Source organism: Puma concolor, chromosome E4, assembly GCF_028749965.1.
Source record: "Puma concolor isolate L17-30 chromosome E4, mPumCon1.1.hap2, whole genome shotgun sequence".
NCBI lineage: Eukaryota > Metazoa > Chordata > Mammalia > Carnivora > Felidae > Puma > Puma concolor.
The window spans coordinates 4,483,207-4,552,915 of NC_141683.1; the positions used below are offsets into that span (position 1 = coordinate 4,483,207).

Consider the following 69,709-nt stretch of genomic DNA (forward strand, 5'->3'; position numbering starts at 1 on the left):
ATAGCAGTTTGTAATCAAGGTCTGCCTTCCTCAGCGTGGATGTCACATTTGCAGGGCCAGGTGGCCCCTCTTGTCAGTCCCAAGCAGCCTCCACTTTGCTATTGTCCTTCTATGACCAAGTTCCTCAGGTTAGCAGGCTTCATACATCACAGCAGGCAGGTTTATGCACCTGACCCAAAGCCAGAACTGCCAGCAAATTACCCTGACATGTTGATTGCTTGCCTTATCTCACCCCGGAGGCCTCCAGAGTCCTCCTTCACATCACCAGAAACACTTCCAATTACCGCATTGGTTTATCAGGACTGTTCGCTCGCTGTTCCTGCTCTACTCCCTACAACCTTGGTTGTCTGAGTGATAGATCTTTTGAGCTGTTGCTACATCCTTCTTAGATTTGCCCCTGCTTATCTCTGCCTCTGTTCCTCTAGGATGAGTTTTATTGCCACACAGACTTGGCTAGTAGCCTCTGTTGCATCATCAGCGCCGACCATCACTGGGGTAACCCTCGAACACCTCTGGGTGGCCTCTGTGAGCGAGGTTTCCAGAAACAGAATGCCAAACACAATTCTCTGTCAGGCTTCTCGATTTACACAATGGGAGGAAACCTTTACTTAGGATTTGAAAGGACAACAGAGAATTTCAACACAGACCGGGAATAGGGCTCTGGTGTTGATCCAGCCGATGCCAGGCTGATTGCGGGAAGGAACCCTCGTGGTTCATACGATTGCCAAACCCTGTCCAGAGTCCTTCCCGAGGCCAGCATTCCAGCCCCGTGGACCCTGCAGCTCAAAAACGTGCTACAAGTGCAGTCGGGTGCGACATTGCGGAGATGGATGATTTTGAGAGCCACACCTAAAATAGCTTGATCTGAGTTAGAAATGTGGTCGATGGCATGCCCTTAAAGTCATCACGAACTCAAAGAGTTGACTCACTGACCTCTCTGTCATAATGTTATAAGTTTAGAAATAAGCTCAATGTGAATTCTTAAGAACAGTAGTCTGAAAGAATCTATATTTGAGGACCCACCCTATCCTAATTTGCATCTGCCTCAATAGATTCCCAGAAAGTGGTAAGAAATTAATGCCCAAGAAATCAACCATGGTTATAAATTCTCAACAAACCTGTGAGACAAAGTGCCAGAGCTTTGCTGGGAATCAGATATTGAGTTTTGTTTTGTTTTGTTTTGATTTGTTTTTACTTATCCTGGATGGGAAATTTCCCTTCCTTTGATAATATCCTATCGAGATAAGCTGGGATTTCACACAGGTGAAGTTACTTCAGAAATCTAGGCTCTGTGGGGATGCTGACTTTTGTTCGCTTTTAGAATGAGGAAGAAGCGATCGAAATTATCATTCATGAACCCGCATCACAGGAACATGTCTGGTCTTCTTTGGAGAGGTGGGCTGACCCCAATTTCAGGACACCGCAGGAACTCAATATAAATTTGGAACACTACGTTATAATTTATAGAGGCATAGCTAACTCAACAACTGGAAAGAATAACAATTACTGCTCCTTGATTACAAAACATTTCTCCTGTTCAAGCGTTCTGTGAACTCTTGTTACATATAAAATGGCTCCGTCATCAAAAAGGCCGTGATGATTCTGCCAGTTGCGAGATGGTAACGTGAGGTTGTCGACCCTTCCGTGGTCCTCTTGTATACCTAGCTGTTCAATGATATCGAATCTCCCCACTGGGTCAGGATAGCTGCTGAGGAGGCATCCTGGACCAGGGTGGGAAGCCAGGCAGAAAAATAAAACAAATCTAAGAATTACAGGTAGGAGCTGGGCATCAGAAAAGCCAATAGGGCTCGGAAGCCAAATGACCACTCAGACATCCCACGCCTATCAGGAGTCAAGATTAAGCGTGTAGGTTATAAACGAAGCCAGCAGTTAGGGACCAAGAAACCCACAGCCACCAGAGCCAGGCAATACAAGTCCAAGGGCCAGAAACCAAGTGAAAAGTCAACAGATTCAGAGTCATCCTCACGATGGGTTTGACGCTGAGGTACCTGCCCCAGTTCTGTGGGGGCAGTCTAGGATGTGACCCTTCTGGGTTGTGCAGGTAAAGGCAGAGGGTCCGTGTGAAAAGGGATGGAGCAAAATGACAGAGGCACGTGTGTGGCATCACACTGAAAGATGCATCGTGAACCAACCCCCACCCCCCACCCCCACCAGCGCAGTGCCTGGTGACGGTCGGGACTGTTAAGACAGTGTTCAGCTGACAATGTTGTATCGGGATTTGGGGGCACCCTGGCCAGGAACAGCCATGAGGGGTCGGGGCAGGGCGGGGGGGGGGTGGAATGGAAATTGAGAAATTTCACTCTGACACTGTCCCAATTCCCTCTCTACCGGTTCCGTGTCCCCACCTTCTGGCTCCCTTCCCTGCTGGTTCTGTGGTTCCAGTGAATCCATGCTGCCCATCTGTGGTTCCAAATTCTTCCTGGAAGGCATGGAAGTCACATCTCTCCATCCCTCAACATTGTCCAAGCTTAAAAAAAAAAAAAAAAAAAGAACGCTTTTTTTTTTTAAACTTGGAAGGCAAGTCACAGATGCTAAGAGGGAAGCAGGTGTGTCAGAGAAAACTCTAACCGAGGTATAAATGATGAATATGCTTAGTGCCCCTGAAGGTATTCGTACATGAAGGGAAGAACTAATTAATACAGAAGAGTCTCTGGGGCTCTGCCCCCAGCACTCTAGATGAATATGGGTTAAACAAAAAAGAGAAAAAGTCTCTCTTCTAAAAAAAGAAGAAGAATTACGTAAGCATATGACTTGAATTACAGCTTTTTTAAAACGTTGTTGGTTTTCCTTCACAATAAAAAGAAAAATCAAGACGTCTAAGGACTGTCTGAAAGCGATAACTGATTCGTCTCCCTTATCTCCCTTTTTAATCAAATATAGTTCTAGGACTAAACGCAGACAACTCGAATTTTAATGGTTTCCCCAAAATGATACTTGGCCATACAAAAAAAAAATCAAACATTTCTGTTTTCTAGAACAAGAGATAAATCATTACAGAGGCCACACTGCGCAGCGGAAAGAGCATGAACTCGGCCTTGTCCCCGCAAAGCCCCTCCTCCTCATCCCTGGCCTCATTTCCTCACAGACACAAGGATGCACACTTTGCAGAGTTCTTGTGATGATTCCAAATCAGGCGTGTGCAAGTATCCGGCACACTCATGAATCCCAGCGATTGTTAATATGAGCTCACTTGCCTAAGGGGATGCCCAACTGCCTTCCACCGTAAACAGCTTTCTACCTGGTCCCAGGGAGACACTGTGGCAGGAAGGTGAAGCAGGAGAAAGTCCCACAGAAGATCCGCAAAACCGGGGAGCAATCCCAGCTTCTCACCACTTGGCTGTGGAAGTCTCTGCAAGATAGTTATGTTCTCTGGGGCCTCTGAGTCCACCCCTGAAAAACAGGATTTTGAACTACGTGATAACTTGCGTCACTTCCGGATCTGGGGGTCTGTGACCCCAGCACGTGACACCCCCAGGCAGAGAGAAAGCTGGCCATAGGCTGTCCCTTTCTGGAAACAGTGTAACCTTACGTGATCGGGTGTTTGCCCAGCGTACTTCTGCAGTCACCCGTCTACACGCTGTTTCCAGCCCTGCCTTTCATCTTCAGACGCTGTTCAAGAACACAAACAGACTTCAACCCCAGAGACCAGCTAGAAACCCCTCCACTGATACTGCCCTGAGATTTAGGACAATTTTCTTAAATCATCTGGTCCTCAGTTTTGTCCTCTGCAAAAGTAGAAGAGTAATATTCCCCTCCCTGGGCTGTGAACAGGATTACATGAGATACTGCGTGTGAAAATGATCTACCGGCCGTATGGCTCGGCGCAAAGTGAAGACAGCTTCTACGACTATTGATGCTTGAACACTGTTGGAAGCACTTTGTGGAAAGCGCCCCAAGAGCTTGGATTCTGAGTCCAGACGCTTGTGGACCGCTGCCCTTTTAGGGTTTTGTGTGCCCACAAGAATCTGGCAGAATGGCACTGAACTTTGCCGTAATCAGACATTGGGGTCTTTTTTTGCTGTTTCCCTACCCAAGAAAGGAAGTCTGTTTAAACTTTCACTTGTAGGCAGGGGGAAGGATCTCGGTTATAATGGCCGGGAGAAGTTTTCACACCATTAGTAATTTCCTACCCATCTGACCCCGGGGTTTTCCTATTTCAAAAGGCAATTGTGGAATTTCAGGAAAGCCGCCTATTACTAGTTGTAACACATCAGTCAGGCACAGGAAAGGACTTCAGACTCATCCCCACGGAGCCCCACTGGGAACCTCGCTGGGCGTCCTGCCCACGGAACACCAGGCTCCCGTGGTCACAAGGAGGCTCCAAAAAACGAAGGGCAATCGAAGAAGCAGCCAAGCACACACCATTGGACTCCTCAGACATGTCCTGAAATGTCCCGTTTGCAGGGTTACTCAATGCTGGAGGATCTCTTCCAGCCTCCTCTCCATTTTGAAGTCTACATGCTATTTGTTGATAAAAGGTTTTAGGCAGTTCCCTCAGAACAAAGTCCCATGACTTTTGTTGGGTTTTCTGAGCACTCAGCTCTGTGGAAGCTTTAATTAGCATCTGTCTCTCGCCCTGAGTCCATCCCGTCCACGTGTGCAGGTCGCATGCCCTTGGACAGAGCTGGTTTCGTAAACACAAGAGTAAGCAAGTACTCACGTAGCATAATGTGAGATGTGTCACCGTCTCTGCCGCCCAAAATATCTTCCCTGCCAAATGCAACAGTGCCTCGAATTCCCAGCATTAAACCCACCGCCGCTAGTCCTGTCTGCCCTTCACCCCACCCTCTCCCCGGGTATCTACACATGAGTCACACCTCCCTTCCACGCCTGGCTCCTGGCGCTCTTTCGTGGAGCCTCCCATGGTCCTCTGCTTGCCAGTGATCTCTCACCACTCTGAATCCATACTTCCCTCACGATGCATGTCACTTTATGTCTACACATGTGTGCTATTTCCCACCAGGCACAATCTTGAGGGTCAATCCCTCAGGGAGGTCTTCTTTACCTTTGTACCGCTGTCCCAACTCCAGAGCGGGCCCTTGGTAAAGAACCAGCGTCTGACCGTGAGCGCCACGTGGGTGATGGGGTGGTAAGACAGCCTCACCTGAGCTGAGGCTTTGCTGCCCAGCAGCCCCGTACCCCTCAGCCATCAGGCCCTCATTTCCTTCCTAGGAACTAAGGCCGCCTGAGAGTTATAAACCGCCAGGGCCCTCCCCGCCATCATCACTAACCCATGGGCTAAGCTTGGAGCTCAGGTCGGTTCAACAAATGCCCAACACACTGAGGGGGGCACTTGTGGGGATGAGCACTGGGTGTTGTATGTAAGTGATGAACCACGGGAATCTACCCCCAAAACCAAGAGTACACTTTACATACTGTATGTTAGCCAATTTGACAATAAATTATATCAATCAATCAATCAATCAACTTTTTAAAAGAAACAAGGGGAAAGGGGATAATAAGATGAGGCCAAAGGAAAAGTAAATACACAGAAAGAAATTCTCTACAGCCCTACTTAGTTATAAAGGTGGGGCAAGAATTCACCTTTGAGCCTCCTAGCAACCAAAGCAAAAAGGTATTAAAGTAAAACTATGTTCGTTGTCCAAGAAAGGGCAGCTCTCGCTGATACTGAGATCTAAGAGAAAGTGATACAGCAGACTTTGTCCTCAAAACAAGCCAACAATGAATACGCCCAGGGTTTTAATAGAACAGTTCCCTGCTTCATTCTTTTGTGCAAGGGTGCTCCAGTGATCCAGTGCTATGCCCCAACCCCCAAAAATAGCAGCTAGAAAACAAATGAATAAAATGACAGCAATCATTTATTGTTATTATCTCACTGCGGACTGACTGGGCTCAGCCAAGCAGTGTTCACTCAAGGTCTTTTCCAGAGCCGCAGTCAGACGAAGCTGGGTCTGGAATAATCTGGAGCCTAAGAAGGAGCTAGAACAGCTGGGCCTCTTCAAATACTGTAGGTGGTGTCTCCACAAGACTTCAGCATGGTAGCCGTTGAGCAGCCAGAATTCCTACAGGGAAGCTCAGGCTGAGAGGGAGAGGGCCAAACGCAAGTCGCTAGGGCCAGTCCCCACTCAAGGGAAGGGTGATGAGTCTCCATAGTTTGATGGAAGCGTGTCCAAGAATATGAGGACATGTTTTAAAACCACCATAAATTACACAGTAGAAATCTGCAGCCCAGGGGCACCTGGGTGGTTCAGTCAGTAAGCGTCCAACTCTTAATTTGGGCTCAGGTTATGATCCCAGGGTCGTAGGATTGAGCCCCGAGTCTGGCTCCACGCAAGGAGTCTGCTTGGGATTCTCTTTCTCTCCCTCTGCCCCTCCCCCCCCACTCTCTCCCAAAAACAGAAATCTGCAGTCCAATAAATGCTTTTCTTTTGAAAGCCAAAGCAGAGACGGTCTGACTTAATCGAGGGATAAAATCTAGGCTATCGAGAGTTGCACTGTCCAATGGGGTAGTGGCATACCTGGTCATTTAAATTAATTAAGACGAAGTTAAAAAGCATAAATGCCATTCTTCTCTGTGTTAATGGCCACATTTCAAATGCTCGGTGACCACGGTGACTAGTGCTGTCATTCTTTACGGCACATTTATAGAGCATTCCCATCATTGAAGAAAGTTCTCCTGGTTATTGCTGGTCTGGAATAACAAAAGAACTGTACATCCTTTGGCTGCCAATCAGAATTGCTCATGCTTCTTATTAAGGGCCTCTAGACCTTGGGCAGCAGAAATGTCCAAATTTTAACATTTGACAGGCGCATGAACTGCATGAAATCTGTATTGCTAATGAAGGAGACTCCCATACAACTTGCAAGCCAATAGGACAAAAGACAGTTTCACTTCCTTTAAAGTAAATAAAAGCTCCTAGCCAAGACCCAGATTGCTAGCCATCCCTCCTTCAAGTGGGGGTTTTCAGGAGAGGCCAGCAAGACCAAAACGTTCCTCTAGACCGTTTCCAAAAACCGTCTCCTGAAGTCAGTGAGGAGAGAAAGATACAATCCAGGCTACGAGGGAGTTCCCTCACTCTCCCATTCAGCCAGCATGTACCAAGCACGTGTGGATGCTACCCTGTATACCTGAGAACATTTTCAAAACAGATTTTATTAATGTCCTAGGCCACACAAACAAACGTCAATAACGCACCCAAGAAATATCTACTTTAAAATTCTTTTCTAATGTTTATTTATTTTTGAAAGAGACAGAGACAGACCTTGAGTGGGGGGAGGAGCAGAGAGAGAGAGGGGGGAGCAGAATCCGAAGCAGGCTCCAGGCTCCGAGCTGTCAGCCCAGAGCCTGACGCGGGGCTCGAACCCACGAGCTGTGAGATCATGACCTGAGCCGAAGTCAGACGCTCAACTGACCGAGCCACCCAGGCACCCTGAAATATCTACTTTTAACAGCATAATTTTCTAGTGAAACCACCAGAGAAAAATGGCTGCAAAATATACCCCTTAGTAGCTGAAAGAGTTGGCCGGCTATATATACTCATCAGCGATAAGCCAATTAAATTGAAAATGCTAACTGCCAAAAACGATGATCTGGGATTTAGAAAAGTCGAAGTGAAGCCGCTCTGTCTTGCGGTAAGATGGAGGGGCCTTTTCTGGTTAGTGACAATAAAATTATTTCCCCAGCATCGAGAATAGTTATTTTTAGACTCTGCATAACAGGGGTATGCACAGCCAGATCATGCGCAAATTGTTAAAATCATTAAGAAACAAATTAGAAAGAAGCATCGGAAGAAGCGGAACACTGTCCCATTTTTAAAGGCTGGAATTGTTATCTGATCTTTTAGGAGGCCATTCTCAGGAAGGCCTTCCTTGGTCTAAAGCTCAGGTTGAACATGAGCATTAGTTGTCGGGTCTGGATCTTGCACCCCAGCTGTGCGGAAAGTCTTCTGTTCGGCCTCCCCATACCCCAGGCCCACCTCCGCTCTGTGCCCCAGGAGGCCAGCCCTGTGGGCTGTAGAAACAGGCTCCCTTGCCCCTGGGCTTCTGGAACTCAGCCAATGGGTGATACCTGCAAGAGACCGAAGATGGGAAGACAGAAGAGTTAGGTTCTCTGTCCGCCCAGCTCCCTCCCTGCCCGGCCACCAAGGCTGCAGCTCTTGTCTTCACAGAGTGGCACTCTTTGAATGCCATGTTTATCCCGAGCTGCAAGATGCAATGGCTTCCAAGGTTCCATACCAACCCCTGCGGGTTTTCCTCAACCTTGCTTACACCTTTGTAGAGAGCCCCTTTTATTAACCTCTCTTCAGTTTCCCGGTTTGTGTGGGCTATTTCCTGACAAGCCCTGATATGCTAGTCCATTACTAGCTTTATGCACAAAGACCAGGGCAAGGTCGATTACATTTATAAGTAATCTTCAAGGTATTCCTGACAAAATTTTCCAACACATGATAGTGTAACATGGTTAATGATGGAATATTATACCTAAGTCCTACCCGTTCCTCATAGAAAATATCAGTCAGAAAAAAATCCAGGACTCTAATTTATGAAAGACAAAACCAGCACAACATTTAAGTGAGAAGTCCCCCAAAATAATGGTTCTATGATTTGGTAGAACAATACTGTCCTTTACAAAAAAAAAAAAGGCAGAGCAAGGAAGGCTTCAACCAGATAACATTAATAAGAGTAAACAAATCGGCTCTGAATTAAAGCAGAACTTGAGCAGTTCTGGTAGTGAGAAGTCTCCAGAAGGCACTTTGCAATCAACAGGACTTATGTGACGAAGGAAAACCAGAATCCAATCAGTGAAGTGACCCATTCTCCCAGACATAAGTGCAGTCTTTCTTGAGTTAAAGGCAGTGCACCTCAGGGGCACCTGGGTGGTTCAGTTGGTTAAGCATGTAACTCCTGATTTCAGCTCAGATCATGATCTTATGGTTCGTGAGTTTGATCCCTGCATCAGGCTCTGTGCTGACAGCATGGAGCCTGCTTGGGATTCTCTCTTTCTCACTCTCTCTCTGCCCTTTCCCCACTCATGCATGTGTGTGCGCTCGCTCTCTCTCTCTCTCTTAAAGTAAATAAACATTTAAAAAAAAAGTAAAAGGCAGTGCACCTGAAACTAATATAACACTATATGTTAACTATCCTGGAATTAAAATAAAAGACTTAAAAAAAGGGCATTACTATTGCCCTATGCCCCACCACCATGTTGCAGTGAATGAACAGGATCCCCAAAGTCAGGCAGATCTGCCCTCAAATCTCTCGAAGTCAATATCATTTATAAAGTGGAGAAAACCATACCTGCAATGTACGGTAGGTATGAGGATTCAGGAAAAGAACACATGTAAAATGCCTAGTACAATATCTAATGCATTTAAGTTTGTTCAACAAATGGAAACTCAAAAACAAAACCAACAAAAGGAAACCAAAGAGTTATTTCCTGATACCAGTCTAAAAATCAGCAAGATCGGGGGAAAAAAAGGTGGGGAGGAATAGGTTGACAATGTATCCCTCATCTACTGTTATGTACATTTTGAAGACTTTCCTGATAGATGATTTCCCTTCGCAAAGGGACTGTAAGGAATAGTAATCTAAGGGAATTTTCTCATTCCCTGCCCCAGAAGGGCTGCAACATTTTTCTTCTTCCACCATTTTATGTTTTGAAGTCAATTAACACTTTTTCCCCACTGCGCCAGAGTGATCATTTCTTGCTGGCACAAACTATCTTGGTGGCCAGCAGAGTCAAAAGGGGATTTAGACTGAAGTAGACAACCACTGGTAACCACAGTGTTCTTCCAGTTGGCCAGGGGTTGGTTCCCCTGGCACCTTATTCCAGAAATGTCCTGAATGCAGTGCCCAACTGAGTCTCCTGCTTGGTTTTTGGGGAGCATCTCATCTGCAATGGCAGCATTGCCCTTGCCTGGGTTGACCACATCCCAGACCCAGAAGTAAGCTCCTCATTGTCTCATATAAGGGATATCTTCCTTCATATGCCATGGGTTGTATCAGAGACATGTTACTGACTCTATTTCTAGATGGAATTCATATCTTGACAGTAATTTATAAGACAAAGAGGTACTTCAGCAGGACCCTAAGGAAGCGGCACTGAGGACAGAGTATTTTCACATGTGAGAGAGGAATAGAGCTCCAGGGACTGAGCCAGTGCACAATGTCAAGAACACCAAGAACATCACATGTGAGAGAATCCTGAAGACAACTCTGAAATTCTCCTCTGTCCCTAGATTGGCTTGCAGATCCCCAATCCCGCCATCATGGCCCGGTTACCCTCATCCTGGAGTTGCTGTTCCATCATCCCCAAGGACAAGGTCCCAGTGGACTCCTCAATGAAATGCTGTGTGGTGAACCGAGAAAACTCAAGAAGAAAGAGATCGGCATACAGTGCACACCTTCCACGCCCAAGGCACTGCAAACATGTTTCTGTACATATTATCACAGTTAATCTTGATAGTGTTCACCTACATTCCTGTTTCACAGGCACAGAAGCAAAGACTCAGAAATTCAGTAACCTTCCCAAAGTTAACTCACAGAACTACAATTGCACTGGGTCTCCCTGTTTCCTAGACCACTTCCATTCCCTTCTACCCTGTGTTCATCGGGCACTCTACCCATTATTCAGCGTCTTTACCTACAACTGAGACTTTTAACACCTACCCTCACTCCATCACCAATCCTCCATTCTGTACACAAAGTTGCCAAGAGAACATCAATGACTTTCAGAAAGCCATGTGTCCCAAGTGGATAGCATCCTCCTATTCTACCATTTCCTAGGTGTAACTGGGTGCTTAAGAGGGGACACCTGTATCACTAATCTATTGCCGCATGATACACCATCCCAAAGTGAGAGGCTTAAAACAACAATATTTGATATCTTGTGATGCTGTGAGTCGAAGCCACATTTAGCTGATGGGTTAGCCAGGTACTGGGCTAAACTAGGACTGTTTGGGGCAACAGGGCCTCTCTCCCCATGTGGTATTTCATCAGACTTCTTCACAGCATGGTGATCTCAGGGCAGTTTCAAGAGGACAAGGCCAGAATGAAAGCACTTTTCAAGCCTGTCTGCATCATAGGTGCTGATGTCCCATTGACCAAAGCAAGACTTATGGCCATGCCAGAGCCAATGTGGGACGGGGGCTACACACAGCGTGGGTACCACAAGGCATAATTCATTGAGGGTTATCACTGTAACATGTGCCATGGTCTCCCCTCTGGCCCCAGTGATTCATGTTTCCCTCATTTGAAAAATGCACTACCCCTCCCAAACCACCAAAGATCTCATCCAATCATGGTGTCAGGCTTCCAGTCCAGTATCTCCTTCTCCTGATCTGTCTCAGGTCCAGATGTGCCTGAGGCTCCTAAGGTGAATTTCTTCCTGCAGCTTCTTGGGTGTGACTTCTCATCATTCAGAACCCCTGGACTAAAAGAAATGTAATGTGTTCCAGACATATCAGCACACAATTTTAAGATGGAACACCCAATAGACACTCCCATTTTAAAGGGGGAGGAATGGGGAGCCACATAGCAGTCACTGGTCCATAGCGATTTTGAAATCTAGTCAGGTAATTGTTGCAGGACCTCCTACTCCGAGTGCAGGAAATCGTTCTTGCATAGAGCTGGTTCTGCTCCCTGGAGGTGTCTGACCTTGCCCTCTGAAATGGTCTTCCTTTGCAATAAGAAAGAGCCTGTAGCTTGCAGCTAACTGATTTTCTCTGCTGTCTCCCTGCACCATCTAGTCTAAGCTCATCCAATTCCCTTATAAACTGTGTGGGCTTTCTACATACCAAGCTCTGGTCCATTTCATTACACAAAGGCTATACCAACAACTATTTTTGGTCAGCATGTCAAGGTGCTATGAAAAAAAAACAATGCCCTTAAGATTCTTAGAGGCCCTTTTGTCTTGCTAACAGAGTGCAATGGACATCACTTTACATCTTCCTGTGGTCCCCACAAAGTCTTGCAGCCACTCTTGATTTGATCTATACCCTGAGGTCATTCCTCATTTTGAGAATCTTTTGCCAGTTGCAGAGACTGGAAACGTGAAGTGGTTTTATTTCCCAGCCCAGCATATCCTGGACCCTGCATATTGACTTAAATTCTGCTTTTGAACAAAGCAGTTCTTTCTCGAGTGCACATCTCTCTCTTCCCATACCCTATTAAATACAACTTTTTAAGTTAATTGACCTCTTCAGCCTTCCAAATGGAAAACTTAAGCAACAGCCACAACTTCATGGTGCGCATTTTCTATCTTACAGGTCCCTGGCGGTGAGCGTGCTGCTCTGGGCTCCACCAGAAGTCTGCTTGTGCTGCCCTTACGGCTTCTGCCAGCCACTCGGTCCCAGAGCCAATTCCACATAGTGTAGGTTTTTATTACAGCAACAAGCCACTTCTGGGTACCAATTTTTAGAGCTGCTTTCCATCTCTGTGTAATAAACCACCCCCAAACGCAGTGACCCAACAATTCATTACTTGTCATGATTCTGTGAGTTAGCTGGGTCACTCTTCCACAGGTCGTGTCTTGGATCACTTGTGCAGCTGCATTCAGCTGAGGGACTCTTGGGGGATGGACCCAACAGCCCTTTCCTGCCACCTGGTATTGAATTCCGAGCTTCCTCATAGTACAGTGATCTCAGGGTTCCTGGCGGACAGGGTTCGTTGTGAAAGTGCTTATTAATCTTCTGCCTCCGTCACACTTGTCTATGTCTCACGGGCCAAACAAGTCATGTGGCTGAGCCCGGTCTTAACACGGAAGAGGAATACATAAGGGTGTGGCTACTGGGAGGTGAGTTTCACTGGACTTGTAGCTGTGATGCCCAGAGCACCAAAATGTAAGTTCTGTGTTTTTCTCTGTATCGTCATTTAAGTATATAGCCCAATATTTTGTGCACCTAGGCATATGTGGTATATATTTGTATAACTGAGTTGAAGAAGCACAGAGTTTTCAAAATGCAAGGACCAGAAAGGCTAGGGCTACTACAGCCTTGGAGGCCCAAAAATATTATATAACAATGGTAACCATCACAAGAACTTTTTCTCACCATCTTTCCAACATTCTGGTGAACCAGATACCTTTTCTAGCTGAAGGTCTTTGGGTATCATGAATTTCAAATAAATAACTCGTCGACCTTGTTTCTGTAATGGTCAGAGGCAAGCCTAGAAATAAATTCTATATGAATTTGAAAAATTTCTGATCCTACATAACTATTTGAACATCTCAATAATCACACAATGTCTATTCCTCCGTATTTGGACAAGAGAAAAGGAAGTGAATAGAATCACTGGCATTTCAAAGCCCGTATTTGAATTTTGCTGAGATCAGACATGAGACTTGATTTGTCTTTCTCATCTAAGGAAAAGGTATGTTTAGTTTTTCACTAAAATAAAGAGAATGGTGAACGTGTCTTAATGGCCTCACAAGCTCTCTTTCCATCAATCGTTTTCTCTAGAACAGGTTGAGGTTTCCATCAACAGTAGTGGGTAATGATGAACACATTTTGAAACTGCCTCTTGATTAATGACGTCTTGCGTTCCTGGATTGATAGGTCATAAAATGCTGCTAAAAGACACATTCTTCCCTTGCTACCAGTTGTGATTCTAAGAATCTAAGTATGTTTGCACTGTTTTTCCCCATGAAGCAGAATATCCCTTCAAAGTGTGACGAAGGGATTCATGAGAATTAGAACTTGCCTGTGCTGGTTTTCTGTTCTGTTTTTTGTTGTTGTTTTGGGGTGGGGTTTTTTTGTTTGTTTTATTTGTGTGTGTGTTCATTTTTTGCCTGTGTCCTTGTTATGTAATTAACTCTCTGCCTACTTTTCTGACCCCAGCTCTGCAAACGATGCTCCTACGCCCATCTGGGGAACAACAGGGAGAGTGCCTGAACCTATTCTTTGGGACCAGATGGGGGCGGAGGGGAACGGACATCATTCCTACTACCAATTAGTCCTGGTAAGTACCTAGAGCCTCCTGTGATGATGATGAGAACAAGAGCCGGCATTTATTGATTTCTCACTGTGCCCAACGCCGTTCAAAGCACTTTGTGTGGATTAACCTGTGTAATCCTCACAACCCTATGAGGTAGGTGCCATGATTATCTCCACCTAATAGAGGAGGGTGCTGCAGGGGGAAAGCAGTTTATGTCTCTAGCTTTAAATGGCAGCACTAGGATTCGAACCCACCACCAGCTCCTCGGCTTCAAAGATGCTAGTCTTGTCAAGAATCCAAAATTCCTTCCCGCGTCCATGACCTTGGGGACCATCCCTTCGGCGGCAGGTCACATTTATACGCTTATGATGTTCGTTGACCCAACTTTCTGATTCGCACAAATGGTTAACAGAAAGGCGATCACAGAAGCTCTCACCGGTCGCGTTAGGCAGTGAACCTCAGGCTGGGTCCTTTTCCTTTGGGCTGTCTGGCCGTCTACAGTCTCCCGGGACTTGAATGGTGTTGCTACCCAGAGCTGGGACCCCAGTGCCAGGTGCCCTCCTCAATCAATCAAAATGTTTTTCTAAGGACTTCCTACACGCCCCGCCCCACAGCCAGCACAGACAGATAGACCTTCACTCTGGAAGCTCTCGGCCCCCACAGCCCTGACTCCCACTTGGAGAAACACGATTAATTGGAGGAAATACCAACCTGGAAGTAATTGGAGGGGATGTTTTAAAAAGATTCAAACTACACCACCTTTGTGGTCCCTTCCAACCCTACCCCCATCCTGCTGATTTCTCTCTAAGGCAAGCATTTATTAGTTTGATTTCAACACACACCCTGTACCTGTAATTACTATATAATGTCTGTTTACTTTTTTTAAATGAAAATGAATTTAAATTAATCTTGTTTTGTGAATTTCAAGGCACCCCCTGAGATAAATGAAGACACTCCAGGGTGTCATCAAAGCAGTGCTGGGAATCCTTGCTCTAAAAAGTAGAGAAGCGAGCTCATTAAACCTTCAAGGAGCCAGAGGGGAGAGATGTATAGAGATACACAGATAGAGCACAGTAAAGGGAGGGCTTTATATGTCTATTACTCACTTATATACACACACGCACACAAATACCTGTGAAAGGTGGTGCACCAAGATGTGGTTATCTGTAGGTGAACTGTCTGTTGTAAACCTCCCAGCAATGCCCCTCATTATTAAAGCCTCTGCACCACAGAGGAGATGCTGGGAACAATGTTTCCAAAGGAGAGAAGAGGCCATTATTTTCCAGAGGTGGGCAGATGCATGGAGGGGTCCACACAGCATCCAGGTGAATCTCTTGAGACTCTCCACATTCAGTGGTGCAGACTGAGATCATCGGTGGGGATTTTCCAGACATTCTTCAGCTTCGTAGCAGAGTGGCTTCCAGGCAAGGTCTCTGAGAGCCTCTCACGCACATGTCCCAGGCTAAGATCAATCATGTGGGACCACATCCCATCCCATGGGTATGTAAACCTCTAGAGGCTTTGTATTGCTTCCCTTCATACTTGGAAAACGTACAGCGGCTTCTCCTTGAATGCCAACTCATATAATTAGGTAAGAGGTGATCATTTCTTTTCTTTTTTGTGCATATATATTTTTAATGCCTTTGGACTAAAAACACGTCATTTGTACGGTAAAGCAATAAATGCTTCAAGATGTTTTCGATAGGTAACATAATAAAAGTTTTGACAGAGATAACTGCAGAAGCTCAAAGAGAGCTACAAAACACGATCGTGTGGGTGCGGGGAAGGCATCCTAGAGAGGGTGCTGTGTTCCAAAGTGGACCTTGAGGGAGGTGAGGAGTTGCAAGGTGAGCCCAGGACAGCTAGTGGGAACAGCAGGTGCACAGACGGGTAGAGAGCTCTGCTTCTCCAACGACCCTTACTTTACAAAGTCTGACAGGGACACATTGCTGCAGAGAGTGAGGTTAAGGTAGGGCTGAAGAGAAAAGCAAGAGGCCTCATCCCAGAGAGCTTTCTAGGCCAGTCCACAATTGGGATTTCTTTGTCTTGAAGGCAGTCAGGCGTTCTCGGAGAACTGGAAACGTAAGATCTCTGTTCTGTGAAAGTCACTGTAGCTGCACAGAGGGGAAACGTGTAGAGGCTGGAATGGTGGAGGCCAGTCCAGACGGCCACGGGGCTGATGGGTCCTAAGAAGATGCCAGAGGGATGGGGTCTGGGTGGGAAGAGGTCTGTTGGGGGGCTGCGGGATGTGACAGATGGTGGTCCGTGGCTCTCTTCCCCTTTTCCCCAAATTGCAGGGAGGTTGGGGGGGGGATGATAAATCAGGCAATTTCTGTCATGCCTGGAATGTGCTGTTAAGGTGGAGAGAGTGGAAAATGATGTTTCAAGAATGCCTCCAGAAAGGAAATCTGAGAACCAAGCCCTTCCTTGAAACAAAACAGGAAAGCCACAATGTACATCTAAGCATATTTTTCTTGGACATCTGCCTAACTTGTAGAGAAAGCAATAGATTGTTTCCATCAGGGACTGTTCGGTGTTACTAAATGACCTCGGGCTCCTACCCAGGCCAGTCGGGCCTCTTCGAGGCCTCTGTCTGCACTGGTTGGTTCCTCTGCCCACAGACCCGCTGCTCAGTCAAAGCTTCCCAGCTCCAGGGAGGAGACACCTAGAGATGTCCCCTCATGACCAAGCCATGTTTTAGGTGCTATCAGTGACTGTCAAGCAGAAGAGGTCCACAGAGCCGCAGAACAAAGCAGAATTACACCGGGACTTCTAGGCGAAGATGTGCATATGAACCACCTGGGGATCCCACAGGTCTGGGGCGGGACCTGGGTCTGTACTTCTCAAAGCCCCCCAGGTGACACGCAACTGTGGGCCCCACTCTGAGAAGGACTGGTTCCAAAGCGTTCAGAAGAACGGCCAGGAGTTTGGTAAGGCGACCAGAGAGAAGAAGATATTGACAGGTCCTGAGTTCCATTGATTCACTATGTTTGCTGCCTCTGCACTGGACAACGGACCTGTGCAGTTTACAGTTTTGGACACTGGGAGACTTAAAACAAGGGGACAAGACACAAGACATAAGACAGCAATTCCGAAGCCTCAAAGATCTACTATTGCAACCAGCATACTAACAATAAGAAAAGAAAGAAAGTCAATAGGGCATCTGCGTTCATGGTCTATTGCTACATCACAAACCACCACAAACTTGGGAGCTAAAGAGATATCCAATTACAGCTTAGCTAGATCCTCTGCCCAGGGTCTCATGGGGCTGAAATTGAGATGCCAGACGGGCTGTGACTGTCATTGGAGGCTCAGGGTCCTCTTCCAAGATCATTCAGACACGGGATTCACTTCCTTGCAACTGTAGGACTGAAGTCCCTCCTTTCTCGGTAGCCATCAGCCGAGACCTTGCCTCAGCTCCTCAAGGCCACCTTGCCATGTGCGCCCCTTTGGCCGTGCAACGAACATAATCATGGGAGCCACATCCTCTCGCCAAAGGGTGTGGGCCTTTGGACCTGTCTTAGAACTCTGCCAACCACAGCATCTCACGAGTGTGTGTTCCACATTGGAGCTATTTCAGCATAAGTGTGATTACTTCACTTATTCTCAGCAGGCTCTGAATCACCTGGGATAATGGTGGCATCACCCTCCATGCTGTGAGCACCAATGATGCGCAGGCACTTTGCTTAGGTACTTTACACGTTCCTAGCATGTTCGGCCCTCTCAATAATCCTTAATGATCAGTATTCTTGTAGACATCTATATTTTGTAGGCGAGGGGACTGAGACCTAGAAATGTTAAGTAACTTGGTCTAGCTACACAGTTTCGTGACCCAGTGACTTCTGATAGAATGGATGGGGTCCCCAGTCTGGACCACCCATGAGTTTCCTCACCTAGAAATGGAGAGGTAAATCCAGGAGAGCTCCGAGTTTCCTTCCAGTTTTGACCTTTATGACATGAAAAGTGCAACGTGGAGATTTTGAGGAATCTCTTCCATTCAGATTCAAGCCAAAACCAAGGCTGTAGCAGCATGAACTGTAGATGTGAGCGAGCTCACCGAAAGGGTTTCCATCCCGCAGGTGGCTCTTACCTACGTGAGCGTTCCCACTCCTCTGACTCGGCTCTCTCACCTGCCTGGGTTGGTAGCTTTGCCAAGGACCAAAGCCCGATCCCCTGCCCTTGCCCACCTCCAACGCTCCTGATCACAGCTTCTGGTATAAACACCGTGCCCCAACATCTCAACCTAGGGTCTCAGTGAACTCCTGGAATGCTCTAAAGGAAAAATTTACAGTGTCATGAAGGTGATGGAATTGTCGGGAATACAAGGCATCAACTGGTGAATTGGGAGGGTCCAGTCATGGAACGTTCTGTAACAGTATACGAGTCGGAAATTTTTCAACAAGACGACAAAGAAAAACAAGGAAAAGCTATCAGTGCCATCTTGTGGAAAGACCTGTATTAAAATGTCCAAGGTAATCTGGCCACACCCAGACCGTGTGGAAGCCTCCACACTCAGTGCTGATGAGCATCCAAGAGAGAGTAGGGTGGCTTCACTCTTTGTTTACAGCCACGGAGCTGATTGGTGGAGGGTCTGTTCTGATAGCTTGCTTCCTTTGCCATGGGCAGTAATTAAATAATTTGTATATCATCCCTAACTATACGGATACCACATAAACCCCCATACCTCCAACACCACACACACACACACTCACACACACACACACAACCCACACTCAAGCTGTTCAGCCTCGATCCTGTACACAGCCCGGCTCTCTAAATGGGATATTGGCATTGATCTACCACGGCACCTCATCCCCAACAAACATGCACATACGACACACTTAGACCACAACTGTTTATGGTATAACTTTTTCTTGTAAAAACAAATCTGATTTTATTTTACATCTTGAGTTGATTCGATCTGATTCTATCTGGATATTCCCCCTCGTATTAGTTACCTGTTGCTGCAGAAAAATCACACCCAAATCTGATGGCATAAGAAATAGTTATTATCTCCCGGTTCCCATGGGTTAGGAATTCGAGAACAGTTTAGCTGGGTGGTTCTGGCTCAGGGAATCCATGAGGTTGTCAAGATGCTGGCCATCTAAAGTCTTGATGGGGCTGGAGGATCCACTTCCAACAGCTAGCTCCCTCGCGTGATATGGCCATGAAGCCTCAGTTCCTCACCTCATCTCTCCATAAGGCTCATTGAGTGTCCTCACAACATGGCAGCTGGATTCTCCAAGGCAAAACCACAATGTCTTTCATGACTTAAGAAGTCACCCACCATCATTTCCACAGAATCCTGCCGGCTACACTTCTGTCACTGTGGGAAAGGACGAGGCAAGGCAGGAGGTGGTTCACTGGGGCCACCTTGGAGGCCAGCATCACACCATCCCTTCTTAATCCCAATCACCAAATCATCAGGTTCCAGGTATGAAATGTGTTTACACAAAGGAAGAGCAGCATACTTAAGATGCTGAGAATTCTGACTGCAATCCAGGGGCCCAGCCCAAGCAGTCCTTTGCCTTGAGGGGACACAGAGGCTTACTTGGAGCAAGGAACTCTCTGACTCTGGCTTCATTTCCAACTGCCACTGGCATGAAGCCAGTCAGGGAGCTGAGATCTCAACGTGTAAGAGTAGGTCAAAACATTTGTATGGACTGGGGAAGGGGGAGCTAGGGTACAGGATGCCCCCAAACTGTTCTGTTGAGCTTGTCAATGAAAAGTTACTTCTAATATATTTTTTATTTTTATTGTTTTTTTTAATGTTTATTTATTTTTGAGAGAGAGGGATAGAGAGAGCGTGGGGGAGGGGCGGAGAGAGAGGGAGACAGAATCCCAAGGGGGCTTCCCAATGTCAGCGCAGAGCCCAACGTGGGGCTTGAACTCACAAACCTCGAGATCATGACCTGAGCCAAAACCAGGAGTCAGACGCTCAATCGACTGAGCCACCCAGGTGGTCCAATGAAAAGTGACTTGTAGGATTTCGCAATGGAGGGAACAAAATGTAAGGTCACAGGACTTTCTGGTGATTCTAACCCAGGCTTATCTTTCCCCCCGCTGACTTCTTTGTGCTTGTTGTTTTTACTACACAATTAACGTTTTAATATATATTATCTGATTATCTTTGATGAGGAATTTAGTGCTTTATTATACGAGAACAATGACATTTGAGTCTAAATCCTCGCAAGTATGTTGTAAATTCCTTCAAGTCGGGGAAATTAAGCTTCTTACTCAGCTCACCATCAGTGCCAACAGAACGTTCTCCGGGAATATGTCCCCCCCCCCAACACACTCACATACACACGCAACCACACACACGCACGCACAACAGGAGAGGAGCTCTAAAAAAAACCAAGGGTGATTTATCCTCTTTAACAAAACTAGTAATTAGACTTAGCCAGGATCATACCGACACAGGTGTTCTTTCCTTAAAAGCACAGACACGTAAAAAACACACCGTAAGAAGGTGTTACAGGATACCCAATACGGTCCTCAAATCCGCGCGACTAAGAAGCGACACATCACGCGTTGTCACAGAGTCCCGGAGACTCACGTATGCTCCCAGAAGTGTGTCTTCTCAGTCTGGCCTATGCACGCTTTTTTTCTCCCCCATTCGTTGGTTCACTGCACACTTTTGAGCACTGCGTATCAGACTCCACGTTAGATCTGTGGAATTCAAAGACGAAATTCAAAGACGGAATGATGCAGCCTTGGCTTCAACACAAAGAGGTAACCACAATGCAATAAAATAACTGTTGCCTGGGAGTACATATTTATACAAGGTGAGAGGCGAGCCCAGAAAAAAGAAAAAAAAAAAAAAAAAGCCTAAATCTTCCTGAGCGTCAGGTAACACCTGAAGGAAAACCAGTATCATACGGGGCGTGCAAGGCGCTGACGTGGTTAGTGGCAAGGGTCTGGGCCAGGAAACCATCACAGAGGGGTCTTCCTTTCAGTCTGAGACTCCCGAGGCCCAAGACAAAAAGTTAAACAGCACCCCTGGCCATGGGACATAGCCCAAGGCAGGGACCCTGGGCCCTTTTCACCGGGGCTCTGTTGGAAGGGAAGGGCACAGTTGTAGAGAAGAAAGGAGTTCCTACAGCCTCTCCATAAGGGGGCCCAGGCAGGTGGGAGGATGCACAAGGGGAGACTCACTGTTAGGGGCTCAAGGGAGAAGGGAATCTCTGTCTTCCCCAGAAATAGCTCCGGAGAAGATAGGCTTTGACGTAGATCTCAAGGAGACAAGGAAGGGGCACCGGGTGGCGGGGAGGGATGTGGGAAGTTTTCCTCTGACGAGTGAGGGCTGCAAAGACAGGAGAGCAAGACAGGGGGACCAAGAAATGTTCAACCCCAGGAGCCCTGGAGACTTCTCTCCACAGTCCGTGCAGCCAGAAGCCCTGGGGAGCCACAGCAGGCAAGGAGGGGATGGATGGATGGGGATAGGCAAGAAGACTGATCAGGAGTTGGTGGGAAATGTGAGTGCCAAAAGGAAGGGCCTCATCAAGGCTCGGGTTGCAGGGAAGGCGGGGAAAGGGGAAATGGCTCAGCTCGTGGCACCCAGCGAGCGAGGGGGAGGCAATGTTCAGCCTTGTCTGGGTGAACGGTAAGTGCATCTTCCGCAGGGTCAGCAGAGCCTCTGAACTTTGGGGGAAGAAAGTTCCTTTCCATATTGCTGGAACCAGAGCTTTCAATGGCCCAATGTGTGTATCAGGGGCTGGAGGGGACAGGGGGAGGGAAGCGCATCTTTATGGCTAAGTGTCCTGGGCTTGGGCTCAGGGAGGCCTCGGCTCAGCCAGCCCAGCCACACACTGGTTGAGTGTCCTTGACCAGCTTAACCAACCTGTCTAAGCCCCAGATTACTCCCGTACAAGAGGGACATAAAAATACCGTCCGCGTGTTGTTCTTCCAGAAAGCGCCTGGCACAGGGCCTGGCACATGAGCAAATTCAAGGAGGGTTAACTATTTTCACGATTATAATTAGTCTGCATCACTAGCAAGCGCATTGTCCAAAAGAGGATGTGGGCGGGTCAGATCACAGGGAAGGCGCTGTGCTCAGAGCTGGGTCCCCACCTTCTCCGAGCAAGGCTGATGAACTCTGGTCTCCCCACCGGAGGGTGACTCAGCCTGGAAGTCATGAAATATGAAAAGAAATTAAGAAGCGCTGCACTTGCTTCACGCAGATGATTTGGGAGTGTGGGGATGGTTATGTGAAGAGGCAGCATCCTTTCATTTAACTTGAGCAAACAAAACTGGGGCGTTAAAGATGCCGGCGCCAGGCTGTCTGGTTTCAAATCCCCGAACATTAGTCATATCGGTGGCATTCCTGAACCTCTCTGGAGCCTCAGTTTTCTCACCTGTAAAGCAGGGTGCATTAGATTACCCACGTCATAAGATTATTGTGGCAATTAAATCAGTTCCTACAGGTAAAGTGCTTAGAACACTGTCTGGCATGTAGCATATGCTCAATAAACTGTAATTCTTATGCTGTGGGTTATTATCATCATTGGACTCTAATTCCTACCCGGGTAAGATTTCAGGGCACCAGATGGCAGCCCCGTAGTTTTTTGAAGAATTCCAGCGATAGAAAATGAGAAGAGTCCCCGCAGCGGTGATCGCCCCAGCTGGACGGGTTCACCAAGTCACTGAAGAGACCAGTCGGTCATCATAGAAGGGGTTCCTCCCCGGAGGCGGAAGATCTGCTAGGCGTCCACTGTGAAGAAAGACTCCATGAGGCCAGGCCCTGGGGTTGCAGGGGCAGGGGACACTGGTGTAATAACTGCCACCGGCCGCCAGGGAGCAGCAGAGCCCGACCCCGGGTGGCGTCGTGCGCAGAAAGCAATTCATCCCGGGCTCTAGGTTTGCCTCCGGCTGTTTGAGTAGCTGCACCAATCCCCGTGAGCACCGCTGCGGCAATCCCGCCCATTACCGGCTACCCAACCAATCAGCGAGCGCGCTGCCTCGGACTGCAGCCGGCTCGCGGCGCCCGTCTTCTCGGTCCGGCGCCCCAGCCCCGCCCCCGAGGCGGGTGGGCCAATCCCCGCGGCGGGACGGGGCGCGGAGCCCACGTGGTACCAGGGCGCGGGTGGGTGGTGCCGGGCCCCAGAGGCGGGCGGGGGACGAGGGGCTGGCGCGGTCGCGTGCCCTGCCGCCGCCATGGGGGTGCAGCCCCCCAACTTTTCGTGGGTGCTCCCGGGCCGGCTGGCGGGTCTGGCGCTGCCGCGGCTGCCCGCGCACTACCAGTTCCTGCTGGACCGGGGCGTGCGGCACTTGGTGTCCCTGACGGAGCGCGGGCCCCCGCACAGCGACACCTGCCCCGGCCTCACGCTGCACCGGCTGCGCATCCCGGACTTCTGTCCACCGGCCCCCGAGCAGATCGACCGCTTCGTGCGGATAGTGGACGAGGCCAACGCGCGCGGGGAGGTCAGCGGGCGGGGAGGGGCCTGCGGGGGTTAGCGGGGGGCTGGGAGGGGCCTGCGCGGGGCGGGGCGGGGCGGGGCCGGGCACCGAGGAGCCTGCCAGCGTCAGCGGGGAGCAGGGCGGGGCCGGGCAGGGAGGAGCTCGCGGGGGACTGGGCGGGGACAGGGCGGGGCTAGGGCAGGGAGGGGCCTACAGGGGGTGAGCGGGGCGGGGGACAGGGAGGAGCCTGCGGGGGCACTGGGCGGGGCCGGGCAGGGAGGGACTTCGCTGGACTCGGGGAGCAGAGGGAGCGCCCAGTGGCCAGGACGGGAAGACTGGCGGAGGCGCGCAGTGCGGGGTAGGGCCCGCAGGGAAGCAACGACTGTTGTGAGCTGAGAGGCAGAAGGGTGGCCGCTCTGGGGCGACATGCGGGTGGAAGGCAGTGGCTCGTGAGCGCTCTCCGGAGCCACACTTAGTCCAAATATAACGGAGCCACATTTGCAATTTTAAAGTTTCTAGCAGCCACATTTTGAAAAGGTAAAGAAGAATGAGGGGAAACTCGTTTTGATGATGTAGGTTAACCCAGTAAGTCAAAAATATTACCATTTCAGCACATAATCAATATAAATTCTTCATGAGATATTTTAATATTTTTTTGTACCACGTCTTCAAAACCTGGTTGTACTTTATGTCATATCTCAACCCGGATGAGCAGCGGCTCCGCGCTCCGCGGGGGGCGGGGCGGGGGGGGGGCGGGTATCACTGGACAGCGCAGGTAGAGGGTTGTGGGCGGGCAGGCCAGGAACCCGGCTCTTGAACCAGCTACTTGGGGTGTGATTGGCAGCCTCCGAACCACGAGGGACGGGACAGCCCTCCCTGACTTTGATGTCACTTCTCCGGCCCCTGAGAGCCTGAGCCAGGGGCCTGAGCCGGCCTGTGAGGTCCTGGGCCTCACCCAGAAGCAGCAGCTGCAGGGAGAGGCAGGGGTGTAAGGGAAGGGCGGGGGGAGGGCACCAGGCTCCACCCGACCAAGCTGCTTCTTCGCAGGCTGTGGGAGTGCACTGTGCCCTGGGCTTTGGCCGCACTGGCACCATGCTGGCCTGTTACCTGGTGAAAGAGAGGGGCCTGGCCGCGGGAGATGCCATTGCTGAAATCCGGCGCCTCCGACCCGGCTCCATCGAGACCTACGAACAGGAGAAAGCTGTCTTCCAGTTCTACCAGCGGACTAAATAAGGGCCCCCGGCACCCATCTGCCTGGCCCATGCCCTAACCTGCACTGGAAGCACCAGGCCCTCCCCCTGGCTCGAGAGACTGAGTGGCCATTCCCTGCAGGCAGGCCTTGACCAAAGAGAGGGCTGGGGCTGCACTGCAGGGGGGGCAGGGGGGCCTCCGCTGCTTCCCCGAATAAATAACTTCAAAGAGCCAGCTCGCAGTGCATAGCCCCGTGCAGCTTACAAAGCATTCCCACATGCCAACTAACTGGAGCCTCACGCTAGCCCTGTGACCCAGGAATGACAGCAGGGCCATCGCTGTTCTTTGGGTGAGGTAGCTCAGGCCCAGGCCCAAGGCCAGGCTTCTAGAAAGTGGAAGGGTGGGCCGGGACCACAGCACACATCTTCAGCCCCTGAAAGATGCTGAGATGCTATGTGTCTGTTCCCTGACAATCTTTGATGTCTCTCCTGGGAGCCGGTCAGCGAAAAGGTCACAGATCCCCAGGGGCCCGGGGTCTCTGATGCTCACAGGCCGGAAGCGTCCTGTGGACACAACCCGTCAGTCTGGGCCTGCATGCCCCTCCTGTGTCATCCTGTCCACCCTCTCGAGACGGAGAAGGCCTGGGTGTTGTGCACACAGATAACTACTATCGCCAGTTCCCCAGGACCAGGCGTCTCTCACCAGCCGTGGGCTTCTGGGCTCCCCCGTGAGACCCTACCTGTGACGCTGTCCCCCAGCCCCAGGCCCAGGGAGGCTGGAACCGAGCCAGCCTGGGCGGTTGTGTGGAGAGGGCTATTTGATGGTTAGATGAAGGGATGCGGGGCCATGACTCTTAGCGTGTTTCTCTGATGTTCCCTTCCCTTCCCGGTTGGAGACCATTCTAGAAGGCCCAGAGCCTTTGAGACACAGGATGAATGGGGTAGACCAGCCACACGGACTCTTTATTGTAACTTCTGTCTGAATCCCCGTCCCCTGTTGTGCGGCAGGCCGGGCTGCACGAGGCAGAGGTTGGTCCTGAACCGCGTCCTGAGTGCTGTGCGTCCCCGGCCTTGTCAGGTGCGGAGGCTCCAGCTGAGTGAGATGACTCACCACCTCCTGCAGGGACGGGCTCGCACAGGGGCGCTGGGACAGACCTGCCTTCCAGATGCAGTGGACACAGAGGAAGGAGGCCAGCCCCCCCACCGCGGACCCCGTCCTGTATAGCCTAGACCAGAGGCAGGCCCAAGCCACCCGCTCCTGACCCATCTTTCTGCTCTCTCACGCAGTGTTACGGCTGGAGTCTTGCCGCTGTCTCCAGAAGGGAGACAGGCCGTTAAGTTCCAGTCCTGCAGCGGACTAACTAAGGGCCCCTCTCCGCTGAGGACTATCAGAGCCAAGTAATCCGTCCTTCATCCTGCTCCCCTGGGTCCCCACCAGCCCGGCCAGGCCGAGCGTGAGAGGCACCCACAGTTGCAGGCACTCAGGCTGCAGCAGAGCCGGAAGCGGCTCGGAGACCGATGCACCGAAGCCCGGCCACCTGTTCCACCTGCCGCCTCACCGGAGGCCTGGGCCTGTTTCTCCACATGAGCCAGAGCCCCCTTCCACAGGGGAGCGTGTGTGTATGCATGTGTGCGCGTGCGTGTGCCAGAGCCCCTTTCCACAGGGGAGTGTGTGTGCGTGCGTGCGTGTGCCAGAGTCCCTTTCCACAGGGGAGTGTGTGTGCGTGCGTGCATGTGCCAGAGCCCCCTTCCACAGGGGAGTGTGTGTGTGCGTGCGTGCATGTGCCAGAGCCCCCTTCCACAGGGGAGTGTGTGTGTGTGTGTGTGCATGCGTGTGCCAGAGCCCCCTTCCACAGGGGAGTGTGTGTGTGCGTGCGTGCGTGCATGCACCAGAGCCCCCTTCCATAGGGGAGCGCGTGCGTGTGTGTGTGCACACACGTGCGTGAAGGGAGCAAGCCTGTGGATGGCCTGCTCCCCGGACCCCTCCCCTCCACCTACCAGGATGGGAACAGGGAAGTGGGGGCTCGAGGCTGCACCCCAGGGTTCACGTCTGCTCTGATCCTGCCGTGCCCTGTCGAACAGCCAGTCCTCACACTCCTGCCCTCCGCTCCCACCCCCCTGCATCCTGTCCTCTGGACGGCAGGAGGGGAACCTGCCCTTCCCTTCCTCCCGGGGCTCCTTCAGAGGAGACGGAACATTTTTCTAACCCCATTAGAGCCCCCTATGCAGCCTCCGTCCCCATAATTTAAGCAGATCTCTGCTGCCTCAAGAGTTCCTCGGGGAAATAAACATATAATTATGTGCTTAAGGAAATCGGTTTTTAAATAAGTAAGAGTTGACTTGAGATGAAAAACTCTGCCCGTATCCTTCCACCTACCTGGGGAGGTTAGCCTGAGGCGCCTTTTGGGCGCACCTCCACCCCCAGATATTTGGGGATTGGGAGCAGAGGCCTGCTCGCCTCTCCTGTGACCACCGAGGAGGGGCTACAGGCCTCCCTTCCCCATCCCACCTTCACTGAGATGATGGGTGCGAGGAACGGGCCACCCCCGCCGACACGGAGCCTGTGCCCCCCCTCAAACCAGGGTCCCTCCAGCTCAGCACCGCTGGCATCTGGGGCTGATGCTTCTTGGTTGCGAGGCCATCTGTGCGCCGTATGGTGTTTAGCAACATCCGTGACCTCTCCACTCACCAGATGCCGGTAGCGTGCCTACCCCCCCCCCCAAAAAATGGGACCTCGAGAATGCTTCCAGGCATTGCCAAATGTCCCCCAGGAGGACAAAATTGGCCCCAGTTGGGAACCGGTGCCTCAGCCCAGCAAGCACCAGAGGCAACCATGAGCTTTCGTTCCCTATAGGAACGTGCTTGGGCATTTCTCCTGTGGACGCACACGTCTCCAGGGGGGAGAAAGGACCAGACGCCCTCAAACGCGTCCCTCTTGCAGCGGTTCCTGCTGCCCGCTCCCAGCCCCGCCCCCTTGCCCAGGGTGGCTTTCCAAGATGGTGACAGACACCGTTCACTTTCAACGTCTGCAGTGATGTGGACTCACACCCCCGTGTCTTTAAAGCTCACGTTTATGGCCTGGCAGGCGGCTTGCCATCCCTGCCCGATGGAGGCTGTTCTAAGTGGAAGACATCCGTCCACGTCATTCGGGTTCTGCGGCCGGCGCCGTTTCGGTTCCTCTCCCGGAAAGCTGTTCGGATGCGCGAGCAACCAGAATCGGGACAGGGGGCGCACGGGCCGCTCTCTGAGACACTCCTCCCTGGTTCTTCCTCCCCCGCTTCGCCTGCCGCAAGCCCCACAGGGGTACTTCTCCGTGGGCTCTTCCCAGGCCATGTGTCCCCGCCCTGGGGGGGGTGGCGGGGGGGACATGCGTCCTCCTGCTGCAGAGATCCGTCTGCATCATGTATCCTGCACCCACCGCGTCGGGACCTGTCCCACGGGGCGGCCCCTCCTCCCCCTGGTGAAGGGAGTCCGCTCCTCGTGCCCGGGCCCCCAGGCCTCCCCAGGAGAATGATGAGCACGTCAGGGGGCCAGGGATTTGATCCAGATCACGAACCATTTCCCAGAATGAACCGCACTCCTGCGCCGAGCCTCAGACCAAAACTTCTGCTGTCTGCGTTGCCATTTTTCCTGCGGAAACGAATTTGGTCTCACGGGACTGCTGCGTCGCGAAACAGCGTCAGTGACCACGAATGCATCTCACGCTTCGTGGTGACTGAACCGTCACATTTATGAAGCACCGACCGCGTAGCAGCTGCTTTACACACGTCGTGTTATGCCTTCTTCTCCTTAAAACCACTCTGCGAATCAGATATTTTTCCCTTTTTATAGATAAACTGAGGCGTGCAGAGCTGGCTAGCTTGCCCACATTTGCAGCGACGGAGCTGGGACCAAACAGGGACCCTGCTCCCGCCGCCCGACCTCCCCCCAGCCCCAGTCACGTGTGGCAGTCTGTCTCCATGGTCAGAGCTCGGCCTCGAGGGCCGTGTTAACACAACCTCTGACGTCCCTCTGTCCATCCTCCGAGGAGGTCAGGGAATAAACTGCACCTGACGCTGAAGCCAATGCATCCGAGCTGTGGCTGTTCCTTAAAATGCAGCCCCAGCGTTTAAGTCCCGAATAGGGAAGCCGGTCATCAGGTCACCTCTGTCACAGCTGCTACTACAGGACTCGGAGCTTGTGATGTCCTCGCCCAGCAGGACGATCTGGGGGCACGTGTGAATGTCATTGAGCCCTTGAAAATATCCGATGATTTATTGAAAACTTGAATCTCCTTTCTGGCTTTGTTGTCGTTATTGGAGCCCTTAATGGGTGCCAGGCTCCATGCCAAGTGCTCGACAGACATTATCGCAGTCGATCCGCAGAGCGACCCTACGAACAAGGTCATGATAATGACCAGTGCACGTTATGAGTACACTGAGGCCCAGAGAGTTTGAATAACATGCCCAGTCACATAGCTAGACCAGGACTCAAACCTGGGTTTCTCTAACTGTAAATGCCTTGTCTCTCAGGCGCGGAGAGGGGACATTGTTCTCATTAGAAAACACACAGCAGCATCTCGTGTTTCCCCAGAAACAAAGTATTTGGACCGACAGGCTCCCGGTGGAGCTCTGGGATCACGCACCACCCCCCGCCCCCCACGACACTCGGGCACCGCCGCTCTGTCCTGGGAGTGTTGACCTGCCTGACTGGCTGCCACCCCAGCCGGCTTCCGCCTCAAGCCTCCTGCACCGTCAAAAATATAGTCCCCTATTGATTTAGAAGTGAGTCACATAAGCACCTCTTCCATTACTTTAAAATTTGTCTCCGCTATTATGGACTCGAGGCATACTCTCGAGAAGGCCTGTGCTTGTGCAAGCAAGCAGAAATCTGAGAAACACTTGGTGCACGTCTATGCCTCAAGTTGATGACTTATTTGCAACCTTGATAACCGAATCCTTTGTGCCAACAAATTCCCTGAATTGCTTCGGCCACCCTCTCACCCTATTTTTCCCTTGACTCACTCTGTCACCCTGGATATGTGATCACAAAACAAAGTGGTGATGTCACCTCTGAGCTTTCGGTGTGTGGGATTCAGCACCGCCAACAGTTCTGGGATGTCCCCCCTGCCTTTTATACTAAAGACATCACTGTGTCCTCCTCAGCGATGCGTGCTGAGTAGTGAGTCTGCTCCAAACCCAGGGTGGGACAGATGGGGAATAACCAGTGTAGATGCCCCACGTGTGGCACTGCTCACCTCCTGCAGTGCGTCTTCTGTGCCGCTGGGCTCCCCAGGCCCACGCCAAGCAAATTCACCAATTTGCGTGTTTAGGCACCTGTTGTGAGGGCTGGTTGGAGCTGGGTGCAGCCTGGGGCGTGGAGTAGAATTGAATAAAGTAACCACACTGGGATCAAGTGCACAGAGAGAACAACGCCACGTTTGACCCTGATCTACGAGGCCCCAAAGAATCCAGTCCTTTTCGGGGTCCCCAGGACCACTCTTGCTAGAAGGACTCACAAAAAAAGCTGTCATATTACCAATTATATTATTGCAGAGAGAGGACACAAATGACGATCAGCACAGGAGAAAGGCACAAGGGACAGAGCCCGGGGAAACCAGGCATGGGCTTCCAATGGCATCACACGGGCACACTTATCTCCCCTGGAATTGTGAAAATGCATAAATACTGCCTGACGGCGAGGTTCACCGGAGCCTTAGTAGTGCCCAGGGCTTTTGCTGGGGGCACTCACAAAGGCACGCAGCCCTGGCATGACTGACCTTTGCCGCTCGCTCGGTCTGCAGCCCCAGAGGGCAGAGTGAGGCCGCCCAGCCCCAAGCAGCCTGGCGTCCACACACTCACGTTGTTAGCACACACCCTCTGCCCGGCCCCGGGTCTCAGGTGCCCAAAGACATCTTTATGAGGCAGGATGTTTCAAGAGCTCAGAGATCACCTCACAGGAGCCAGTTGAGGGGCAGGCCTGAAGACCTTGGGAATGCGTAAGGTTTGGGCCACCCTGCCTGCTGAGCTGACCCCGTCCCGCGCACGACCAGGTATCCCGCGCTCTGCCCATGACAGCCTGGGGGGTGCTGTTCCCTCTGCCAGAGAGGCTTTGTCCCCAACTGTGACCAGCTCCCAACACCCGCCCCCGCCCCCGCCCTTGGTCTGGGTTTAAAACCGTTTCTTGGGAAAAGGTTTCCAAGCGCCCCCCACATATGCTCACACATATTCCCGAAGCATCTGTCCTTCTCCCTCACGGGCCCTTGCTCACCTATGATTCCTTTCATTGTCTCTCTCTCCTACTAGAGTGTCGGGACCTCGCCCATGCTGCCGGCGCCCAGCACAATGCCTGGAACCCGGGTGCTCCGTAAACACGTGGCAACCGACTGACCGGGTACCTGCCCCGAGACGCAGAACCGGGAAGAATAATCCAGGGCATATAATCTAGTGGCGGATCCGTGGCACGCGTGCCCTGAAGTGTGACGCAAAGATGAGTACAGGGCGGCGCACAGGGAGCCGACTGGCGCCGAGGCGCCCCCAGCGGGCGGCGGAACACACGTGGGTAGATCCGCTCGGTGAAGGGGCCGCCGACACTCCTGCCGGAGGGTCTGGGTGGGTTGCATCCGATCGCCAGTGCGCAGGCGCCACAGGCCTCGGAGCAGAGGCCACCCCGCCGGGCTCCGCGTTTTTTCTTCAGTTCCGCGCGACAGCAGGGCCCCGTCGCCGGGCGGCGCTGCGGTGCTTTGTGATTTCCCGCCTGCCAAAGAGAGACAAGGCCTCACGGCTGCTGATCCTTACGACGTGTCAGAAGATGCGAGTTAAGTAAGAACCCGCTTTCCCCGCTTGCTGAAAGTTAATGACGTTAACGCGTTGCCAGAGAAAGTAAAGGGGTTGTTCCAGCCTCTGGGCTTGCGGGTTATGATTTTTAATGCTTTTCAAATGCGAAAGGACCTCAAGCGAGTGTCGCGCCCGCGTGCTAGAGATGCGTGTCTTTCCCACGGCGGCTGGCACCCGCTCCCGCGCAGCCACGGCCCTGGCCAAGTCGCTGGTGTCGCGTTTTAAATCTCGGGCCGCTGCCCTAAGCCAACTGACCCTATTCTAAGGTCCGCAGCGGTGGTGGCCCCAAGTCTGCATTCAGTCCAGTGCCCTGGCGTGTCTCCCTAGTGCCCCAAGGCCAAGGGTGCCCCATGAGCTCAAAGTTTCCCCTGCTCCCCACCCCTCCCGTGATGTCTGTCCCCTGACCTTCATACTTTCTTCCTTTTGTCAAGTGGTGGTCAATTTGTCAAGTATAGACGAGCAGACAGACCAGATGGTATGTTCTCCCACAGGTTCAGGGCACGGTGGGTGCCAAGGAGGGGCAGTGCCGGGGGCTCCAAAGGCCGCCCCCGCCCCCAGCGCAGGAACACGCAGATTCTCAGTGGAGTCGAGGCAGCTGTGAACACCAGAGCACCCCTGGGCCCCACCTGGAGGCCTGGAGAAGAACAGACCAGCACGGGCACCCAGGGAGCCCTCTCCTGCCCGGCACGGGAGCCTAAGTCTGCACACTTTACTCCTCAGTCCTGCGGGTCCTGGGTCTGGCCTGGCAGGTGCACTCAAAACCCTCCGGGAAGGGAAGGAGGCTGGGGATGCGTGGAGAGACCTCCAGGCCCACGATGCAGGCGTCAGGCTGCACCCTTGAGAGCTTGAGGGCGACTGACCTTCAACCCGCCCCAATCCACTTCTGCTCATCTGATAACCCAGAAGCCACAGAGGAAAACAGGAGCTTACAAGTTGCTGGGGGGGTTTGTAAATTGCTCCAGTACTCTTCAGAGAGTCATGTGGCCAGCTCACCTGGAAATTCCAGCCACTTCACGCCGGTATGTATATTCTGGGCAAATTCTGCATGTGAGCCTAGAAACGTGTGTGAGGCTGTTCGTTTATTCATTAATCTCGATACAGATGTGCTGAGCACCTAGCATATCGCATGCTTCTAGGAGCTCAAAACCGAGCGTGAACAAAACACGAAAGTCTCCACCCTCACGGAGTGTATATACAGCATTGTTTAAATGGCCAAAACCTGAAAACAATTTTAAAATATGTCGTTAGGAGAACGGATGAACACTGAACTGAATACACAGGCGCGGACGTGGCTATGCCGTGGGACCGTTGTTGGGTGTGTAAGAAAGAAGCTTGCAGGGGCGCCTGGGTGGCTCAGTCGGTTAAGCGTCCGACTTCGGCTCAGGTCGTGATCTCGCGGTCCGTGAGTTCGAGCCCCGCATCGGGCTCTGTGCTGACAGCTCAGAGCCTGGAGCCTGTTTCGGATTCTGTGTCTCCCTCTCTCTCTGACTCTCCCCCATTCATGCTCTGTCTCTCTCTGTCTCAAAAATAAATAAACGTTAAAAAAAATTTTTTTTTAAAAAGAAAGAAGCTTGCAGAATATTAGGTACAGAACCATTTGTGTGAATAAAGGCAAACACTACTATATAATTGCTTATGAAATTAATGCTTTGGCTAAGCCACTGCTCAAACCCAGGGGCTTAGCTGCCTGCTGGAGGGGTGGGGTGTGGGGGAGAGTTTAAGTGAAGGACTAGGGAGGAGAACTCCAAGCAAACTCTGGAATGTTAAATTTCCTAAAAAGAAAACATCTGAAGCAAACATACACGTTAAGACGCTGGCATTGTACTTTCCGGGTGTGAAACACACAAATGTGTGTTTTCACATCCTGGGTCCTTTACAGTTTTAGTTCAAGGTGGGGAAGTTTTTGTTCTGTATTGCTTTCACTTTCGAAAAGAGTTGGTTGAAAGAAGGATTAAGGCCACATCCCCCCCCTCCCCCCTCAGTGACCCGGGGCCACAGAGCGCCCGCCGTCACTTCTCTGGGATCGGACCCTCCGTGGGGCACCAGCAGGTGCAGGCGCGGCCCAGGCGGCGGCGGCGCGCGTCGTTGCGCCCCCTGGCGGCGCGTCCGAGCGCGGCAGCCCCGACGGCGCCCAGGCCCGGGCAGGTGCAACCGTGGGGATGAACACCTGGCGCCGCCTGGCCGAGTTGGAGGGGCGCGTCCGCTTTTCTTCTGAAAGGCTGTTTTTAAGGGTCTACCCTAGGGAAACTCAAATACGTGCCAAAGGAGACGTGTACAAATGTTCTTTGCAGCTGCGGTTAAGATGGCCAAAAATCGAAAACTGTCACCGCTATCCATCATTAGGAGAATCAATGAAGTTAGACGTAGGTATCCGATGAAATGAGGGCCAAGGTGGCGGTGACAGCTAGAGCCACGTGCGTCAGCGCGGACCCATCTCCCGAGCCATACCCGATCCTCCCACAATAAAATATCACTTGCATCAACTTTACATGTGCCCCAAACACTAGATATAGTTGAGGGACAAATACGTGTCGTGAAAGTACAAAAATAGAGAGAGCAACGACAGATACCAAATTCAGGGGTGACTTCTGGAAGACACAGCGGGGGTGGGGGCGGGGCCTCGGCTGATTCTGTATTACTGTATTTATTTTTTTTTTAATTTTTTTGTCAACGTTTATTTATTTTTGGGACAGACAGAGACAGAGCATGAATGGGCGAGGGGCAGAGAGAGAGGGAGACACAGAATCGGAAACAGGCTCCAGGCTCTGAGCCATCAGCCCAGAGCCCGACGCGGGGCTCGAACTCACGGACCGTGAGATCGTGACCTGGTTGAAGTCGGATGCTCAACCGACTGCGCCACCCAGGCGCCCCTCTGTATTACTGTATTTAAAGTAATAGAGCTGGATGGTGGGTACCCAGGTGTCTGTGTCACCTGCTCTGCCTTCCAGAATGTTCGATGCCATTGTGCACACACACGGCAGAGCCCAGAGGCGAGGGGAAGAGCAAAGAGGCGGCCCCGAGGAGGAAGGAGCTGGAAGTTGCTCGAAGAACTGAAGGACACACACCCCTCACCCCCCGCACGGACGCACAGACAGAGAAGGCCTCGGCCTCGCAGGAGGCCTGAGAGGCAGACAGGGTCCAGCCAGCGGGGCATGACACAAAGGGGTATGTTTGATGCTCTGGAGGTGGAGGCACAGTGGGAGTTTTAAGCAGAGGCGTGTTGACATTGTGTCTGTTTTATGTTCTGAGTAGGTCACTTCTTTCTTCTGTGTGTGACACGCACGGGAGGCCAGAGCAGAGTCCGGGAAGAGAATTTAAGAGGCTTTCACAGCAGCGTAGGCAAAAACCGTGGAGGGTCCCCGGAGGCAGGGCCGGCGAGGACGGGGAGAGAAAGGGGGGGTCTGAGGCACACTTTGGAGAGGAGCCAGCGGAACTGGGGGCGAGATCAAGGTGACCCCAGAGTTTCTGTTGGAGTCATTGCTGGCGGTGTCTGCTGAGGCGAGGCCACCGAGGAGGAGGGGGGCAGGGGTGCTGCAAAGGGCTGTGGGCGTCTTGGTCCACTGCCACCAAGAAGGACAGGGTGCAGCAGGTGTCCGAGAGCTACCCAAGGGGAGGGGGAGAGGCTTCCCGTATATTCCAGCCTGAATATTTGCTTGGAGTTCTCCTCCCTAGTCCACCCGCGAGGTCAGTCGGTCAGGGATTTAGGGGCCACCACGCGTTGTTTAAAGCCTTGGGACCCGGGGCACAGTCAGTTGAGAGGTGTGGCCAGCGGAGCCAGACCCTCCACGACGGGACGGGGCGTGACTCCAGCAGAGGACGCGGTAGACGTGGGCCACCCTGGGGAAGCCGGGCAGCGAAGGGAGGAGTGAGGTGGGGTGGGAGCTGGAAGGAGCGAGTGAGGCCAAGGGAGAGGCTGTCTCATCGGGGATGACATCTGGGCGCCCCCGCACATCAGCACCGAGAGGGACGGGTGGCAGGAGGGAGGAGGATGAGATCCAAATTCTACGGATGCAGCCGAGCTGGGGTTCCTGTCTGACCCCGAATGCTACGCTCCTTCCCAAATATCTCCCGGCCTCTTGACGGCTTGTGCCTGCTCACCGGCATCCAGCCCGGGGCCCAGCGTGTGAAACCCTTCATCCACCGCCTCAAAGCAGGCACGGTTTCCGGCCTTTCCGCTTCCATGTGGGGGCCGCGTCGGCCCAGGGAACTGGAGGAGAAAATGAGCAAACCGCAAAACATGAAGTCTGACCTATTTTATGCATTTTGTATAAATGTGTGAAATAGGTTATGTTTGACGGTGGTAAACAGAGAACCCAAAACAATCCAATTCATCACTTGAATTATGTCTGCTTTTCTTCTCCCATCTCCAGGGAAGAATGCAGCTCCGTCCATTCCCAGCCCCTTCTGAGCAGGGCTCCTCCCTACTTTCTTTCTTTTTATTTATTTTGGGAGGGGGGAGGAGCAGAGAGAGAAGGGGAGAGAGCGCGAGAATCCCAAGCAGGCCATCGCGGAGCCAGAGGCGGGGCTTGAACTCACAAACCATGAGATCATGACCTGAACAGATATCAGGAGTCGTAAGCTTAACGGACTGAGCCACCCGGGTGCCCGACCTACTTTCTAAGTCTGTTGTCGGTGACCCGAGGCTTCGGGTCCGGGCTGTCCTCCCTGGAGCACACCTGAACACCAGTCACGTGCTGCCAGGACCACACGGGCAGGGAAGAATGTCACAGGCATGCACGACGGATGGCAGAGCAGGGACCGAAGCTGCAGACTGAGTGGCAGACCCACCAGCGAGGAGCAAAGGTACTGAATTGTTTGGATGCTAGGCTCACTCAGGGTCAGCCAAGCACCCTTATGCCGGGGAATCTCACCTAAGATCCACTGATTTGGGAATAAGAGAAGGAGAGGGTGGGAAGGCCTGAAGGAGAGCCCGTGAGACCCCAGTTAGCAGCCCTCCCACCGCACCTGCACGGGAGCAGGGCCCCCCAGGGTCGGCTTCCCATCTCAGTCTCCACCCACAGCCACGCTCCGTGCCAGACGCTGAGGGTACAGAAAAGCACGAGACAAACACAGCCATGCCCTCCGCAAGCCGGCAGTCCTGGGGACATGCATGCGAGAGGCCACGCATGCGGGATGGACGTGCTAAGAGCGGGGACAGGATGTATGTGCACCTGACCCAACCTGGGTGGGACACAGCAGTCAGGCTGGGGTTGTGTGAGAATGTTCTATAAACTGAAATCTGGGACGTTACCAGGATTTTAGCCAGACTGGCAGTGGGGGCAGGCGGTGGGTAAAGTACAAACAACAGAAATACAAAGCGTGTGCGCTCTCTCTCTCTCTCTACACACACACACACACACACACACACACACACACACACACGATAGCTGCTATCCCAAAGGTGCCATTCATGGGAACATTTTTGCTGAGCTAATTTGCACTTTGGGGCAAATCAGAGTGGTGACAGCAGGTTTCTGACTTGCACAGCAGGGTTGTGAGTGGTGCTGCTGACCGACCAACGCAGGAAGCATCAGGAAAGAACCAGGCAGAGGCTGGGTGCGGTCTTGACACGCGGAGTTTAAGGAGCCTCCGAGCCCCCCCCCCACCCCGCGTGATATCCCGTCACCCGGTGTTCCGTTGAAATGTGATTTTCTCCAGGTGCCGCACAGCCAGACGCATTGGGAAGCACGGCGCTGTGTGTATTTCTATGCTAGCGGATCTTAGGCGAGATTTTCCGACATAAAGGCGCTTGGTTGACTCTGAGTTAGCCTGGCAACCAAATAATTCACCACTCGTATTCCTTCCTCCGTGACGGGAGGGGACGGTCACTTTCTTTGGCCGGAGGCCCACTCAGCCTGCGTTGCTCCTTTGAATCGCCACCCCGAGATCCGCCTCCGTGTGAATCCCATCGGCACGTCCTTACTTTTCAAGTCCTGCACGCCCATTACAGCTTAGCCCCCAGGTAAGTTGGTTCACGTCCCGAAACAGGGGGTTACCGCCTTCTCTGGAAAGACACATTTGGGACTCTTGCCTTAGAGGCCATCATTCAGACCCATGGTCACAGATGAGAATAGCTAGGGAGAGAACATAGAGAGAGCAAGGGCCCTGGGGCCTGGGTCTGTAGAACTCATCTAAAGCTCCCAGAGGAGGGAGGCTGAGAGCGCGGGAAGGAGAAGCCAGGGGATGGGGGGGAAAACAGGACAGGCGTCCTGCTGTCCCCGTGCCCCGTGTTGAAGGACGGACGGGGTCGTCTTCGGTAACAGTGGGAGCACACAAGCAAACACAACGGGAGCCTGCCCGCCAGATAGGCCTAGACAGAGAGTTAGCGTGGCCCTGGAAGTGCACGGCGCCTAAGAACACGTGGGGGCGGAATTCACGCTCAGGCGGAGGGACGGGAGTCCAGATGCTGTGTGTGTGGAAATGTAATCCCCCCCCCGTGATACTAGAAATCTGACCGGTTGTACAGCGGAGGTCAGTGACGCTAAGTCGCAGCCCGGGGTCCCCTACTTAAGAAGCGGCAGAATCTGGATTAGAGCCCAGATCTTTCTGATTCCAGAACTCCTGACAGTTACACTTCGATGTGTCTAGAAGCTCATAGCGTGCGCGGCCTGGAGACACCGACAGCAAGTAGACTTAGCCTCGCCTCTGAGGAGGTCACGGCCTAGAAGTCGAGAAAGGCAATGAAACAATCATGATGCATTGTGACAAAATAGAATAATGGAGGCATTTAGGAACTACTGAAAGGGGCACCTGGTGGCTCAGCCCCACTTCGGCTCAGGCCACCATCTTGCAGTTTGTGGGTTCGAGCCCCACGTCGGGCTCTGTGCTGACAGCTCAGAGCCCGGAGCCTGTTTCGGAATCTGTGACTCCCTCTAGCTCTCTGCCCCTCCCCCGCTCTGTCTCTCTCTGTCTCTCAAAAAATAAACGTTAAAAAAAAAAATGGTAAAGAAGCACAAAGATTGTACCGAGTATAAGCCCGTCTCTTCCCGAGCTCCCCAGGCAGGGCTGGGCTGCGCACTGACCAAGAGCTGAACAAAGAAAGCTGGGTGGGTGGCGAGCCACCTTCCAGGACGAATTCCCTGCTGTCCGTGTGGCCACGAGGGGTCGCTGCAGACCTGACACGCTCTCTCCACGGGCCCCTCGGCCTCTCTCCAGCTGCTGCTAGAAGGAAGGAGAGCAAGAACAAGGCTGGGAGGGAGAGTGTGGTGACCAGATGCCTCCCGGCGAGTCCTCCCCCTACAGACCAGCTCGGACCTCCGTCCTCCGTCCGGTTCCGTCCTCATCGACTCCTGGTCTACCCAGCTTCTGTCCTAAGGACTAGGCTTTCGATCCCTTTCTGCAGTTTGCTGTTTTTCAGACTCAGGAAATGGCTCCGGGTCTTGCCTTGGGCCTCCGGTCGCAGCCAGGGATGCGGCCCGGATCCTGGCAGCCTTCGTGGCTGAGTACCTTCGCACACATCACCCCACCTCTCTGGGACGTGCTAGTAAAAGCCGACGGGGGAGGCAGGGTCGGGGGCTCAAGGCTTCCGGGCTGGCTCCCTCTCTGGTCAGACAGCCCAGAGAACAGCTCCACGGCCACAGAAAGCTCTGGCAGCACCAAGGGCCTCTCACGTTTTTGTCTCACGGAACCTTCACAACAACCCTACGATGCAAGGGTAACCAGGCATCCACCGGAGGTAAGGACCCGGACATGCACAGAGGTTGCAATCGCAGCCCGGCCCTCAGCGGGTTGGGGTCCAGAGCGAGGATTTAAGCTCAGATGGGTAGTTTCAGGGCCCAACACGCTGTCTCTGCACCCAGAGCTGCCCCTAATCTGGGCTGTGGTTCTCTCCCCACAACCTCCTATGAGTGGGACTGACCTTCTGGTCCTCAACAGCCACCGTCCCTCACGGCTGACCCTGAGTGATAGGGACACTGAGGTTTAAGCACCCCCCCACCACCACTTTTAAAACTGAAGTGGGAGTGCCTGGATGGCTCAGTCGGTTGGGCGTCCGACTCTCGACTTCGGCTCAGGTCATGATCTCACAGTTCGTGAGATGGAACCCCCTGTCGGCCTCTGCACTGACAGCACAGAGCCTGCTGGAGATTCTCTCTCTCCCTCTCTCTCTCCGCCCCTCCCCTGCTCATCACCACCCGCCCCCCTCTCAAAAAATAAACAAATTGAAGAGTAGTTGACAAACAAAATTATATTAGTTTCAGGTGCACGACCTAGGGAGTCACCAGTCCTAGACATGATGAAGTGATCACCATCTGTGGTTGCCACACCAGTTGTTACAAACTGTTAACTGGATCCCCCGTGCCGCACGTGGTACCCCTGTCGTATTTATTTTATAACCTCAAGTTTGTACCTTTTAGTCCCCTTCCCCCATCTTGCCCACCTCCTCCCCCCTCTGGCGGCCACCGGACGCTTCTCTGTCTTTCTGAGTTTTTTTCTGTTTCAGGTTTGTTGTTGTCCTTGTTCATTTGTTTCAGTTTTCAGATTTCAAACGTAAGTGAAAACGCACTGCGTTTGCCTTTCTCTGACTTATTTCATGATGCTCCCTAGGTCCATCCATGTTGTCACAAATGGCAAGAGTCCCTTCTTTTTATGGCTAAGACTCCAGTGGGTATATATACCACAGCTTCTTTGTCCCTTCATCTGTCAGTGGACACTTAGGTTGCTTCCATAGTTTGGCTCTTGTAAATAATGCTGCAATAAACATAGCGTTGCATGTATCTTTTCAAATTAACGTGTTGGTTTTCTTCAGATAAATACCCAGAAGTGGAATTGCTGGACTGTAAGGTCTTTCTATTTTCAATTTTTTGAGGATGGTCATCCTACAGGGTCATCCACAGCGGCTGCACCAGTCTGCATTCCCACCTACCGTACGTGAAGATTTCCTTTTCTCTGTGTCTTCGCCAACATTGGCTATTTCTTCTCTTTTTGAGAAGGCCCTTCCAACCAGGTGTGAGGTGGTATCTCGTTGTGGTTCTGATTTGCGTTTCGCTGATGATGAGTGATGCTGAGCATCTTTTCATGTGTCTGTTGGCCATCGGGAGGTCTTCTCTGGAGAAATGTCTGTTCAGGTCCTCTGCCCATTTTTAAATTAGATTGTTCGTATCTTTTACGTATTGAGTTGTACAAGTTCTTTATATATGTTGCATATTCGCCACTTATCAGTTACATCATTTGCAAGTATCTTCTCCCTGTAGGTGTCTTTTTCATTTTGTTGATGGTTTCCTTGGCTGTGCAGCTTTCTAGTTTGATGTAGTCAAACTCTTTTGTTTTTGTTGCCCTGGCTGGAGGAGACACACCCCAAAAAACATTGCTGAGACTAATGACCCAGAGCTGACTACCTGTGTTTTCCTTTAGGAGTTTTATGGTTTCTGATTGTACATTTAAGTCGTTAATCCATTTTGAGTTTATTTTTGTGTATGATATAAGAAAGTGGTCCAGTTTCATTCTTTTACAGGTAGCTGTCCAGTTTCCCAGCATGGTTTATTGAAGAGATGGAACAGAGATGGAAGAGAAGAAATGTCTTCTCCCCGTTGTATGTTCTTGCCTCCTTAGTCAAAGATTAACTTGACAAAGCGTGGGTTTATTTCTGGGCTCTCTATTCTGTTCCACTGCCCTCTGTCTATTTTTGTGCGAGTACTATACTGTTTTGATGACTGTAGCTTTGTAGTGTCATTTGAAATCAGTGAGCATTATGTCTCTCACTTTGTTTTTCCTCAATTTGCTTTGGCTCTTCAGGGACTTTTGTGGTTCCATACAAATTTTAGCATTATTTTTTCTAGTTCTGGGAAAAATACCATCAGTATTTTGATAGGGCTTGCACGGAATCTCTAGATTGCTTTGGGTAGCATGGACATTTTAACAATCGATGAGCACAATACATCTTTCCATTTATTTGTGTCTTCTTCAGTTCTTTTTATCAATGTTAGAGTCTGCAGTGTATAGGTCTTTTGCCTCCTTGGTTAAATTTATTCCTAGGTAGTTTATGCTTTTAGATGTAATTATAAATAGGATTGGTTTCTTAATTTCTCTTTCTGATAGTTCCTTATTAGTGTATAGAAATGCAACAGATTTGTGTGTATTTATTTTGTATTCTGCAACTTTACTGAATTCATTTATTAGTGCTAATAGCTTTTTGGTGGAATCTTTAGGATTTTCTACATCTATGCAAATAGTGACAGTGTTGCTTCTTTTCTAATTTGGATGCCTTTTATTTCTCCGTCTTGTCTGATAGCTGTTGCTGGGACTTCCAATAATATATTGAATAAAAATGGTGAGAATGAGCATCCTTGTCTTGTTCCTGATCTTAGAGGAGAAGCTTTCAGCTTTTTACTGTTGAGTATGATGTTAGCTGTGGGTTGCTTATAAATGGTCTTTATTATTTCGAGGTATTTTCCCTCTATGCCCACTTTGCTGAGGTTTTTTTTTATCATAAATGGATGTTAAATTTTATCAAATGGTTTTTCTGCATCTGTTGAGATGATCATGATTTTTTTGCTAATTTTTTTATTTTTTTAAATTCAAGTTAGTTAACATATAGTGTAGCATTGTTTTCAAGAGTAGAACTTAGTGATTCATCACTTACATATAACACCCAGTTCTCATCCCAACAAGTGCCCTCACTCATTAATGCCCATCACCCATTTAGGCCATCGCCCCACCTGACACCCCTCCAGCAACCCCTACTTTGTTTTCTGTATTTAAGAATCTTTTATGGTTTGCCTCCCTCTCTGTTTTTGTCTTATTTTTCCTTCCCTTCTCCTTCTCCTTCCCTTCTCTTCTCTGTTTTGTTTCTTAAGTTCCACATATGAGTGAAATCATAAGGTATCTGTCTTTCTCTGACTCATTTCACTTAGCATAATACACTCTAGTTCTATCCACATTGTTCCAAATAGCAAGATTTCATTCTTTTTGATTACCAGGTAATACTCCACTGCATATATGTATCACATCTTCTTTTTCCGTTCATCAGTCAATGGACATTTGGGATCTTTCCATAACTTGGCTATTTGTAACAGCACTGCAATAAACATTGGGGCACATGTGCCCCTTCAAATCAGCATTTTTGTATTCTTTGGATAAATACCTCGTAGTGCAATTGCTAGGTTGTAGGGTAGTTCTATTTTTAATTTTTCGAGGAACCTCTGTACTGTTTTCCAGAGTGGCTGCACCAGTTTGCATTCCCACCAACAGTACCAAACTGTTCCCCTTTCTCCACATCCTTGCCAACACCTGTTGTTTCCTGAGTTGTTAATTTTAGCCATTGTGACAGGTGTGAGGTGGTATCCGTTGTGGTTTTGATTTGTATTTCTCTGATCGTGAGTGATGTTGAGCATCTTTTTATGTGTCTATTAACCATCTGAATTGTCTTCTCTGGAAATGTGTCTATTCATATCTTTTGCCCATTTCTTCACTGGATTATTTGTTTTTTGGGTGTTGGTTTGATAAGTTCTTTAGATTTTGGATACTAACCTTTATCTGATATGTCATTTGCAAATATCTTCTCCCATTCCATCAGTTGCCTTTTTGTTTTGCTGATTGTTTCCTTCACTGTGCAGAAGCTTTTTATCTTCAGGTCCCAGTGAGGGAGGCTTTTGTTTCCCTTGCCTCCAGAAATATATCTAGTAAGTGGTTGCTGTGGCCAAGGTCAAAGAGGTTGATAATTTCCTGTCTCATGTTTAGGTTTTTTATCCATTTTGAATTTGTTTTCGTGTATGGTGTGAGAAAGTACTCCAGTTCCATTCTTCTGCATGTTGTTGTCCGGTTTTCTCAACAAAATTTGCTGAAGAGACTATCTTTTTCCCATTAGATATTTTTTCCAGCTTTGTCAAAGATTAGTTGGCCATACATTTGTGGGTCCATTTCTGGGTTTTTTATTCTGTTACATTGACCTATATGTCTGTTTTTGTCCCGGTACCACATTGTCCTGATGATCACAGCTTTGTGATACAGCTTGAAGTCTGGAATTGTGATGCCTCCAGCTTTGATTTTCTTTTTCAACTTTACTTTAGCTATTTGGGGTCTTTTCTGGTTCCATAAAAATTTTAGAATTGTTTGTTCTAGCTCTGTGCAGAATGCTAGTGTTATTTTGATAGGGATCGCAGTGAATGTGTAGATTGCTTTGGGTGGTATAGACATTTTAACAATATTTGTTCTTCCGATCCATGAGCATGGGATGTTTTTCCATTTCTTTGTGTCTTCTTCAATTTCTTTCTTAAGCTTTCTATAGTTCTCAGTGTACAGATCTTTTATTTCTTTGCTTAGGCCTATTCCTAGATGCCTTATGGGTTTTGGTGCAATTGTAAATGGGATCTATTCCATGACTTCTCTTTCTGCTCCTTCATTATTGGTGTATAGAAATGCAACCAATTTCTGTATGTTGATTTTAGATCTTGTGACTATTGAATCCATGTATCAGTTCTAGCAGTTTTTGGTGGAGTCCTCCAGGTTTTCCACATAGAGTATCACGTCATCTGCGAAGAGTGAAAGTTTGACTTCTCCCTGCCAATTTGTATGCCTTTTCTTTCTTTTTGTTGTCTAATTGCTGAAGCTAGGACTTCCAGTACCATGTTAAACAACAGTGGTGAGAATGGACATCCCTGTTATGTTCCTGACTTTACAGGGAAAACTCTCACTTTTTCCCCATTGAGGATGATATTAGCTGTGGGTCTTTTGTATATGGCCTTTAGGATGTTGAGGTATGTTCCTTCTATCCCTACCTTATTCAGGGTTTTTATCAAGAAACGATGCTATATTTTGTCAAATGCTTTTTCTGCATCAATTGAGAGAATCATATGGATCTTATCCTTTCTTTTATTAATGTGGTGTATCACAGTTGATTGATTTGTGAATATTGAACAAACTCAAGATGATCATGATTTTTGTCTTTCATCTTGCTTATGTGATGTATCATGTTGACTGATTTGTGTATATTGAACCATCTTTGCATCACTGAAATAAGTCCCACTAGATCATGGTGAGTGATCCTTTTAATATATTGTTGAATTTGGCTTGCTAATACTTTGTTGAGGATTTTTGTATTAATGTTCATCAGAGATATTGGCCTGTAATGTGTGTGTGTGTGTGTGTGTGTGTGTGGTGTCTGTCTGGTTTTGGTATCAGGGTAATCCTTGCCTCATAAAATTAGTTTCGAAATGTTCCTTCCCCTTCAATTTTTTTGGAATAGCTTGAGAGTAGGTATTAATACTTCTTTAAATGTTCAGTAGAATTCACCCATGAACCTGTTTTATCCTGGACCTTTGTTGGAATTTTTTTTTTATTACTGATTCAATCTCGTTACTAGTAATCAGTCTGTTCAGATTTTCTATTTCTTCATGATTCATTTTTGGAAGATTATATGTTTCTAGGAATTAATCCATTCCTTCTCATTGTCCCATTTGTTGGAATATAATTGTTCATAGTACTATCTTATGACCCTTTGTATTTCTATGGTGTCAATTGTAACTTCTCTTTAACTTCTGATTTTATTTATTTGGCCCCTCCCTTTTTTTCTTGATGAGTCTGGCCAAAGTTTTATCTACTTTGTTTTCTTTTCAAAGAACCAGCTCTTAGTTTCATTGACCTTTTCTATGTTTCTGTCTCTGTTTCATTTCTTTCCACTCTGATCTTTATTATCCCCAATCCTTCTGCTAACTTTGAGCTTTGTTTATTCTTTTTCTAGTTCCTTTGGGTATAAGGTTAGACTGTGTATTTGAGATTTTCCTTGTCTCTTGAGGTAAGCCTATCATGGCTATGAACTTCCCTTTTAGAACTGCCTTTGCTGCATCCCAATGATTTTTGAAGGTTGTTTTCATTTTCATTTATCTCAATGTATTTTTTTATTTCCTCTTTGATTTCCTCATTGACCCATTGACTGTTTACTTGCATGTTGTTTAGCCTCCATGTTTATGTTTTTTTCCAATTTTGTCTTGCAACTGATCCCTAATATCATACCATTATGGTCATAAAAGATTTTTGATATGATTTCAATCTTCTCAGATTTATTAAGACGTGTTTTGTGGCCTAACATGTGGCCTATCCTGGAGAATGTTCCATGCACACCTGAAAAGAATGTGTATTCCGACATTTGGGGATGCAATGCTTGATATGTATCTATGAAGTCTATAAACCCATCTGGATGAGAATTCCCTCACCCGCATTATCCTCCCCACCTCCTTTTAACCCTGAATTTCCCTTAGAGTTTTAGTATTATGGGTTTTTATCCCTCTCCCAACCCATTTCCATCTCAGTTCAAGGTCAGTCTGGGTTCTGGAAAATTCCTAACCTAACAGCAGCCCACCTTCATCCCCAAAGCAATGGTGTGCAGCCAGCTCAGCTTGGAGAGCAAATCCCACTAACACCTTTAAAATTGCAGCAACATCTGGGGCTCCTGGGTGGTTCAGTTGGTTAAGTGTCCAACTTTGGCTCAGATTATGATCTTGCAGTTGATGGGTTCGAGCCCCACGTCGGGCTCTGTGCTGACAGCTCGGAGCCTGGAGCCTGCTTCGGATTCTGTGTGTGTGTCTCTCTCTCTCTCTGCCCCTCCCCCACTTGTGCTGTCTCTCTCCCACTCTCTCTCTCTCTGTGTCTCTCTTTCTCTGTCTCTCTCTCTCTCTGAAAAATAAATAAACATTAAAAAAATTAAAATAAGATAAAATAAAATAAAATTGCAGCAACATCTCACTCTTCAAGGGTAGAGTGAGAAGTCAGGGAGAGTTCACATGCCCAAACTGCTAGAACCTGGTGAAAATAGAAGCAGCTAGGGTAGAGGCCTCAACTGTTCTGCATGCAAAGCACAGTAAGTGCTTGCAAGCTAGACCGTTTGCGGTTGCCCCATCTACCCTAGCTGCAGCCCTGCAGAGCTGCTGCCCCACACTCTGGACCTGCAGCTGAGCAGAGGTGGAGTGGAGACAACTCAAGTCAAGAGATCTGGTGGAAAGAGAACAGTAAGGGAAATGCATAAAGGTTAACATCTTAGGGAGACTGGATAAGACACCGGTTTCCTACATTACTTCCTCGCTAAGTGCACCTCTCTCCCGATCAACAGAGTCATGAAAGAATTGCCTGTCATTGTCGGATTGGTTTCCCATTTCCAGTCAATCAGAAAATCTAGAACACAAAAAGTTAGAAAGGTCACACTCTCCATTCCTGTCTTTGGCAATAAGCACATGGAATTCTTTCCAGACTCTATGGAACTTCTCACCTAAAGACTTCTGGGAAAAACCTTACTCTCAGAAACTGCTTCCTGGTATTTAACCCGGCCCTCCATGCTTCAGTTTAAACTCACATGTTCTGTCTTCAAAGGAGATGAGGGTTCATGGCCTCCTTCTCTGTTGAGGGCTCATTAAGTAGCTTCCAGATTTTATCTATTTTTTTTAATGTTTATTTATTTTTGATAGAGAGAGAGAAAGAGAGTATGCGAGCAGGGAAGAGCAGAGAGAGAGGGAGACACAGAATCCCAAGCAGGCTCCAGGCTCCGAGCTGTCAGCACAGAGCCCGACGTGGGGCTTGAACTCACAAATCATGAGATCATGACCTGAGCTGAAGTTGGATGCTTAATGGACTGAGCCACCCAGGCGCCCCTCCACATTTTTATCTATTAAAAGTTATGCTGCAGTGAGCAGTCCTGTGTATGTCTTTTGGTGCCAATACATATACATTTCTGTTCAGTATGTACCTAGAAGCAAAAATGCTGGGTCATCGGGTATTCATATAACCCATTTAGGAGATTTTGCCATGCAGTTTTCCAAAGTGGTTGTAACAATTTACATTCCTACCGGAGGTCTACAAGAGTTCTGGCTGCTTTACATCCTCACCAGCACTTGGCTGTCTATCTTAACAGTGTTAGCCATTCTTATGGGGAATGTAGTGTTTTCATTTAGTTTAAATCTGCGTTTCTACAGTGATTTATGAAGTCAAGCTTCGTTTTCTCTTTATTCGGCGCTCAGGTGTCTGCTTTTGTAAATTACCTACCCAATTATCTTGCCCATTTTCCTAGTGGGTTGTCTGTCTTTTTCTTACTGACTTGTAGAAAGTCTTATATTCTGGATATGGGTCCTTTTTCAGTCATATGTATTGAAAATATCTTGTCACCCTGTGGCTTGCTTAATTGCTCTCTCAATGGTGTCTTTTTAAGGACTAGTTCTCAAAATAATAGCCTGACAGTCTTAAAACCTCAGATTCAGAAACTCTAGCCTGACCTACTCTGACCTCATCGATCTCTGAGCTCCTCTGATGGTCTTGTGGACCATTTTCAGGATTCCTCTTTTCCACCTCATTGCAGTGTCCAAACACATTTCTCCTTGGATAGGAAGGAAGCTTGGAGAACTGGAGGTCACTCAAGGTAGGGAACGGATCTTAGTGTATCCAGAACTGTGCTGCCTTGCAAGCTAAGTGATGCTGAAATCACACAAATTCTGGTAGTCTCTGGATCTTCCCATAGCCGTGTCCCATCCTGGTTCACTAGCATGAGCTTTTCGAAGCCATGGAGAATGTTCAAAAGTGCTTACTAGTAAATTCCCTGACTCCTTCATGCTTCATGGTGAAGAAAGTTCACTTAAATAATACCCCCTCAACCAGAGAGGAAATTTGAACTTTTGAAGTTTCTTCCCCACTTCCTCTATATAGGCTATGAAGCAGTAACACCACCTACGTCAGAGGGGTCACTCACCCACCCCTGGGCCTGTGGCTCAGATGCTCTCCCCTCCACCCCGACTTCGAGTCTGCCTTCGGTCGGACCTGTATCCCCGCTCTGTGCCAGGTCAGGCCCCATGCTGCTCTGCAGGGTTCTGCTGTTTTTCGGTAAGTCACCGAGCATGGGCTTTACTTCCTGGGCACCAAAGACTGTAAGTTATTTATGGGAATCCTAATTTCCCCTTTCCAGGTTCTAGTGGGTTTTATGGCTGGAGCTTGAAATGAGTGTGTGCACATGGGGTGTGGTGGGGGGCTTCCCTGATGTTTCCCATTGCATTTTCCTGGGTCCCTGGTAGGGCAGGCCTTCAGTGTATCAGAGCTAAACTAAGGAGGCAGAAAATCACCTTCTGAGGCCCACCCACATGTTTACCCCATGAAATAAGGTTAAGTTACTCATCGGGCTGCCTCAAAAGGAAAATGAAGTTATGGCTTTGGGCAGGGGTGGGCTGGAGGACCAGGAAAATGGGAGAACGCAATTCTGTGCATTTTGCTCAGCAGCAGAAGGTGGGCTTTCACAAAAAGTATTTTGGGGGGCACCTGGGTAGCTCAGTCGGCTAAGCATCTGACTCTAGATTTCAGCTCAGGACATGATCTCATGGTTCGTGAGCTCGAGCCCCATGTGGGCTCTGAGCCCACAGTGTGGAGCCTGCTTGGGCTTCTCTCTCTCCTTCTCTCTGCCCCCTCCCCACTTGAGCTCTCTCTCTCTCTCCCTCTCTCAAAATACATCAATAAACTTTGGAAGAAATCAAAGATAAATTTTTATGAAACCTCCGCATTTTTTTAGAACCACTCTACAATGTCCAGGCTGCTCACCTGATTAAGAGGCTTTGCCCGGAGTGTTCAAGCCCTTTACAAACTGGCCATCCTCCTCCTGCCTCTCTCTATTGGGGATTGTGGTGGGGAGGTCTGTTTCAGATGTGACTGGTCCTTGGGGATGGTTCGAAGAATCAAACCCATTCTCTCTGATCTATCTCTCTCTCTTTGAGCCACCTCCCCAGGGGCCACCCGTCACCCTCACCAGAGACTGAAGGGACTGGTCCTCCAAGGGCAGAGGATTATGAGAGTGGGGAGAGGGCCACTGGGCCTCCCCGACTCAACTCAGTCTCAGCCACTATCACCCTGCCACACTTAGAAGGAACAATTCTGGGCGTATGTTTTACATTACAATTTCTGAGTTGACTTACTTTTTATTTTAAACTTGTTCCCAATAGTTTGTGTTTGTTTGTTCGTTTGTTTGTTTGTTTGTTTGTTTTCATTGAACCAGAAAAGCAAACCATTCCTAAACGTGATCTCTTCCTGGACAGGATTTGCGGGCATTTGACCCTGTAAAGAAACACTTGTTCCACCCAATGCTCTCCCTTCTCCCACCTCATTGTTACCCTGTGTGCTTACAAATGGCCATTTGAACAAGGGAAAAGGTCTAATGGTCATACTGGACAAGGTCAGGATGGCCTAGTGCCTGGATATATTCCAGAAGAAAGGTCATCATGGGCAAACCACCACCTTGTAAAAGGAACAGCCCTTGGACTTGACTGGATAAAGTCCAAGCGTTTGGAACCCAGTATCTGGATGGGGAAGACCAAAGCAAGAGAGGAGAGAGTCAAAAGCTGACTGACTAGGGGACAGAGTGGTAGAGGACCCAGATTCGACAGGGTCATGCGTGATGCTTGGGGACCCCAGAAGACCAGCCTAAAATGGAGACCCCATGGCTAGATGTGGAGGAACAGAGTTACCATAAGTGCACAGCTGCTATTTCCTCTTAGATGTGGGCAGAGAGACAGAGAAAACACCCTGCTCAGTAGTGCACACATTATCTCATCTAACCTTTCAAATCTTATTGGGTGGGTATTTTTTGTCCCTATTAAGCAATTGAGGAAACTGAGGTTCAAAAAGGTTAAGAAACTTGTGTAGAATTGCTCTGGCAACAAGAGCAAAACAGAAATACAACTCCAACTCCACTTGTTGCCAGACTCATGCTTCCTGCATCCCACCCGGATGCCTCGGGCAGGACTCTGGTTGGGTTCTAATCACGTAAGACTGGAAAATAAAATTCATTTAAAGTGCCTGGTGGGGCGTGTTCACACAATAGATGGTGCCCGTTACTCTTACTGGCCATCAGGGACTCGACAGGCGAGGGGCCCCTGGCCCTGGACGTAATGGGACACGGCCGTACGTTAAAGGTGATTTGAAGTTTAGGAGATGAGACTTAATTTCCCTCTGAGCTGAGCATCAGCCAGGTTCAGCCCCAGGACTGGAACCCACCACCCATAGACACACACACCGTCCATGACAGGTGTCTCTGGGCTTCCACGTCACGGCCACCCCTAGCACCACGGAAGCCATAGCTTGGCGAAGCAGCGGGTTCCAATGTCCTAGAGCTCAACTGTGACAAAGTCCCTCACGCTTTGCTGAAATCTGCTTCCTTGGTCTCTCTCATTTCCTCTGAATTAGTCTCACTTCTACCTGAAAGTCTCTTCCCTCTTTTACACTTAGCCCATCAAATATTTGGAGACTACTATGTCCCTGCTTCCTCGAGTGGGGAATGGTTTCTTGGCCCTGCTCATCAGCCTGGTCTGCTTGGGCTCGATGCCCTTTGTCAGTGGACCAAGCCCTGTGCCTTCCCCTCCCCGCCCCCCACCATGGCCTGAGTAGTGCCAAGGTCAGCGGGGCTGCGGCCTCCATTGCCCAGGACTCTGTTGTGCAGCTTATTCAACGGCGGCTCTTGGCTGTGTTGTCGCCTCATCTTCAGCCCATGGCCCTCTTTGTAGGAAGTGCTGTAACGTGGCCGCTGCCCCTCTGCGCGCCCTGCTGCCCACTGCCTCTGTTACAGGCACCAGCTTTGCGGGCACAGCTCCCAGGTCTCATGGGGTCTGGGGACACAAGCTCATCTGAAGTGTCTCTCTGCTCTCTGGATGCCCCCTCTCTGGTTGTAGGGCTTCAGTGCCCTCACTCCTGTTTACTCATCACTTTGAAGCTGCAGAGGTGTTTTGCGGGTGAGGAGGGAAAAGGAAGAGGGACATCACTATACTGCGAGGTATTAGTCACTCTGAGGTCAGGCCTCCTTTCTGCTTTCAGTCAACGCGGTAACCACTTTTCCAGGTGGTGGGTCACGGTAATCTACGCAGACAGTCTGCAGGGAAGAAATGGCTGTGACGGCTCCCACTGTATAGACGGGACCAGGAATTCAAGGCTATTGGAATTTCAACGAGCTGTCCAAGTTCACATAGAAAGAGGTAGATTCACGAGTCCAGTTCAGGTCACATGACTCCGAGCCCTGCGTGTTTCCCACTGCACTAAGCCCAGGGAGGAGATGTGCTTAGGGGCCCCCCGGGGGGCTCAGTCGGTTAAGCGTCACGACTCTTGGTTTCGGCTCTGGTCATGATCTCACAGTTCCATGGGTTTGAGCCCCGCGTCGGGCTCTGCGCTGGCAGCGTGGAGCCTGCTTGAGATTCTCTCTCCTCTTCTCTCGGCCCCTTCCCAGCTCGTCCTATGTCCGTCCATCTCAAATAAATAAACTTAAAAAGTTTCCAAGAGATATGTTTAGATGGACCCAGTGGGAGATAGAGGGTTGACAAGAAAGACTCATAATTCTGCACACACTGAGCCTGTGGCTGAGCTAATCCCGAGCTGAGCAGAGAACTGAGGCTAAAAGCCTCTGTCTGGGTCCCAGGCCACGTGGACAGCAAGGGTGACAGCGAGTGATTCAACACACCAAACAGCCACATCTCAAGTCCCTGGTGAGAGGGTCTTCAATGGCCCTCCCAAGGCCATTCCCACATTCCTCCATGTCTACACAGCACCTAGGACATGTCAGTGTGAAGGACACAGTAACTGCCTGAGGACGGTTGGCCCAACCACGCTCGCCCAATGCTACTGACTGCTTCACCCCTTGTCACGCAGTCTAGAATACTCTCCACCACGTCACGCCCAACTGTGCCTCCCCCCCCACCTATGCCATCCCCTATGCCTTTCATACCTGTCTAACCTCATCTGTCATCACTTTGTGGTTTGGCCTCTCTTCCCAGGCCACCTATGCTCCTCAAATATTCATTCATTTAAAAGCATTCATACCATGGGGCGCCTGGGTGGCTCAGTCGGTGGAGCGTCTGACTTCGGCTCAGGTCACGATCTCGTGGTCCGTGAGTTCGAGCCCCACGTCGGGCTCTGTGCTGGCAGCTCGGAGCCTGGAGCCTGCTTCAGATTCTGTGTCTCCCTCTCTCTCTCTGCTCCTCCCCCGTTCATGCTCTGTCTCTCTCTGTCTCAAAAATAAATAAACATTTTAAAAAAATAAAAAAATAAATAAAAGCATTCATACCACATATAAAGGTCCAAGCATAGTGTGTGATGCACTGGCCTGTGTGTTATCCCCTCACCCGTCCCATCTGACCCGCCCATCCAGGGATTCCTCACCTCCCTCAGCCATCACTTCCAGGCTCTACTCTCCAGAGCCGCGTAGACAGATCTGGCCACAGGAAACGCCAGGTCTGCTCTCTGAGTTCTTCTGCGGGTGCAGGTAGGCGTTCAGACCCACTAGTGCAAGAGTCCATTTTTGTGTCTCCCACGTCACGTGCCCTGCCCCACGTGGCTGGGCACAGAGGAAAGCATTTATTCAGTAGATGCTTGTTGAACACTGACCCTTCCGGGCACAGGTCTGAGACATAAGTGACAAGACCGTGAACAAGTCTCCACCCTCGTGGGGCAGAGAGTGAGGCAGCTGATAACAAGTAGGCAATTTAAAGAATAAGATAATTTCAAATAGAGATAAGTTCTCTGATGATAGTACAGTGGGGTGTTATAATAGGGGTTGAGGAGAAGTCCTTCAATGGGGGGCCCCAGAACCACCTAAGGAAGCAACATTTGAATGAGACAGGGAGCAGAGGATTCCAGGCGCTGGGTCCAACGTAAAAGCTAAGTGGTTTGGTGCTTGGATGGCTGAATGGTTGAGGGACTGAGGGACTGAGTGGCTGGGTGGGTGGTTGAATGGCTAGGTAGCTGAGTGGTTGAGTGGCTGGGTAGTTGGATGAGTAGGTGCTTAGGGGGCTGGGTGGTTGGTTTATTGAATGGACATGAGCACCCGTGCCTGAGGGGACAGGCCTCTTTGTGAAAAGGTTCTATTATTTACCCTAATTCTATCACTCTGTTCTCTTACAGTTCCCTGTGTTGGGCAAAGTGGTGAGTCTTGTGTATGTCCCTTCCATCTCCAAGTGTGTCTCTGGACCAAAACTTAGTTGATGGGCCACCGGGTCCCCCGGAGGCGTCTTCACAACAGCATACTAGGCCCATTCCTCAGGAGCCTTGGCTGATACCCGGGCAGAGATGAGACCTGGGACTCCACTGTTCTCAGGCTGAGGATAATTCTAGGTGGCTCAAGCCCCAAAAAGTGGCTCTGGGGCTCATCCTATTCCCTTGTAAGTGGCACTGGCCTCTGTCCCTCTCAGGGTGGCTCTGGAGCTCCTGTATTCTCCACTCAGCAAGGCCCTGGACTCCCTTCCATCCCTCGTATGTTCAGAGAAGGCAGCTTTGACCCTCAGCTCCTTCTGCCTTCTAGTCCATCCTGACCTTCACGGAGCTTTCTATCAAGTAGGAAGAAGCCTGACCTATGAACATCTTCACCTCCAAGGACATGTTCTATGGTTCCGGAGGCAATGGGGGCTGCTGGGCAGAACTCGAAGCCATGCTCAGTGCTGCTCGACAGAACAGGAGTAAAAGCAAGGCTCGTCATTCAGTCACCCCGTGAGGCTCCAGGGGCGGGTCCTGAGGACTGAGGCAAAGGCAGGATATACCGGGAGTCCCTATCTGATTCTTCATTATTGTTCTCAGTTTATCAGGCCTGGCTCCTGAGACTCTCTGGGACCAATGGTGTCTGACTTGTCAAAGAAGTATGGCCTAGGGACAGACCCAGGCTGGGGTCCCCGGGAGCTCTTCTCTTGTCCACATCAGGCCATAGAACGCATTTTAGGAATGAGGACAGACAGGACAGATCCCTCCCCACGACAGTGGTGGAAATGAAACTCCCTGCTGGGGGAGGAGGTAGAGGCCAGGGGCCTGAGAAGGAAGGCAGGAAAGACGAGCCCTGGCAGGCACTTCCTACATCCATCCATCAGGCTCTGGCTGGCGGTCTGGGGCCAGCTGTTCTCAGAGGTGGACGCTGCAGAAAGGCTTGACTGGGGGAGCCAGGGGGCAAGTAACCAGTCTAGGGAGGTGAGGATTGGGTGAGAAGGAAGGAGTTAGGACAATGGATGGAAGGAATTCAACTGGACCCAAGCTTGGCAACGTCGAAAGGGCGAAGTAAAAGGAACGGAGGGGAAATGCACGGGATAAAGGCCAAAGAGAAGAGGCAGGGGGAGGAGGGTGGGAGGGGAGTAGAGAGAAGAGGCAGCGGAGAGGAAGGAGGGGAGGAGGGGAGGGGAGAGGAAAGCAGAGGCCCCGCCCAGGTCTGGCAGGAAGGCCTGGGGGTGGGCAGCTCAGCAGGTGCCATCCAGCAGCCTGTGTCCCCAGGGGGAGGCCTGAGGCGGGCTTGGTGGGGGGGGGGGGGGAGGGGGGGGGGACAGAGGGAGAAAATGGCCACGCAGTGTGTGGCTCCGGGGCCACCCTGTTCCCGTGTCTCACAGCCTGGCTGCACCTCCGAGCCTGGCCAGACCCCGTGTTCGAGGGAGATGCCCTGACTCTGCAATGTTATGGATGGACGAACAAGGCCCTGTCCCAGGTGAAGTTCTACAAAGACGGAAGATTACTCCAAACCCCGAAGACCAGATGGTCCCTGTCCATGGGGACGGCTACCCTGGAAAGCAGCGGCCAGTACAGCTGCTCTGGGAAGGTGGCCTACGTCCCATACCTGGGCAGACAAACCTCAGAGCTGGTCAAGGTTCAAGTCCAAGGTGAGTCACCAGCTCAGGGGGGTCGGGGGTGGGGCTGGGATGCTGCTCAGGGATCTGGTCTCTAGAGGTCAGCAGCTGTCCCTCTGGCTGCCCCTCATGCCGGGCGACCACAGGGCCCCCGTCTAGAGCCAGGGGAAGGAAGTGCCCTGAACCAGCCTGGGCCAGACCCTTCCCCTCTGGGGACCAGCTGACCCCTACGGCCCTCTGGCTTTGGCTCGGGACTCCAGAGAGGCTCTGGCGGTGTGGGTCGTAGCTGGGAGGCGGGTCCCAGGACACAATGACAGGGTCTCCCGTGGGGCGTGGGGCTGTGACCTGGGATGCGCTCTGGCTTGGACCCCGGCCTCTGGGGACTCAGGGTTCTGGAGGCCCCCCCTGAGCCTGGGCCCACGTCTCCCCAGAGCCATTCCCGCCTCCTGTGCTGAGCGCTGTCCCCTCTCCCGAGCTCCGTGAGGGGAGCCCGCTGACCCTGAGATGCCAGACGAAGCTGCACCCCCAGAAGTCGGCCTCGAGTCTCCTCTTCTCCTTCCACAGAGATGCCAGCACCTTGCGGGACTGGGGCCCCCACCCGGAGTTCTACCTCCCAGAAGCCCAGGAGAGAGACTCTGGGCTTTACTGGTGCCGGGCCACCCTTGAGGGTGGTGTGGCCCAGAAGCAGAGCCCCCAGCTGGAGGTCAGGGTGCAGGGTGAGTGGGGAGGGAGGGGAGACACTCCCCAGGGGTCTGGGCTTTGGGCATCGGGACCCGTGGGCCTATGGGGAGGGATCCCCAGGGGAGGAGGGGCCAGGAGCCTGGGTGGCACAGCTGAGCCTCCCCACTCTGTGCTGCCCCAGTTCCTGTGTCCCAGCCTCTACTCACCCTGAGACCTGGCCCCACCAGCCTCGCTGTGGGGGCCATGGTGGAGCTCCTCTGTGAGGCCCAGAAGGGCTCCCCTCCGATCTCGTACTTGTTCTACCTGGACGGGAAGATCCTAGGGAACATCTCCTCTCCCTACGGAAGAGCCACCTGCTTCCCGGTCACCGTGACGTCAGAGCAGGATGCCAGATACTCCTGCCGGGCAGAGAATTATGTTTCCGGAGAGACCAGTGAGCCCAAGATACTCTCCCTGGATGGTACGTCTTGTCCCCCAGCTGGGCTCTGAGCCCCAGCAAGCTGGCAGGGGGCAGGTCCCACCCCTCCGTGTGCCCCCCACCCACACCCTGCACGAAGCTGGACCCATAGCAGGCACTGCATGACGGAGCCTGGACGCTGCTCAGAGTATCCGTCCACTGGACCTGGAGGGAAAACAGGAGATCCTTGGTGGGGGGCGGGTGAGACGGCTGCCTGTCCTTGTTGGCGTCCTCGGGGCCATCCCTGATTCCATCTGCAAAGCTCCCCAGGCCACGCCATCCCCCCTGATGCCAGCCATTCTGCCTCTTTCTGTCCATCTGAGGTACAATTCTGAATTTCATCCTCAGCACTCATGGTCACCCCTACCTGGGGCTTGTCTGCCCCCAGCAGCCCCCACTGGCTGGTTGCCGGGCTGTCCGCGAGCCTGCTTGGTGTGCTGGTCATCGCCACTGCGCTTCTGGCTTGCTTCAGACCCTGGAGAAAAGCTGGTCAGTAACCTTTTTGACTTTCTTGGTGGTTGAATCCCTAGGCCGGGCATTACCCAGCCTTTGGAAGGCCTGCCGGGGCCAGCTGCTTCCTTTTCCGGGGTGTTGGGTGAGAGGAGGGACTTCTCTTTACATGTCACCCAAAGTAGTCCACGGAGGGACCCTTACAGCTTCCAAAACGCACACACACGCAGTCACCCAGGGATGTGCACAACACACGACTGCACGCTTGGGCATGAATGGAGGCACAAGCAGAGGAATTCTCACCCGCCAGACGCAAGCGCCATCAGATTCTTTCACTTTGGAAAGATAATCTGTGGCTGCAAATATAGCAGGGAAACCCCAGGCCTCCAACCCTCTGTCACTAAGCTCAGCAGAGGAGAGAGAAAGAATGAGAAGCCCGATGCGTGTCTGTGCACTTGGGCGCACACACCCCTCTTGTCCAGCGCCGAGCCCGAGGTGAGTGCCCAGGGGACATTCAGTCATCCGAAAGGAACACGGTGGAGAGGACCAAGCAATGGCCCGCTCCCAACACCGCTATTTACTAATTCTGTGACCCCGGGCCGGTTCGTGAAGTGTCTCCGTCCCGGGGTTACTGTGAGCATTTCGGCTGATGACAGCTCCCTGACAGGTGACGTGTTGGGCTGGCACTTGGTGGGCGCTCAGTACAGTCTCCGTCTAGTCGACGCAGATTCCCCAGAGCACCCCTTCTCCTGCATAGTCTCTCCCGTCGGAACCGCTGAAAATAAGAAGCGTGGTTAGAATTCAGATGCAGTGGGACCCATAGAGAGAAAAGGGGACAGCAACCAGATAAATGGCATTTCCAGGGAGCCCACTGATGTTGGGAGACCCTCCTCCTCTCCTGTCCGGTCATGATGAAGAAGCAGGAATGGGGGCTCCCACAGCCATCACCTTGGGTGGCTCCACACTTATTCCTATTCTAATCTTTCTTCGCCTCAGGCCACATTCAAGGGAAGGCCCATCGGCGCCAAAGCTGTTTGATCCCAGCTTCCTCCTAGGCCTTCAAACCCACCTACTGAGACTCAAACCCACCCCACCCCCTCCTCCCCAGGGACAGCATTCTTATTTTCCACTTGCCAAGGGAAAACGCGATGGCTCCCACAGGCCTCCAAAGCTGGGTTTACTTATTCAAGTTGGCAGCTCCTTCTGTTAAGGAATTCGCGATGAGTTTTTCGGGAGCCGGGCCAGACCACTCCGTGAGAAAGACCACCCAGTCATACACTCAAAGCATTCCTCCCTGAGCACCAACCAGGATACCTGAAAGGGTCTCTCCCTAGCCCTGGACCCTCTCCCCTGCCTTAGCAGCACCCCAGGTAGGGCTCGGGCCAGCCTCCAACTTCCTCTCCCCTTGTTGACTTATCAGTCTTTGTCCAACGAACATTCCCTCTAGTCCTGAGTCAAGGTTCCATGCAGGCTATCTTGCTTTAAGGTATAGCTACCCGGATGGCAGGAGAAAGGTGGAGGCAGGCCCAGAGCTAGATGGGGAGGCAGCTGGAATAGCGGACCAACACTGCACGTGTGACTTCTAGCATCCCTGCGTCTACAACAAAACCCTCTGCAAAGGGCCCGGCCATTTACCTGGTGTCGGTAACACGGGTGTTTCTGTTTCTGTCCACTCATCTCTGGGTCAGAACATTAAAGACAAGGCAGTGCAGTTGGCGGGGGGGGGGGGGGGGGAGTCGCTGGGGAGGGGTCCTCAAGAGGAAGAAGCCTCCCTCTTCACGTGGAGGTTCTGCCCCTGCACGGTCCACGCTCCCCCCGCCCCCAACCCCCCTGCCAATCCGGGAGCAGCTGGGTTCTATTGTATTAAGGAACCTGTCGCCGGAGAAAATAGGGCTTCTGGTGGCGGTCCTCCTATCTCAGAAGCTCAGCGACACAAAACGTTTAGAGTATCACACGGAAGACCACCTCCGGGCCCGCTTCCAAAGCTCCCCGAGAAAAGCTGTAGATCAACAGCTTCATCCCCCACACCCCGTTCTGGAAGATTCTTAACCATCTCCAGATAACCTAGCCACTTCTTCGACAAGCAAAAACCATGCCGCCACCAAAGATGCCCAACGGGCTGCATCTCGCAAGGCAATTTTCAAAACATGAAAATTCTTGCTGTCAGAGCTAATGGACATTTCCTGGGCACCAGATGTGAGCAGGTGCTCTAAAATCCACATGTGGCCCAATTCCTATCCCAGGAGCTAATCTTTAAGGTTCTGGAAGCACCCGCTTTCACAGAGGCAGCACGCCAGTGGAGAAAAAGCATATAAACCTGGATTGAGATTCTGTCCCTACCCCTCACCTTGTATGACCTTGGAGAAGTCGCCTCTCCCAGCCTCAGTCACCTCCTCCATAATACTACATATGATACTATGATATCATAGCGTCGAACTTTGCACGACGGTTGTAAAAAGACTCTCAGACCCCAAAGGGTTAGGAAGGGAGGCTCTTTTGCCGTCCAGCTATGTGCTGGGCACGGGGTTAGCCACTGTGCCGTGAAGTAGACATCGTGTTTGAACTCCCTGGCCCAGTGTCTCGCACATAGTGGGTGGTCACAGTTATCAGCCTCTCCTTCTTCTGTAAAGCAGCCTGACTGGTGAATCTGGGCCCTCTCCATGCAGGGGACGCGGCCCATCCTTGGGGACCCTACTTCCTCCCGGCTTGTGATTCCCATGGGGCCATGCTACCCTCTAGGGTATTTTTCAAAGGAAACATCCCATAAAAATTAACCGTGTCCAGACCTGTGAATTAGCCCTCGTAAACAAACCAGACTCAGACCTCCAGCAGCCTCCACCGACTTTCTTTCTCTCAGACTCTCTACCCCCTACTTTCCAGCACGCTTTCTCAGGGAACTCAACAAATTGCGCCTTTGTATCTCCCAGAGTCCCTTCCATCTCAGAATCCACTCCCAGCCCCCGGTGGAGAGCAGGACCTACTGTATAGCGAAGGTAAGCCCCTCCAGCAGGACCACGCATGGTCTGTCCCGGAGGGCAGAGGAGGGCCTCTGAAGGGGAGCAAGAATGAGCCCCCTGGGAGCCCCCAAGTCTCAGGAATCGGTCATCGGGGAAGGAAGCGGATGGTTTCTGGGGAGAGCTAGAGGGGACAGTGCCACGAAGCCGGTGGAGGCACAGGGAGGTAGGAGGGAAGCCCGGCCGCCGAAGAGAGGGTGTGGAGAGGTTAGACCAGCAGTTGGCAAACTCTGGCCCGTGGGCCAAATCTAGTTCACCACACAATTTTGCATTTGTGGAGAACATTGTATATGTTTTGTGTATGGCTCCTTTCACACTACAGAGCTGAGTGGAGGCAACAGAGGCCGTATGGCCTGCAAAGCCTCAAGGGTTGACTCTTGTTTACAGAAAAAGAGTTTAAACCTCTAGTTGGGGCTGGTGAAGCTACTGGAACCTGCTGTGGGGGCGGGCGCCTTCTGTCAAGATGGGTATCCCACATTAATGGCTGCCACCCACTCCCAGCTACCGCCATGACAGAGCCCCCGACTGGCTTCCCTCCATAGGTGTCTTCAGGACACGGGGGTCTTGAGGTGGGAGAGCAGGTGGGTCCTATTTGAGCCCCATTCCTTCTTTCAGTTCGTTGGCAGAATGCGAATGAAGATGATGATTACTCTGTAGTGTATGCAACCTCCCGGAAGAGTAAAGGTGAGTACTCTTGGATGAAACTGGACATTTTTGCCAATGTAAAGGGGAAGTTTGGGGCCTGGAGTGAAGTATCACTACCGACATTACCGCTGTGCCATGACCACGATTATCATCATCACCTCCTCCCCCATCACCACCCCCACCATCACCACCATCCCCCCCAAAAACGCTACGTCCACCATAATGACTGTCTTCCACATCATCTCCACTACCGTTGCCACCCTAACTAGGGAGTGTTTCTGCCTTTTTCTCAGCACCGTGAAGGAACAAAGAAAACAGAGAGAGAGAATAACACAGTGTGCCTTTGCCCCAGAGTAAAAGTCTCAGCAGGACAGTCCCAGCTCTTAGAGGAGCCGAGACCCTGAGCTCCGGCCACCGACACCAGAATCAGATGGCAGGGACAGGGAAAGGCTAGTCATCCCTCCAACGGGGGGGGGGGGGGAAGCAACATGGCGTCATGGGGAGAGTATGGGTTTCTGAGTCAGTCGGATCTGAGTTCGAAACTGGACTCTGTGTATTCACTGTGCTGCTACCGGGCAAGTTACTTAAGCTCTCTCTCTTAAGCTCTCTAATGTATAAAAAAAATGGAGATAACGCTTAATTTTGCAAGGCTATTTTAAATTACTAGGAATGGAACTGAGGTCTCGACACTTCACAGGTTATCTGCTGTGCCACAGGTGTTCAAAACCAGGAAGCTTCTAGCTCTTGTTTTGCTGCTATTTCTACTCCTGGGCTGTACGATGGGTTTGAATCAGCCTGGGGTTCCTGCTCCTTCCCATGAAGGGCACCAGGGGAAGCGGACAGACAAGGAGTCTCTTGGACTCAGGGGCAGTTTCCCCAGGACCCTAGCATGGCCGGGTAGACGGGAAGGCACACGCACACAGACACGGGTCATTTCAGAGGAGAGTCACAACGGGGACTTGAACACGAGAGAGACAAAAAAAGAAGCCAACCTCCAAATATGGTTTTCGCTGGCTGCAATAAGGAAATGTGGCCGTTTTCATCGCAGCAGGGCGACAAGGCGAAGGCGTGATTCAGGGCCAGGTGGCCTCCTCCCAGCTCGCGATAGGCTCTCCCTGATGGGAGGGCGAGGGGTTCCGAAACCCAGAGTCAGGAAAGGCCATTGTATTCCGAGATTCACAGGAAGGGGGCGCTGGATCTTCTATCATTGGAAGAATGCTTCACGTATGCAAAGATTTGATATTTGTCTACAGTTACCCTTCTTACAGACATGACCGCAGGGAGTATCAGCCACTCTGAGCCTCCGTTTTCTCACCTCAATTGGAGAAGGAATCAATCATCGCTACTTTGCAGGACTGGTGTGAGATTAATATAATAAATATAATGCTCACACCGGAAGGATTGCCTGGTGCATGGTAGCTGTCTAACGAAGTAGCTGTTTTAAAGGCACCTTTGATAGGCTCATCTCTCTTTCTTCTCCTTATAATCCCTGTGACCACCCCCTCCCTTCTCCCTGGCTACGGAAGCTGAGGTCCCAGGGCTGAGTGGCTGGCCTGCAGTCACAAGGCTGGGCTGTGGTTGAGGTGGAAAGACCCAGACCTCCTGTGTCTGGATGAAGAACGAGGGGTCCCCAGAGGCGAAAGGGGGGGCAGCGCTCCCTGGGCTGGTCCGTGCTCTGTAAGAGAAGACAGCGTGGAGGAGGCGGGCTGCAGGTGCACGGATGAGCCAGACGCCCTAACCGGAGTGTTTCTCTCTCCCCCCCACAGCCGGGCCTGCTGCCTCAGCCTCGGGGACTCAGGTGAGCTGGGCCCCCCGCCCTCCCCCCACCCTCTGTGTTACATCTGCCTCCTGATCCCGACCCGCCTCTCCCGCAGGACAGTTCTGTCATCTACACGGAGGTGACACAATCACAGCTTGGTGAGCTTCCAGCCGCGAAACGGAATCCGAGAAGCAGGACCCACAAAGCCCTCCCTGGTCGCTTCGAGGAGGTTCTCCACTACTGACGGCATTCCCCCCAACACCACCCTCTGGTGCTCCCCAGGAGGCCAGCGGGGACCCCAGCCCCTTCTGTAGGTCCCCAGTCCCTGAGTCCGGCAGTGAGGGAGCCCCGTGTCCTGGCCAGGGTCCCCGGGAGACTCGAGGAGCGCCTAAATGATCTCGGAGGCCCCCTCTGAGCAGAACAGGCAGCGTGTGGGCAGGGACATCCGCACTCACGCGTGACGAGGGGACTGGACACGGGAGCCACAGATGTTTTCTTTCACACGAATGGAAGCATTGCAATCCCTTCTGTCTACACATCTGTAAGTGCTTTCTCCCACAGCCCTCGGTCCCCATGGATGTGCTTGGCCTCACCCTGCCGGAGAGAATTAATCTGCACACCCTGAGGGCTGGCCCTGGGCAGCTCCCATAAAGCATTTCCAACTTCCAAGCTTCTGCTGAGGCCCCTGAGTGACCGGAGGGCTGAGGGCCTCTCAGAGGCTCGGGGGCATCAAGGGTCGGGGGAAAGGGCCTGGAGCCCACAATATCGCACAACTCTTAACCCCTGAGCCAGAGCCCCTCCCCAGGCCCGGAGAACGCTGCCTTCGCATGCAACCCGTTTCTGTCCACACCCCTTCCAGGCTCCCAGGTTACCCACGTTTATGGAATGAGGCCTGCCCCGAATCCCCCCTTGGGGAGCACCGCAGAAAACTGTTACCCCTTGTGTTTGCAAAGATGCGTGCTGGTAGAACGTATTTGTCCATAGAAAAGCATCAATATTATTCACCAATACCAATCGCTTGTAGTGCCTGCTGGTTCAGTTTGGTCTGGGGTTGTGGAGCCCACACTCCGTGACGCTGAGAGTGTCGCACTAGTAACTAGGAAGATCAATTATCCCTGCTTCTCCTCCGAGCCCCGGTTCCCTCCGGGTCCCTGCTCCCGGGTCACAGAGTGGGGTCCCGCAGACCCCGCCCGCCTCTCCTGGGAAGAGGTCCACGTTTTCAGAGGCCTCCGGCCCGTACACCCGGAGCTGGACACGGTCAGGGTTCATCCTTGAGCTTAATAGAAACGTAGCCACTCAGAGGCAACCCCACATCTGCTGAATCTCAGTCCGCATTGAAAATAAGATTTCTAGGCGGTTCGTATTGCCCAGTAAAGTCTAAAAAGCTTGGTCTGCCTCCAAACTTCATGGGAATACCTCTGTCCACTCGCCTTCTGGAGCGTCACTGGATGACACAAGGGGGCCCAGAGAGCTACTAGGCCAACGCATGTGCTGGCGTTTCTCACTTCCCTATGCCTTCTCTTCCTTCCCTCCCCCCACCTGACCTTCCTCTTCTGCAGCCTCTGCCTCCTCTTCCCCATCGCTCTCTTGGCTGGTCCAATCCACATCCAGGATACACCAGGGCCCCTCCCCCTCGCTTCTTGTCTGCCAGGCCGAGAAGCACATGCCAGGTCATTGGAAGCACAGGGTCCTATCTGGTCAATCAGGAAGCAACTGTAGAAGCCAAGCCTTGCCGCGCCCTCTATAAACGGGCCGGGCCCCTCGTAAAGAGTCCGGTCAAAGACAGGACAGCTCATGAAGGAGACACTGATGCTGGGGACCCAGAAGGAGCCGGCCCTGCCGGTCATCCCCACGGACCGCCTCCTCCCTGAGAACTCACGCCTCCTGCCCTCTGCCCTACACCAGCGACACGGGGCCCAGCTGGGGATGGTCTTTACCGGCCCAGGATGGGCTATGGGGAACAATGAAAAGCAAGAACTCAGACCCTTTTATAGCAACCTGACAGAGCAATTTTGTTTGTTTAATATAGTCCTAAAAAAAAGTGCTTAGATTTTGTATGTTTCTTTTTCTTTTAGTTTTTAGTACATTGCTTTTATTGTATTCTACAAAAGTATGGGTCCGCGATGGATGGGAAAATAAAGAAAAACAGTTCCTTTGACCCAGATAGGTGAAAAGTCCCACCCTACACACACACAGACTCGGTCTACATACACGCCTGTCCCGATCTCTGCTCCCCCCCCCCACTATGCTCCTCCCCCAGAATTCCTCCCCACCCCCACTTCTATTGACAGAGCCAAAAATATCCTTTCCCCTCAGTTTAGAAAAGAATGAGCCGCCATTTTAAAAAATGAACAATTACTCAGAAAATTGAAGACAAAGAAAATCCCCCAAAAGAACATAGAGAAAGCAGCAGCACCCAGGTGGCTCGGTCAGTTCAGTGTCCAACTCTTGGTTTCCATTCAGATCATGATCTCACGGTTGGTGAGTTCGAGCCCTGCATGGGGCTTTGCGATGACAGTGCAGAGCCTGCTTGGGACTCTCTCCCTCTCTCAAAATAAATAAATAAACTTTAGAGGGGGAAAAAAGACCACAGAGAAGGCAGAGCCTTCAGAGGGGACCCCAGACGGGACCCCAGACTCTGGCTGGAGCAGGCGGCCCCAGGGCTTGCTGCCAGCCCTGGAAGCAGGAACCTGCTGCTGGCCCTGGAAAGTAGTGGTGGCGAGGAGAAGAGGACTGTCACGGGTCTCTGGGGACAGACCCTGCAGACACCAAGGAAGGCGGCACATGGCATCCCCAAGCAGCGCTGCCCGCAAGGCCCTGCGCTGCAAAACGTCATTCTCCTCTCCGAGTCAGAGCTAAATGCAAACACCCCCCCAGCCGAGGCGAGTTGTCTGCCTGCTCCAGGGACAGGGGCTCCGAGGGGCCGCAGCACCTGCTAGGCAGGCGACAGAGATCACCCGCTGGGTGAGCGGGAGGGAAAGGACTCCAAGCCCAGCCGGGCTGAGGGCGGAGGCAGCCACCGCCCCTTCGGGGAGACTGAGGGCGGACGGGGCCTCGCGGCTGCCCTCTGCTGGCCCCCTTGGGTCCACCACCCGCCGGACAGCTTCACCGCGCGGTGCCATCAGGCACCGGGCCTTGCTTTGTGTGCGGCTAAACGCTTTAGATGCCAACGACTAAAATGAAACGTGGCCCTTCCCTGAACCGGGCAGGTTGCAGATACTGGGATTTCTTTCAATTCTGGGTTTATTTTAGATTTGGCTAGGAAGTAAGGTCTTGGACAATTTGTCCTAAGCAAGCATCCGCTAAGCAGCCCTGCAGGGGGCGCCTGGGTGGCTCAGTCGGTTAAGCATCAGACTTTAGCTCCGGCCACGATCTTCAGTTCCTGAGGCTCTGTGCTGACGGCTCGGAGCCCGCTTCGGATTATCTGTCTCTCTCTCTCTCTCTCTCTCTACCCCTCCCCCAAGTGCACTTGTCTCTTTCTCTCAAAAATAAATAAACATTTAAAAATAAAAATAAAAAAAAAAAACAGAAACAGCCCCGTATCCTTCATCTTTATATTGACTCTCAGGCTCTTTGAAAGATCGGCCTGCGTTGTACTTGTTTGGGGATTCTTTCTGCCTGCGGGGTGCAGATGGGCGGTGACTGGGGAGAGAACCGCCGTCCAGTCCTCCGCTCACGGGCTTCCCGTGCTGAGTGCTCTACACATCCGCTCACCGGCGCAAGGTGCCCAGGGTGGGGATCCCGCAGATGTTTGCTGAATGACTGAATGAGCGAACGAGAGTCCAGCCCCTCCCTCGCTACCCCCACGAAGCACAGTCCTGGCATTGTCGCTTTTGTATGCAGCCTGCCTTCAGCTCTCTGGGGAAGTATGTTTGTGCCTCAAAAGCAAATCCTACCAAGCCTCGGACCGCCCCACCCAGTTCCTGCGGGCTGGTCCCCTTCTCTCCCACCTTCCGTCTCAAGCTGCCTGCACCTTGCTCCCGGGCACCAAAGGGCAAAGACTCCGCTCCCTGCCCCTGTCCCCGGCAAGGCCAGGACCAGGGTGGGACAAGACAGGCACCATCCGCACAAATATTAAAGAGGCAGCTCAGGCCGTGCGCGCAGGCTGACAGTGTCCTCTGGTGGGAGGTCAGGTGCGCCGTTTCCACACGTGCGGGCACTGCCCCTGCTGCCCAAGCTGGCTGCGGAGGGAGTGGCGGGCACGGGCTGCCCCACCCCGGGCAGCCTTGGGGGCCAGCCGGCGCCCAGTGGCACCGTGTCGGCTTAGGCGGGGCTCTACCTGGCCTCCCGGCCCCCACCCCCCACCCCTCAGAAGGTAACATCTCTGCCCCCTTCCCCCACCCTGGCTCCCAAAAAGCCCGCTGAATGCCCCTCCTTCCTGCCCCCCTGCCTGCCTGCTCCCCTTTTGTCCCTCCTCCACCTCTCCCCTCTTCAGCGTGGCCCCATTCCGTGTCCAGGCCAGTCTGAGAATTAACGACAAGTGTGAGTGGGCAGGGCAGGTGCCTCCCCGACACGCACACCCTCCCCCAGATTCCACTGGCCCCGAACAGAGCTCAGGCGGCCCGCGTGGTCACTGGGGACACCTGCTCCCCGCCCCCGCCCGCAGTGGAGGTAGGCTGAGGGCAAGGTGCAGAGGGGGCCGCAGCCTGGAGCCCCAGCGTCTCCCTGGGTCAGGCTTCCCAGAAGGGCCCAGCTGCCAGCTGCTCTCTTAATTAAGGAATGTGGGAGTGGTGCCTTTGAACTCCCAGCCCGTGACTCGAGAGCTGTCCCCGCGGTGGGGTAATTACCGCGCTCTGCACCAGTGACCAGCAGCGGGGGCGAGCCTGTCTCCGCAGACCCAACCCAGCCCGCACTGCGCCTGTCCATCTCTCTCCAGCCGTCACACAGCCTGGAGCTCTTCCCTTTGGGAGACGGAATGTCCGCTGACCCCCCGCCAACCCCCTCCTCACCCTTCCTTGGCTTCCCTGAAGTTCCCCTGTAGGTAAAGGGCACGGGGTGGGCTGGGAAGGCAGCGATTTCAACTCAGTGCCCGCTTGGACAGACCAGGGGGGGGAGGAGGGGGTACGATCGCCCACCGTCTGCTCTGCAGGAATTGGGCGCCCCTTTCCCTACATCCCCGCCACGGCCCCACTCCTGCGTCTCACGCCCTCGCCGTCCCAGGCCTGACACCTGACCGGACGCCTGACCAGGGCACCTCCGGCTTGGGGAGGCTGTGCGTGGCTATCGACGGGGGGCGAGGCAAGGGGCTGGGGGTGTTGCCGGAAGGGGGAAGGGTGGGGACCTGGCCCTGTCCTCACCAAGCTTCCAGTCTGGGACCGGCGGATGGAGCTACTCACACCCGAACCCCCTTGCTCTGCATTAACCTGCTCTCCTCTCTTCCCTCCCTGGCCACTTAGTAGCAACGGTTAAGATTCTTGTGAGTGCTGACCACGCACCAGACCCCATTCTAAATAAGCCCTTGCAAGCCACCCTTACCCGGCTGACTGTCATTATCAGGTGACACAGCCCATCCCCTCCTCCAGACTGCAGACTCCTCGAGGGCAGGGCCACGCCTTCCATGTCTGTGTTCCCGGCACCTGGCACGTAACTAGGTGCTCAATAAACCCCTGATGAAGAGGGATGGAATTCGCAATGGGGTCACGAATGAGTCCCCTCCCCTGGCCTCTCTGCCCCAAAGCCAGGTGGCTTCCGAGTTCTGTCCCAGCTCTGCCCTGTCCCCTCCTCTCTGCTCTGGGGGCTTCCGTTCTAGTCCAGCCAGGACCATCCCAACGGCTGCCACCCAGGCTTCCCTGCCTCTTCTTTCTCTGCCCGCCTGCCCTGCGTGCGGTCCTTCCACCAGCCAGGCGCCCTCAGCTCAGAAGGGGCCACATCCCCTCCCTCGGAGCCTTCCCTCGGCCCACCAGCTGCAGAATCTCCTGGAACACAGGCTGGTTCCACTAGATTCCCGGGTCCTGGCCCAGCCCCCACTGAACCAGAGTCTCCAAGCATTTGAGCCCAGCGAGGTTGAGAGCCGCTGCCCCCAGAACCAAAACCTGATGCCTAAAAGCCAGTACTCAAGCGATCTGACCCTCGACCTCCTTTTCCAGCCCCACCCACGCCAGCCCTGAGGGGCTCCTCCCCTCCCTGCCCTCCTTCATCGTCCTGGCGCCCACCTGGGGCTCCCCCTGCCTGGCCTTATCCACTTGGCTCTTCTTTTCCGGCCTCTGGCTCATCCCTTTTCTCCGCCTACCCAAATCGTGCCTATCTTCAAGGTGCGGCTCAAAGCCCACCTTCTAGGGAAGTGTCCCCTGCCCGCATCCACGGACGCCTCTTCCCCACCGCACCCTCTGCACGGAGAAGCCGTGCTGCCCATGGCACAGAGCCGTGCCTGTGGCACGGCCGACCTTCGTCCTGGGCATATCCAAGCCAGGATACTTGGCTTGTGAGCACCTGGAAGGCAGGAAGCCTATCCTCCTGCTGTCCCGACACCATGGCTGCCTCGTTCCTGGTCGGGTCCCTAGCAGAGGCCAGGAGTTCTGCGGGACCAGACACGGCGAGCCACGCTCGGGACGCGGGGACTCCCCTCGTCTTCCCGAAAAGCCTCCCCAGACTGAAGAGGCCACATAACCGGAAGCGCAAAGAGACCCAGGGCGGGGGAGACACAGCTCTGGCAACGTGGCCCGGGCTCCCAAGGGTGAGGCTCCCGTCCCAGCTCGCACTCGTGACCTCCGCACGGGGCTGACCTTGGCCGCACGCCTGACAGGCTGCAATGAGACCCTCGTGGAGGAGGCCTGTGACCGTGTGCAGGATTTGTGCACTCCTTTCCAAGTGTTCATTAAACGCCCACGGTGTGCCGAGCGCCAAGGGGAACACAGACACGAACGGGTGAAGACCTCGCCGGCAAACAGTGCGTGGAGACAAGAAAGCCATCACAGGACAGCGTGCCAAGGGTCATGGCAGAGACCCGGCCGGCACTGGGCTCGGGAGAGGAGGTCCCTCACTCCGTCTGCTCAGGTGGGAGCCCACTGGCTGCAGCCTGCCCGGCCCGGAGGGGCGAAGGGAGCAGGGCGCCCACTGGAGGAGCCAGCACCGGGCTGGAGAGGGTGCTCCCAGGAGGAGCACTCCTGGCTTGGGATGGCCAGAGAGCAGGCTGGGCCGGGGAGGCCAGCTCGGACAAGCGTGCCGGAGTCAAACTTAGGAGAGTCTTGCACACCAGGCTGAGAGTTTCGTCTTTATTTTGAGGGCGGCGGGAGGTGCGGAAGAATTTTAGAGAAGTAACAGAGGGAATTGCGATCTGGAGGCCTCTCTGTGGCTGCGGCAGGAAAGGCGGCCAGCCAGGGGGCCAGTGGGATGCAGGGAGGGCCGGCGGGTCCCACAGGAAGACGTGGGCTTGTGTTGGGGCGCCTGCCACTGGCAATGGCATTGGCCAACCACGGGCACGTGAAAGAGGCTGACTTACAAGAATCCGCTCCTGAGAAAGTCCAGCTAGGCCGACGGCCAACTTCCACTTTCCTCTGGATATTTTCACTTTCGGGCCATCTTGTTCTGAGTCAAGATTCCTCCTTCTGAACATGGGACTTCCCAGAAGGACCACAGCTCCCTCTGGGTATCCACTTGACCCAGGATGTTCTGGATTGGGGTTGTGGAAGGAGCTTGCTGGCCTCTCTGGAGAAGGATGGCCACGTGGTCCCTGTGGAGTCTGCTTCTCTGGGAAGGTAAGTGGGGCAGGTGCGTGACCAGGGCCCCTCACCAGCCTTCTGGGCAGGGGCCTCATCCCAAGCAAGGACCCAGGGGCCAAGGAGGGCCAGGGAAGGCGGAAGCAGGTTCTCAGGCAACCTTGAAAAGCCGGAGGGAGCCAGAGATGCAGGGTCCTGG

General features: G+C 52.0%; 3 protein-coding genes and 2 long non-coding RNA genes across 5 annotated transcripts in view; 3 read left to right on the forward strand and 2 right to left on the reverse strand.

Moving 5' to 3' along the window:
* Window positions 1-20,260: 20,260 nt before the first annotated feature.
* LOC147572257 (uncharacterized) lies at window positions 20,261-31,376 on the reverse strand. Its single transcript, XR_015246420.1, has 2 exons — window positions 30,753-31,376; window positions 20,261-20,586 (listed from the first exon to the last, which is right to left on the reverse strand). It is a non-coding gene; the product is annotated as an uncharacterized LOC147572257 (long non-coding RNA).
* Window positions 22,981-24,738, forward strand: DUSP23 (dual specificity phosphatase 23). The gene is made up of 2 exons (XM_025915256.2): window positions 22,981-23,337; window positions 24,361-24,738. Exons 1-2 carry the CDS (start codon window positions 23,071-23,073, stop codon window positions 24,544-24,546), a joined length of 453 nt encoding a protein of 150 aa, XP_025771041.1. The 5' UTR covers window positions 22,981-23,070; the 3' UTR covers window positions 24,547-24,738.
* On the reverse strand, window positions 27,557-29,129 carry LOC147572258 (uncharacterized). The gene is made up of 2 exons (XR_015246421.1): window positions 28,060-29,129; window positions 27,557-27,847 (listed from the first exon to the last, which is right to left on the reverse strand). It is a non-coding gene; the product is annotated as an uncharacterized LOC147572258 (long non-coding RNA).
* Window positions 31,377-47,980: 16,604 nt separating the features above from the next.
* FCRL6 (Fc receptor like 6) lies at window positions 47,981-63,244 on the forward strand. The gene is made up of 10 exons (XM_086694579.1): window positions 47,981-48,112; window positions 53,156-53,176; window positions 54,616-54,882; window positions 55,281-55,565; window positions 55,712-55,990; window positions 56,336-56,476; window positions 59,245-59,430; window positions 60,067-60,135; window positions 61,863-61,894; window positions 61,971-63,244. The coding sequence occupies exons 1-10, from the start codon at window positions 48,082-48,084 to the stop codon at window positions 62,097-62,099; spliced, it is 1,440 nt and encodes a 479-aa protein (XP_086550705.1). The 5' UTR covers window positions 47,981-48,081; the 3' UTR covers window positions 62,100-63,244.
* A 5,895-nt stretch (window positions 63,245-69,139) lies between these two features.
* Window positions 69,140-69,709, forward strand: part of SLAMF8 (SLAM family member 8) — an 8,660-nt gene continuing 8,090 nt past the window's right edge. The window contains exon 1 of the mRNA XM_025915279.2: window positions 69,140-69,549. Coding sequence (XP_025771064.2) covers window positions 69,459-69,549 — 91 coding nt within the window. The 5' untranslated portion in view covers window positions 69,140-69,458. The remainder of the gene's footprint in view (window positions 69,550-69,709) is intronic.

Excerpts from the sequence above, each read along its gene's own strand:
- DUSP23 (XM_025915256.2), top strand. The coding sequence starts at position 23,071 with ATGGGGGTGCAGCCCCCCAACTTTTCGTGGGTGCTCCCGGGCCGGCTG. Across the intron at positions 23,338-24,360 it reads AGGCCAACGCGCGCGGGGAG|GCTGTGGGAGTGCACTGTGC; the intron begins GTCAGCGGGCGG and ends GCTTCTTCGCAG.
- FCRL6 (XM_086694579.1), top strand. The coding sequence starts at position 48,082 with ATGCTGCTCTGCAGGGTTCTGCTGTTTTTCG. Across the intron at positions 55,991-56,335 it reads CAAGATACTCTCCCTGGATG|CACTCATGGTCACCCCTACC; the intron begins GTACGTCTTGTC and ends TTTCATCCTCAG. Across the intron at positions 60,136-61,862 it reads AACCTCCCGGAAGAGTAAAG|CCGGGCCTGCTGCCTCAGCC; the intron begins GTGAGTACTCTT and ends TCCCCCCCACAG.